Source organism: Phocoena sinus, chromosome 3 (genome assembly GCF_008692025.1).
Source record: "Phocoena sinus isolate mPhoSin1 chromosome 3, mPhoSin1.pri, whole genome shotgun sequence".
In the NCBI taxonomy this organism is placed as follows: Eukaryota; Metazoa; Chordata; class Mammalia; order Artiodactyla; family Phocoenidae; genus Phocoena; species Phocoena sinus.
The window spans coordinates 128,829,758-128,901,846 of NC_045765.1; positions in this window are offsets into that span (position 1 = coordinate 128,829,758).

Below are 72,089 nucleotides of genomic sequence, written 5' to 3' on the forward strand. Positions count from 1 at the left end.
TTTAAGACATAAATATGTTCTCTGAAGTTTAGAAAACCAAGAGGTATTCTACCAAGGCAATGTTCACCCGGAAGGTGTTCTGCAGAGTATGCCTATGACTACATCATGTGCATCCCAAGAGTCCAGCAGGAAATAAACACAGCAGGTAACAGGGTACCCACGTAGCTTAAAGCCACTGAGGGCACCACTCATACTATGATCTATAATAATTGCACCCCTGGGGCACAACCTCATAGACCAGCCTGCAAATACCACCCACATAATGGTCCTGGTAACAAATGTCTATGGAAGAGGATGCCTCTCTAGAATTTCCACATGGCAATAACTGAAAACAACTGTAATACTTTATTCTCGTTAAGTGTTTTACAATTTAAAATATCTTTAACATATGAACCAATCTGGATCACTCTTCTTTTTAACAGAAGAAGAAACAATTTCATGAAAATTTAGTGACTTACACAGAGCCACACACCTCCTAAGAGGCAGAATCCATGGCCAAAGTGATATACCTATGTGTATTCAGACTGTACCTGATGGGCAGGATTGAGTCTCTCTCAAAGTTACTGAGATCATGACATTCTAAATTTATTTTTACTGATATGGCTGGTGAGTGCTAAGAGATTATAAATTGTTTTTTCTTCCTCTGGTTTATATAAATGATACAAGAGCCTTAGACACTATAGAATTATTAGTTTGTTTAACTGTATGGTTAAAAAAAAACCAAAACCTACTTTCAGCCCCTCTCATATCCAAAACTCAAACAAAACAAAATCCTTAGTTTAAATTTATGATATGTGAAAGGCACCAGACTTGGAGTCAAGAAGCCTGGATGTGTTCCTAACTCTGCAACTAACAAATGTTTTCACCGCTAGGATCCTCCATTCCCCCTCTGTAAAATGAGGGCATTAGAGCCTCAATACCCTTGTAAGCTTTACATCCCAAGATTCAATGCTGGCCTGGTTAAAAACCTACTCAAGCTTACTAAAAGGTGTTGGACATTCCAAAAGTTAAGGTCCATGACACGGTAAGGAACAATGCCAGAAAAACATGGTTTGCCCATGTGACAAGACAGCCTCTATAAATAGGAATCCCAGAATATCTGTTCATAAGACTAGCGGCTGGTAGCTCTCAGCTGCCTGGAGCTGCTATAGATTTAGAAGAAACTTCTCCGTTTGGCTCTTGTCCCGTACTTCTAAAAATCCAGTAGCTAATTTAAGATTTAGTACGAATAGACCACTGTTTTATGCAGCTTAGTACCCTGACAAGCTTGTAGAACAAGGTTTATTGCCCGTGCATCCTCAGTTCGTGACTTCCAGAAGAAACTGTGGGAGTGAGTCCTGCTCTGTCTCCTACTTAGCCCCCCTCATAAAAACCTGGAACTGTATCTTAAAATAGGGCAGCAAATTGTACTCTCTTAGCTTGGGCCGGCCTGGGTCTGGAAACCTGCTGGGAGAACAGAAAGAGAAGAAACTCAACTTTCCTGTCAGCTTCTCCCCACCCCACGCCCAAATTCACAGTGTTGTAAGAAGAGAGGGAAGAAAGAGAAGGTCCAGAAAGACCCAGTTGACTTGGTCAGTGTTGATGTTCTTGGTTGTCTGACGGAGGACCAAAGCCAACTATTTACCTTGGGGAAACATTTGTGGATTCCTCAGAGGTCCCGATGATTTCCTTTAGCTGACCAGTTGCTACGTCCCCTCCCAACAGCTCCTGCCTTAGCAGTAAACCCTAGAGCCTCAGACTCTGGACCCTCAGTGCCTTGCAGAACCCACCGCAGGAGGCTCCAACCTGATTCCCTTTCATGGCCCCCATTTGGCCAGAGGAAGGTCACACATTGTTGGCAAATGTTAAACATGCAACCCTTGTTCTTGCCCTGCCTTCATGCGTGGCTTCAGCCAGTCTTTCATTTCCAAACTACCTTCTGCAGGGGACCAGCATGCACCCCCAAATCCACATATCAAGCTTTCTGATCGGCTGCCTCACAGCCCCTCTCGCCAGGCTGAAGTGAGAGGGAAGCACCCAATATTCTGTTGGCGCTGGGAGCAGGGGTACACTCGCCACACAGACGATTCACCGAAGATACAACCTCTCTTGGCTTTTTAAACATCAACTCTTATTACCCTCAAAGTGCATATTGGGCTTTGCAACCATGTAAACAACTTGACAAATATTTGCAAATATTCTTCCACCCCTCAAAATATTATATTCTATGAACATATAATCAATCATACATTGCTTTCCTATAAATATAAATCCCTAAAGTTTTTCATTTCCTCCTTCTCATGGGCCCTTCCTCTTTTGTGAAGTGTGCTTTACCCTCATTCATTTACTTTCCTTACCCCTTCCATTCTTAATTGCTTCAGTATCTCTGCTGCCCCACAGGCTTTATCCAAAGAAGTATATAGGCAAAAGTTAGGAAGAACTTCAGAGTTCACCGAATTCAACTGGTTAGATTAAAAACAGTAAAACCAAGACCAGAAAGAATTTGCCCAAAGTGAAAAAACTAGTTAGCACCAAAATTACCTCCATTCCAAATGAATGATTCTCTCCTTATTACTTCTCTAAGAAAAACAGAAACAAAAACCAATCTTGAAAACTTAACATGAGTTCCCCAGACAAGATCCAATCAATACCAGACATGGACATGGGTACACACTTGAGTCTCTGTATTCCGTAATCTCTCCTCTCCTCTTCCTCTCTCTTTAAGTCCTCAGGTTCCCTCCATCCCATTCTGCCCTCATTGCTAAGGAGACACCAAACTGTTTTTGTGTTACCTGGAGCCCTTATTTCACCAGATAGATAAGTTCACGTGAATATACCACTCCAAGAAAAGATTTTACCTCGATCTTCTCTAAGCCTCTCCGAAAAGATCTGGAAGAGCTAGAATCATGACCAGAGCCTATGTTAAAAATCTATTTGCAGCATACTGACGGGAGAGACATCTACCTTTAAAACTCTCTTGGACCACTTCTCTCTATAGCTGACACTGTCAGTCACAACATTCTCCCATACCACCGTGCTACTCTCTCATCAACCAAAGCTCCCCTCTTACTTACCACCAAAATGACCTGTCCAAAACCTAACCTGGGATGCACCACTTCCTTCTATTATCCTGTAGAAAATAATGACTAATCATACTGTTTAATCATATAGTCCACCTAGCACCCACAAGGAAGACTTTTGCTCACCACTTTCTTCCAGGGCCATCCCTGTCATGGGATGAAGTACAGCAGCGGTCTGTTTTCACTTGCACCTACATACCAAGCTGCCCAGCTGTGGCCCAAGCTTGGCCGTTTTTATCCCCCAACAGCTGGTCAGAAGGGAAGCCCCCATGCAGTCTTAGATGTGAGCTAAGGGCAGTGGTACAAACATAGTGAATCACAGAAGGGCCTGGGTCACCTGCTCATGTTCACTCACGTCCTCTGTCCCTGCTCATGCCCATCCCAGATGCACTACTTCTATCTCACAGTGGAGTGCTGAATTTATTACTTGGTGGGTCCGTCAGAGCCCAGCTCAGGATGGGCAGCTGGATGACACAGTCACTAGGTGTCCCATGCGCAGTCGTTGCTTCTCTACTGGGGCCCTGTAGCATGTCAGAGCTGTATTATAAAGAGTAAATACTCTACTGCAGACGGCAGGGGCTAGATCTAGAACCCTGGGCCTTTGTTGCTGCACACCCCATACATCTTTCTCACCGCAGAGCTCTCTAACACCCGAGAGTCTGCGGTGCACGAGGTCAAGGTGGCAGGGCTGCTGGCACCACGCACTGCACCTGCTGCAGAGCCCTTTTCTTCTCTGGGTCCCGCTCAGATCTGGAAGCCTCTGTATCAGTCACAGGCCACTTCTGTGCTCCTGAACTTGGAACATGTCACCTCCAGAACCCAAAGAGACCTGTCGGATGTTGTGCCTCCTTCTTAGTGGCGGGAGGCATGAGTTGTGATCATTTGGCCTTTATTTTGAAGAGCTGTCTTGTCAAAGACACCCATGGCCCCTTGAAAACTAGAGCAAAACAGAAGAGGGAGGGCACAGGGCCTGATAGGATGCAGGCATCCACACTTGCCATCAAGTCATTCAATCACAGAGAAGCTCAGTCACAGAAGTAGGACCGTCATTCTGATCCCCATCACACAGCATCCACAAACACACTTTGAAACCCTTCCCCCATCCATTAAAGGAAGCCGGCACACCACCCCTCCTGCCCCATGATGGCCACAGAAGTCCTCTGTGTTCTCACATGAGCTAAGCAGGATCCAGGGACAGTGGAAGTCTCACCACCCTGAAACAGCCCCCGATCCCAGACCACCTGTGCCTCCTATCTGAGTACGCCTTGTCCCACGCCCCCCTACACCATAAAACCAGAGGCAGGAGGGCCAAGGGCCACGGAAGGGAACGAGGAGAAGCGTTATGAATTCAAACTGCGTTTAATGTTTTGATGGTTTATGACTGCATGAAGCTGAAGAAGGAAAGAACTCTAATTCTTAAGCTATGGGTGTTTGTCCTGCCTGAGAGTCTGATGCTTGGGTTTGTGTACTGTTATTTCTGTGGTTACTTTAAAAAGAGGAATACCTTTATCTAGGCTGGGATTTCATATGAAACCAGTATGTGAAGAAACCTAGAGAAGTGCCCATATCATCCGTGGTTAAAAGAGGAGGGGAAGGGGGAAGATGATAGAGAATGATCCCAAATCCCTACACGACCTCACATACCTTGCTTATATAAGGACGCTTGTCCCAGTCTAGCAGCTGAAGCCGGGAATAGTCCTTCCTTCCCCACCTCTCCATGGTAGCCAGGCAGCTGGGGAATCACCCTCCTGCGCACCCTGCACAGGTTCTGCTCTCCTCGCACCTCTAGCCAAGTTAGCATCGGCGCTTCCTGTTCATCCAGTACCGCTTGAGGGAAGGGTCTGTCATACTGGAGGCGGTGGAGGGAGATAGCCCCTCCACGTAAGGCTACTCCCCCCTCTACCTCTCCAGACCCAGGGCTCAACCCTTACTTCCTCCTTACTGCCTCCTTCGTTGTGGCTGTTCATTCATATTTAAGCTCTGCCTCTATAGAGAGTAATATTGATGCTTTGCCCAGCTCCCCTGAGACACCTTTATACCGATTTTTGTGAGGTGGAGGGGTTTTGGGGCAAAGCCACTCTGCATGAGACCCTGCATGAGACTCTGCCTGAGATCACACCCTTGCCTCACTCCCTCCCCCTCCTGGCCTGCTGCCCCAGCTCCTTCATTCGTCTCCCATGGAGGCAAGTCCTTCATGAGCCAATTGCATACAAGCACATGTCCCAGGAGCTGCTTCTGGCGGGATCCCATCCTGTGACAGATTCTAAAGCCTTGCTCTTAATTCCAATGTTATACTTCCAGAAGAGTCTAGCCCTGTCACTGCACAGAGTGCCAATATAGTAGATACCTAATATATGTTTGATAAATATACGTTTTGCAATAAATTTTAAGAAATGACAAGTCGTTTGAATAGAGTAGATGGGAACCCATTTTCTCTTTTATGTAGATATTTGATGTTGATACATAAAACACGTGACAACTATTTGTCAGAGAATTTCGAAAATTATTAGCTCCCAAATAGGAAGATATAATCTGAAATTGTCTGTCAAAACAGTTTGTTACCAAATGAAAATGAGAGTAATAAATGGCAAGTTAAAAGTTGGCAGACAGATAAATTCTAAGTATCTGAATAGCACATCAGAAAGTTAAAACCGGTCCCATCTTAATAAATGGCACAACAGTGAGCATTTCCACGAATGTCCTAAACTTCTGAAATTTCTGAGAAATTTTTAAAAACGCACTCTCTTTGGTTCTCTGAATTTTGTACCAACACACACATACATCCATATATATTCACTTTCTCTTCATTATGACATCACACACAGTAGGAAAAAAAAGTACTTGAGAGTTTACAGAGGTTATTTAGGCTTGATTTAAATGCATTCTCAGTAGCTATTCAGAACTTGCCTGGGCCCACTCCAGGCACTTAAAATAACAAAATGCTGGTCAGCTTTAGCCATGATTTGAGAGATATCAAGTGGTCAGATGGGTAGCAATGAGCCTCAAGCAAGTTTAGGTTAACCTTGGAAAAGGGATAGAAACAATATGCTGCTTTTTCCCAGAGAGAGAGAGTGTCAAATTTATAGAATGGACCCTAAGCACCTAATGAATAGCTTCTGTAGTGGTAGCCTGGAAATAAAACGTCTGCACTCCAAAGAGAATTACTGAACAGGAGAGTCAGGGAATGCAGAAGTTATGATCTCCCATGTTTCTGGTGGGCCTGAGAGGGCTGTGATCTCTGGGCCTACAGCACCCCTCATTCCCACCTCCACTGAAACAGCTGCTACGATCAGGGCAGAGCTTTATCACCTTTGTTGCTGGGAGGTAAGCCCTCCTGCACCTGTGCCCCATCCTCAGGGGCTGTTTCCAAATCTACCTCAGCCTATTTCCGATGCCCGGCTTGAACCCTGAGGCCAGGCACATTCCCAGGTCCTCCCACCCATTGTGGGCCTTCAGTCTCTGGCCTCTGCCTGGGACTCCAGCCTGGCGCCTGTGGCCTGCTATCTGGTCAGCATAACGGCCCACTCCCTCCACTGCCAGTCTGGCACACATGACGATGATATGTTCCTCCTTTCTGCGCCATGCCCTGTACCCCATCTTGTCCCATAGCCACCACAATGTTGTTTGTTGCTAGTAAAATATGAGGGATCTTTACGGATTTTAGGTGTGAAAAACCTCTTCAACAAGGAACAACTGTTTTCAAGGAACAGACACTACACAAATTAGCTTAACCAAAAATAGTGGACTTTTCTGGAAGGACACAGGTTACTTCCTGGGACCCAGAGAAGGTAATATAGTAGAACCTCAGAAGAATTAGAATGAGTTAGAGGGACCGAGAGCAGTTTCGAGCTCCAGACTCACGGGCCTGAGGGGCTTTTACCTCATGTTCACTCTGCTGCCAACTTTCTGTGCTTTGGCAAACCTTAGTGAACCCTGACCCATCTTCATGTAGCTTCTCACCTCATGCACCTGACAAACACCAACTAAAGGCTGTGTGTCCCAGTTTCAGGTTCTTGAGAGAGTGGATTTGATGGGCCCAGCTGGGAAAAATAAGCCTTGGTGACAAGGGAAGGACAGATTAGCACCTGTGGCTGCTTCCTCTGGGGCTGTGGGAAACACGCTCCCTGGGGGTGGGAGGAGTGATGAGTATGTCAGTACACCTTATACTCCAGAGCCCTGGAGAGTGAGTCATCCTGGTCATCTGTTTTCCAGAGAGCTGAGATTTTGGAGAAGCTCCAAATTGTGCATTATTGTCATTACATTTATTGAAAATCTTTTAAACATGCATTTTAAACTTCCCTGCTTCCTGATCAGTACGCTGTGGGCAGCTAAACCCTCCTCTTATGACTCATCCATCCTTATCATCACCATGTACTGTACCTCCTGCAATACAGAGAGGGCCAGAGATCCTTTGGAGGGAGGCCGGCGGGGCTGTTTTCACCCACAGAGAATGGCACAGGGTATTATGTTCGGGGGTTGCTTGTCATCAGCCGCTTCCTGTTGCTCTCAGTGTACATGTTTCTAAAAACTCTTCTTCTCAGGTTTAATTTACTACTGTTACAATCCCTGTAGCTTTGCAAATTAAATCGCCCAGGCTATTTGTCACGATCCATCAGGTTGCAAGGAACAGCTGTGCACTCAGGTTCCTCAGTTAATGGAGGACGATATAAAAATTCAAAAAATATTGAAGAAGGCTCAGCATTCCCAAAGCCAGCTCTCATAGGGAACTAGGTTATTGTCCAGGGCACACAGCCCAGCTCTTCTGGCCCAGTTATCATATTCCCTATGGGGGAGGAAGAGTGGGAGTTCATAGAATGTACGGGATGAAACTATGGGCCCCTTAGTGCAGCCATCACCAGGTAGAAGAATTTGGAACGTGTTCTGATGCAGCCTACCATGACTGAATCATGTATTCTGTTGAATTTTAATGTGCGCACAAATTAGCTGAGGCTCTTATTACAGATCTGCATTCAGTAGGTGTGGGTGGGGCCTGAGTGTCTGCATGGCCCACAAGCTCGCAGGTAGTGCCTAAGATGATCCACCCTGAGTAGGAAGGCTATTGGGCACGATCAGTTGTGACCCGTCAGTGATAAACACCACCTGCGTCCTGCATCCCTTACGTGAGGACCTAAGGAGGAGCTTCACTCTGGAGGAGGCTTCCTTGTCTTGCTACTACCAACCTGTTCCCTCTTTCCACCTTCTCTGTTTCTGCTTGTACATGACTTTTATTGCCCCATGTTTCCTGCTGACACTTTTCTGTGTGTGCGAATCTGGGCTTCTACCCTTTATGTCTCTATCCCTTTCTGAGTCTCACTTTTAAACTCCCCAACACACAGAATCTGACTGTGTCTGTTACTACCCAGTTTGGGCCATTCCATCTGAATAGAGGTATCACACCAGACTGCCTCAGTAGCCATTGATCCTCCATGGATAGCTGCCTTTGCCTCTGGTTCTGGTCTCTAAAAAAGGTCTCACCAGATGTGGCCGGCACCAAGTAGCATTGTAGAAAGAGCTCAGGTTTAGAAGAGAGAAGGGCTGGCTTGGTAACTTAGCTATGTCACTTACTATGAGCCCTTAGGCAAGTTACTGGACATTGCTGGGTCTCTATTCATTTACAAAATGGAGATAAAGTTATTATTGCAAGGAATAAAATAACATTCATATAAAGCACTGTGATGGCTTTTTGATGTGTTAACTTGTTTAAACTGAACAACAGTCCCCAGTTATTCAGTTTTTGTTTGTTTATTTGTTTTTTGTGGTACGCGGGCCTCTCACTGTTGTGGCCTCTCCCGTTGTGGAGCACAGGCTCCGGACGCGCAGGCTCAGCGGCCATGGCTCACGGGCCCAGCCGCTCCGTGGCATGTGGGATCCTCCCGGACCGGGGCACGAACCCGTGTGCCCTGCATCGGCAGGCGGACTCTCAACCACTGCGCCACCAGGGAAGCCCAGTTATTCAGTCATTTGATTGAATAATGTAGGTGCTGGCTGCTGTGAAGAGATTTCACAGATATCCCTTGTGGGCCTCAATCAGTTGGAAGGGAAATTATCCAGAGTATGTGGACTGAGAGGCTTTAAAAGAGAACTTAGGCTTTCCCTGGGGGAGGGAGGAGTAAGGAGGAGAGAAAAGGAAGAGGGAGACTCTTGCCTGTGGACAGCAGGCAGGGAAAGGGGGAGACCCCGTGCCAGTGGGTTCCAGCCTGCTCATGATTTTCCCTTCCTGACGACCTGCCCTAGGAACTCTGGGCTCAGTGGGCTTAGTCAGTCCTCACAATCCTGTAATCCAGTTCCTTGAAACAAATCCTTCGTGTGTGTATATATATATACACATACATACATATATATATATATATATATATATATATATATATACACTTTTTTAACATCTTTATTGGATAATATTTGCTTTACAGTGGTGTGTTAGTTTCTGCTGTATAACAAAGTGAATCAGCTATACGTATACACATATCCTCATATCCCCTCGCTCTTTTATCTCCCTCCCACCCTCCCTATCCCACCCCTCTAGGTGGTCACAAAGCACCAAGCTTATCTCCCTGTGCTATGCGGCTGCTTCCCACTAGCTATCTGTTTTACATTTGGTAGTGTATATATGTCCATGCCACTCTCTCACTTTGTCCCAGCTTACCCTTCCCCCTCCCCGTCCTCAAGTCCATTCTCTACATCTGAATCTTTATTTCTGTCTTGCCCCTAGGTTCACCAGAACCTTATTTATTTATTTATTTATTTAGATTCCATATATATGTGTTAGCATATGGTATTTGTTTTTCTCTTTCTGACTTACTTCACTCTGTATGACAGACTCTAGGTCCACCCACCTCACTACAAATAACTCAATTTCGTTTCCTTTTATGGCTGAGTAATATTCCATTGTGTATATGTACCACATCTTCTTTATCCATTCGTCTGTCGATGGGCATTTAGGTTGCTTCCATGACCTGGCTATTGTAAATAGTGCTGCAATGAACACTGTGGTACATGACTCTTTACTTTTATGCTTATCTTACTTCTTGGTTCTTAAGCATGTCTGGAATAGGCAAGATTGCTAGAAAATAGCAATAGTTGATATTGAGAATTTTTTGAGAATTTCTGAGCTTATGTGTCAGTTATTTAATATTATTGAGATTACTCTGGATGAGTAGTTGTAAATGAAACAAGGCACAATATTCTCTGTAATCCTACTTGACTCCACTTGACTCCAGAGATGCCAAGCATCTCTTGTCTTCTCTTCACCAGCACTCCTATCTCCTTTCTTCTGGCAGTAACACCCTGCAATGAAATTAGCTCTGTCACATCTCATATGGTTGGAAGAAGGATGTTAACAATGAGACTCCATGTGTGGCCACAAGGGTAAGGACAAGAGCTGATTCAAGCAATGATTCTACGGTATCTCCCTAGACAGGGGGGATGCATGGTGGACACATGAATCCATAGAGTCAGATAAGAGCTCTACCTTAAGATCATATATGGGACTTCCCTCGTGGCACAGTGGTTAAGAATCCGCCTGACAACGCGAGTGACACGGGTTCAAGCCCTGGTCTAGGAAGATCCCACATGTTGCAGAGCAACTAAGCCCATGCACCACAACTACTGAGCCTGCATTCTAGAGCCTGCAAGCTACAACTACTGACCCTGCGCTCTAGAGTCCACAAGCCAAAACTACTGAGCACACGTGCCACAACTACTGAAGCCCACGTGCCTAGAGCCCGTGCTCCACACCAGAAGAAGCCATCGCAATGAGAAGCCAGCACACCACAAGGAAGAGCAGCCCCCGCTCGCCGCAACTAGAGAAAGCCCATGCACAGCAAGGAAGACCCAGTGTAGCCATAAACAAACAAATAAATAAATAAATAAATTTATTAAAATAAAGAGGCCATCTATGGACCCGGAGAAAAACAGAATCTCTCTCCTAAATCATGAGCCATAAGCAAATGAGCTTATGATTACCTGAAGCCAGTGCCCATATAACATACAGAGCTAATTTGAGGACAAAGGAAAAAAAATTGGAAAGCCGAGTTGAAAAGCAGAATAACATGGTTCATTGACTTTAGCATTTGAGACCCAAGATCTAGCTATGCCTCAAACTGCATCATCCTTTGTTAGTTATCTACTGCTACATAACAATTTACCAGAAATCCTAGCAATCTAAAACAATAATGTGTTATTTCCCAAGTTCCTGAGAGTCAGGAATCTGGAGTAGCTTAGCTGGGTAGTTTCTAGGCCAGGGTCTCCCGTGCGGCTGTAGTCCAGGTACAGGTCAGGCTACAGTCATCTTCAGGTTTGTCTGGGGCTGGAGGATCCACTTCAAAGATGGCTGTTGGCTGAAGGCTTCAATATCATTGCCAAGTGGGTGTTTCCACAGGGCTGCCCGAGTGTCCTCACAACATGACTCCCCCAGAGTGAGTGACCCAAGAGGGAGAGCAAACAAAAAGTTACAACATCCAAAGCTACACTCTGTTCTGCCACTGTATTCTATTAATTAGATGTGAGCCACTATATCCAGCCTTCAGTCAAGGAGAAGGGAATTAGGGAATTTTTCCATGTGCACAAAGCATTTGTGGATATTTGAAACTAACAACTACCCCGGACTTCCAATTATATGACCCTACAATTTCCGTTTTCTCTTGAGCTAGATTGAATTGGATTTCTGTCACTTGCTGTCACCAGTTGGGGACTTTATCACACTTATTCCTTGTCTAGCTATGACCTTGATTCCATATTCTCCTAAATGGAGCTTTCTCCAGGTGATATGCCACCTGACGTACATGTTTCTTACCTTGTTTTCTTGTACTTAAACCCCAATGCTGATAACTGCCCAGAGGTCAGCTGCTCCAGGACTGAGGCCCTACTTACTCTACCCCAATTCCCAATGACTACTACCCACCTGGAACTGCAAGGATCTGCTTGATTCCCATTCCAATAACTACTACCCACCTGGAACTGCAAGGATCTGCTTGATTCCCATTCCAATAACTACTACCCACCTGGAACTGCAAGGATCTGCTTGATTCCCATTCCAATGACTACTACCCACCTGGAACTGCAAAGATCCATGCTCCTGATGTTTTCCTTTGGGATTTCTTTGTGCTGCCTGCTTGCCTATTATCATTTTCTATGTTCTCATGCTGTACCTTTCTACCTATGTGGATTTCTTCTCTTCACTAATGATAAGGTCTGTGATTTCCCACTACCTTACTAGTGCCTACCTCTTCCTCGACCTTGCATGATTATTTTCAGATCATAGTCCTACAACTCTGGCCCATCTCTCTGCAGTTAACCCTTCCATATCTGTTTGATTTATAAGATATATTATTCTACAATTCTTTTCATTAAAAAAATTGATATAACTTTACTTAACAAAACCTTGACTTAAGAACAAAGTGACAAACCACCTTGAAGTTATTGATAAAGTCCCACTGTGAAAGAGTTGCAGTGCTAAACGTTGGTATTAAGATCAAAACAAATAAATGGCTACATGACTTTTAAATTTAAAAGTCTCATGAATAGGAACCAGAATACAATATAAAAAGTGACATTAATAAAATGATGTTAAAGCTGGAAGCTCTAGACATTATTGTGTCTGATGTTTTCCAACCTGGGGCCAGTGAATGTAGCAACAGCAATCATGAGATACGTTTTAATATTAAAAAAAAAAGAATGGAAATATTTGCTCACAAGGAGGATATAAGACTGACTAAAATACCAGTGTCTTTTATCTTGCATGAAATTTTATTAAATCTGTATAATACTGTGTAGAACAAGAACAGAGTACCGATTCTCTATTAGTGATCATGTGTTTTGACTAGTTATATGTGATAGCTGGTTCACACTTGTTAACATAGTCATATGTAAGGAGATTTCAGGACCCAAACTGAACATATCTAGTGTACAACTGACCCTGGATTGGAAAACAGAATAAGAAGAACAGTTAATAATCGGTAACTGTAAACAATACTAAGGTATGTCTGCACTTAAACTTCATTTCTGAGATTGCATACCCTCAGAGCCAACAATCTATAATTATTAAGACATACACGCAGTGGTGAAAATTTCTTAAATGTTCCATAGAGAACAAAATCACCTCCAGTTGAGAATGACATTTTATCCACATGATAAAATCTAAACTTCCATACTTGAAATGTGAACTATGTCTCTAACTGTTACTGACTGCAGGTCTTCTAAGAACGACCTCAAAAATTAGTTGGAATTCAGCCAAATAACTGGAATGACCAATAAGGAGGGAATTATCTACCTCTGGACTAAGAAAAATAGGTTGACAAGGAATTTATCAACACAGATTCAAACAACTCAATCGAAACCTGTGATTAACAGGAAAAAGGGTAAAGCTGGTCAGTGCCTACATTCTGAAGGAAGCAGAAAAGTGGCTCTCAGACACAGTCTACCTTATTAGGAAGCAATATAATGACGCTTCTCAGGATCACTCTTGGTCATCTTAGCTCAGCTCATGCTTTACGTGTCTCCAGTTTTCTCAGACACCCGTTCCGTTCCACACGTGCCCTAAGTTATCTCACCTACTTCAATCATCTCAATAGCTACCTAGTGTTGATGAATTCCAATTTCAAATTTTCAGCTCAGATCTCTTCCCTGAGCTCCAAGTATACACCTTCAATTTCCAACTAGGCATTCCACTTGTAGATCCCACAGATGCATCAAATCCACATACCTAAAACAACACTCAAGCCAGAGGTATTTTAGCCAAAGCTTTGGAGTAGGACTGTGCTAGGATCACCGTGGTATCCAGGCAGGAACAGATCAGTGGGACTACAAACTCGTTGTCCATGAACACCACAGTGTGTCTGTGACCTGCCTCCATGAAGTCATGGGTTCATTGTGTGTGGGTGGTTGGCCTGATAATAATGAACAGATAAGGAATGGGCAGGATCATGTTCAGAAAGGTTCAAGTTAGCCATGGATGAAAAGGTTTCCATTCTATCTCTTTAAAGAAAAAAAAAAATCAGGAAAGGGACCTAGAAAAAATTGTACATTAAAATAATGCAGCTTCCAGGAAGATGGTGGAAGAGTAAGATGCGGAGATCACCTTCCTCCCCACAGATGCACCAGAAATACATCTACCCGTGGAACAACTCCTATAGAACACCTACTGAATGCTGGCAGAAGACCTCAGACCTCCCAAAAGGCAAGAAACCCCCCACATAACTGGGTAGGGCAAAAGAAAAAAGAATAAACAGAGACAAAAGAATAGGGATGGGACCTGCACCAGTGAGAGGGAGCTGTGAAGGAGGAAAGGTTTCCACACACTAGAAGACCCTTCGCGGGCGGAGACTGCGAGTGGCGGAGAGGGGAAGCTTCGGAGCCGCAGTGGAGAGCACAGCAACAGGTGTGCGCAGGGAAAAGCAGTGAGATTCCCGCACAGAGGATCAGGGCCGACCGGCACTCACCAGCTCGAGAGGCTTGTCTGCTCACCCGCCAGGACGGGTGGGGCTGGGAGTTGAGGCTCGGGCTTCAGTCGGAGCACCGGGAGAGGACTGGGGTTGGCAGTGTGAACACAGCCTGCAGGGGGTTGGTGCACCACGGCTAGCCGGGAGGGAGTCCGGAAGAGGCAACAGACTTTTTCTTCCCCCTTTGTTTCCTGGTGCGCGAGGAGAGGGGATTAAGAGCGCTGCTTAAAGGAGCTCCAGAGACGGGCGCGAGCCGCGGCTAAAAGCGCGGACCACAGAGACGGGCATAAGACGCTAAGGCTGTTGCTGCCGCCACCAAGAAGCCTGTGTGCAAGCACAGGTCACTATCCACACCCCCCTTCCGGGGAGCCTGTGCAACCTGCCACTGCCAGGGTCCCGGAATCCAGGGACAACTCCCCCGGGAGAACGCACGGCGTGCCTCAGGCTGGTGCAACGTCACGCCGGCTTCTGCCACCGCAGGCTCGCCCTGCACTCCGCGCCCCTCCCTCCCCCCGGCCTCAGTGAGCCAGAGCCCCCGAATCAGTGGCTCCTTTAACCCCATCCTGTCTGAGCGAAGAACAGACGCCCTCCGGCAACCTACACGCAGAGGCGGGGCCAAATCCAAAACTGAGCCCCTGGGAGCTGTGAGAACAAAGAAGAGAAAGGGAAATCTCTCCCAGCAGCCTTAGGAGCAGCGGATTAAAGCTCCACAATCAACTTGATGTACCCTGCATCCGTGGAATACCTGAATAGACAACGAATTATCCCAAATTGAGGAGGTGGACTTTGAGAGCAAGAGTTATGATTTTTTCCCCTTTTCCCCTTTCTGTGAGTGTGTATGTGTATGCTTCTGTGTGAGATTTTGTCTGTATAGCTTTGCTTCCACCATTTGTCCTAGGGTTCTATCTGTCCATTTTGTTTGTTTGTTTATTTTGGTTTTTCTTAATAATTATCTTTTTATTTTTAATAACTTTATTATATTTTATCTTTATTTTATTTTACTTTATCTTCTTTCTTTCTTTTTTTCCTTACTTCCCTCCTTCCTTCCTTCCTTCCTCCCTCCCTCCCTCCTTTGTTTCTTTCTTTCTTTCTTTCTACTTCTACTAATTCTTCCTACTTTTTCTGCCTTTTATTCTGAGGCATGTGGATGAAAGGCTCATGGTGCTGCACTCAGGAGTCAGTGATGTGCCTCTGAGGTGGGAGACTCAACTTCAGGACACTGGTCCACAAGAGACCTCCCAGCTCCACATAATATGAAATGGTGAAAATTTCCCAGAGATCTTCATCTCAACACCAGCACCCAGATTCACTCAACGACCAGCAAGCTACAGTGCTGGACATCCTATGCCAAACAACTAGCAAGACAGGAACACAACATCACCCATTAGCAGAGAGGCTGCCTAAAATCATAATAAGTCCACAGACACCCCAAAACAAACCACCAGACGTGGACCTGCCCAACAGAAAGACAAGACCCAGCCGCATCCACCAGAACACAGGCACTAGTCCCCTCCACCAGGAAGCCTACACAACCCACTGAACCAACCTTAGACACTGGGGACAGACACCAAAAACAACGGGAGCTATGAACCTGCAGCCTGCAAAAAGGAGACCCCAAACACAGTAAGATAAGCAAAATGAGAAGACAGAAAAACACACAGCAGATGAAGGAGCAAGATAAAAACCCACCAAACCTAATGAATGAAGAGGAAATAGGCAGTCTACCTGAAAAATAATTCAGAATAATGGTAGTAAACATGATCCAAAATCTTGGAAATACAACATACAAAATGCAAGAAACATTTAACAAGGACTTAGAAGAAATACAGATGAAACAAACAATGATGAACAACACAATAACTGAAATTAAAAATACTCTAGGTGGGATCAATAGCAGAATAACTGAGGCAGAAGAACGGATAAGTGACCTGGAAGATAAAATACTGGAAATAACTACTGCAGAGCAGAATAAAGAAAAAAGAATGAAAAGAACTGAAGACAGTCTCAGAGACCTCTGGGACAACATTAAACACAACAACATTTGATTATAGGGGTTCCAGAAGAAGAAGAGAAAAAGAAAGGGACTGAGAAAATATTTGAAGAGATTATAGTTGAAAACTTACATAATATGGGAAAGGAAATAGTTAACCAACTCCAGGAAGCACAGAGTCCCATACAGGATAAATCCAAGGAGAAATACACCAAGACACATATTAATCAAACTGTCAAAAATTAAATACAAAGAAAGCATATTAAAAGCAGCAAGGGAAAAACAACAAATAACACACAAGGGAATCCTCATAAGGTTAACAGCTGATCCTTCAGCAGAAACTCTGCAAGCCAGAAGGGAATGGCAGGACATATTTAAAGTGATGAAGGAGAAAAACCTGCAACCAAGATTACTCTACCCAGCAAGGATCTCATTCAGATTTGATGGAGAAATTAAAACCTTTACAGACAAGCAAAAGCTGAGAGAGTTCAGCACCACCAAACCAGCTTTACAACAACTGCTAAAGAAACTTCTCTAGGCAAGAAACACAAGAGAAGGAAAAGACCTACAACAACGAACCCAAAACAATTAAGAAAATGGGAATAAGAACATACATGTCAATAATTACCTTCAATGTAAATGGACTAAATGCTCCCACCAAAAGACACAGATTGGCTGAATGGATACAAAAACAAGACCCATATATTTGCTGTCTACAAGAGACCCACTTCAGACCTAGAGACACATACAGACTGAAAGTAAGGTGATGGAAAAAGATATTTCACGCAAATGGAAACCAAAAGAAAGCTGGAGTAGCAATTCTCATATCCTACAAAATAGACTTTAAAATAAAGACAGTTTGAAGAGACAAAGAAAGACACTACATAATGATCAAGGGATTGATCCAAGAAGAAGATATAACAATGGTAAATATTTATGCACCCAACATAGGAGCACCTCAATACATAAGGCAAATGTTACCAGCCATAAAAGGGGAAATCGACAGTAACACATTCATAGTAGGGGACTTTAACACCCTACTTTCACCAATGGACAGATCATCCAAAATGAAAATAAATAAGGAAACACAAGCTTTAAATGATACATTAAATAAGATGGACTTAATTGATATTTATAGGACATTCCATCCAAAAACAACAGAATACACATTTTTCTCAAGTGCTCATGGAACATTCTCCAGGATAGATCATATCTTGGGTCACAAGTCAAGCCTTGGTAAATTTAAGAAAATTAAAATCGTATCAAGTATATTTTCCGACCACAACACTATGAGACTAGATATCAATTACAGGAAAAGATCTGTAAAAAATACAAACACATGGAGGCTAAACAATATACACTTAATAACGAAGTGATCACTGAAGAAATCAAAGAGGAAATCAAAGAATACCTAGAAACAAATGACACTGGAGACATGACGACTCAAAACCTATGGGATGCAGCAAAAGCAGTTCGAAGAGGGAAGTTTATAGCAATACAATCCTACCTTAAGAAAAAGGAAACATCTTGAATAAACAACCTAACCTTGCACCTAAAGCAATTAGAGAAAGAAAAACAAAAAAATCCCAAAGTTAGCAGAAGGAAAGAAATCATAAAAATCAGATCATAAATAAGTGAAAAAGAAATGAAGGAAACGATAGCAAAGGTCAATAAAACTAAAAGTTGGTTATTTGAGAAGATAAACAAAATCGATAATCCATTAGACAGACTCATCAAGAAAAAAAGGGAGAAGACTCAAATCAATAGAATTAGAAATGAAAAAGGAGAAGTAACAACTGACACTGCAGAAATACAAAAGATCATGAGAGATTACTACAAGCAACTCTATGCCAATAAAATGGACAACCTGGAAGAAATGGACAAATTCTTAGAAATGCACAACTTGCCAAGACTGAATCAGGAAGAAATAGAAAATATGAACAGACCAATCACAAGCACTGAAATTGAAACTGCGACTAAAAATCTTCCAAGAAACAAAAGCCCAGGACCAGATAGCTTCACAGGCAAACTCTATCAAACATTTAGAGAAGAGTTAACACCTATCCTTCTCAAACTCTTCCAAAATATAGCAGAGGGAGGAACACTCCCAAACTCATTCTACGAGGCTACCATCACCTTGATCCCAAAACCAGACAAGGATGTCACAAAGAAAGAAAACTACAGGCCAATATCACTGATGAATATAGATGCAAAAATCCTCAACAAAATACTAGCAAACAGAATCCAACAGCACATTAAAAGGATCATACACCATGATCAAGTGGGGTTTATTCAAGGAATGCAAGGATTCTTCAATATATGCAAAACAATCAATGTGATAAACCATATTAACAAACTGAAGGAGAAAAACCATATAATCATCTCAATAGATGCAGAGAAAGCTTTTGACAAAATTCAACACCCATTTATAATAAAAACCCTAAAGAAAGTAGGCATAGAGGGAACTTACCTCAACCTAATAAAGGCCATATATGACAAACCCACAGCCAACATCGTCCTCAATGGTGAAACACTGAAAGCATTTCCACTAAGATCAGGAACAAGACAAGGTTGCCCAGTCTCACCACTCTTATTCAACATAGTTTTCGAAGTTTTAGCCACAGCAATCAGAGAAGAAAAGGAAATAAAAGGAATCCAAATCGGAAAAGAAGAAGTAAAGCTGTCACTGTTTGCAGATGACATGATACTATACATAGAGAATCCTAAAGATGCTACCAGAAAACTACTAGAGCTAATCAATGAATTTGCTAACGTAGCAGGATACAAAATTAATGCACTGAAATCTCTGGCATTCCTATACACTAATGATGAAAAATCTGAAAGTGAAATCAAGAAAACACTCCCATTTACCATTGCAACAAAAAGAATAAAATATCTAGGAATAAACCTACCTAAGGAGACAAAAGACCTGTATGCAGAAAATTATAAGACACTGATGAAAGAAATTAAAGATGATACAAATAGATGGAGAGATATACCATGTTCTTGGATTGGAAGAATCAACATTGGGAAAATGACTCTACTACCCAAAGCAATCTACAGATTCAATGCAATCCCTATCAAACTACCACTGACATTTTTCACAGAACTTGAACAAAAAATTTCACAATTTGTATGGAAACACAAAAGACCCCGAATAACCAAAGCAATCTTGAGCATGAAAAACTGAGCTGAAGGAATCAGGCTCCCTGATTTCAGATTACTACAAAGCTACAGTAATCAAGATAGTATGGTACTGGCACAAAAACAGAAAGATCAATGGAACAGGATAGAAAGCCCAGAGATAAACCCACGCACATATGGTCACCTTATCTTTCATAAAGGAGGAAGGAATGTACAGTGGAGAAAGGACAGCCTCTTCAATAAGTGGTGTTGGGAAAACTGGACAGGTACCTGTAAAAGGTTAGATCACTCCCTAACACCATACACAAAAATAAGCTCAAAATGGATTAAAGACCTAAATGTAAGGCCAGAAACTATCAAACTCTTAGAGGAAAACAGGCAGAACACTCTATGACATAAATCACAGCAAGATCCTTTCTGACCAGTCTCCCAGAGAAATGGAAATAAAAACGAAAATAAACAGATGGGACCTAATGAAACTTCAAAGCTTTTGCACAGCAAAGGAAACCATAAACGAGACCAAAAGACAGCCCTCAGAATGGGAGAAAATATTTGCAAATGAAGCAACTGACACACGATTAATCTCCAAAATTTATAAGCAGCTCATGCAGCTCAATTAGAAAACAACAAACAACCCAATCCAAACATGGGCAGAAGACCTAAATAGACATTTCTCCAAAGAAGATGTACAGACTGCCAACAAACACATGAAAGAATGCTTGACATCATTAATCATTAGAGAAATGCAAATCAAAACTACAATGAGGTATCATCTCACACCAGTCAGAATGGCCATCATCAAAAAATCTATAAACAATAAATGCTGGAGAGGGTGTGGAGAAAAGGGAACACTCTTGAACTGTTGGTGGGAATGTAAATTGATACAGCCACTGTGGAGAACAGTATGGAGGTTCCTTAAGAAACTACAAATAGAACTACCATATGACCCAGCAATCCCACTACTGGGCATATACCCTGAGAAAACCATAATTCTAAATGAGTCATGTACCAAAATGTTCATTGCCGCTCTATTTACAATAGCCCAGAGATGGAAACAACCTAAGTGTCCATCATCAGATGAATGGATAAAGAAGATGTGGCACACATATACAATGGAATATTACTCAGCCGTAAAAAGAAACAAAATTGAGCTATTTGTAATGAGGTGGATAGACCTAGAGTCTGTCATACAGAGTGAAGTAAGTCAGAAAGAGAAAGACAAATACCGTATGCTAACACATATATATGGAATTTAAGGGGAAAAAATGTCATGAAGAACCTAGGAGTAAGACAGGACTAAAGACACAGACCTACTAGAGAATGGACTTGAGGACATGGGGAGGGGCAAGGGTGAGCTGTGACAAAGCGAGAGAGAGGCATGGACATATATACACTACCAAACGTAAGGTAGATAGCTAGTGGGAAGCAGCCGCATAGCACAGGGAGATCAGCTGGGTGCTTTGTGACCGCCTGGAGGGGTGGGATAGGGAGGGTGGGAGGGAGGGAGACGCAAGAGGGAAGAGATATGGGAACATATGTATATGTATAACTTATTTACTTTGTTATAAAGCAGAAACTAACACACCATTGTAAAGCAATTATACTCCAATAAAGATGTAAAAAAAAATGGTACATTTTGACACATTTGGTATCAAAACATAATATCCTATTCCCAAACAATGGCTCCAGGAAGTTAATAACTTTGCATGCTATGATGCCAAGTCCCACTGAAATCAGACCACCCATCCTGACCCAAAGACAATGTAGCCGTAGGCCTCTGATTTGATAACATGTATATCCTGCCAAGTGGGCTTTGTGTTCATATTCTAGTATCTCTTGGCCCTGGCACCTGGGCTATTGGAAGCTGTAATGAGGAACAGTGTGTCCTGACATGAACACAGCCTGAAGCAGGCTGTTCTAGATGAAGCAGCTCAGCAAGGCACAGTGACCATCACAGAAATTGTTGACACAGGGTTTTCTTAAAAACCGGCCCAAACAGTGACATAAGTCATTCCCAAGAAAGTTGGCTGCGTGGTTTGCATTGGCTTTCCTAGCACTCCCACGATACTAAGACTCTATCTCATTGCCAATGGAGCTGTGATGGCAAAATTCAAACCGATTGCCTTCTAAACAAAGCCTCCGTAAAACTACTTAAGAGAACTGCCTAAGAGAATTATGATGCATTTTTCACTTATCTCCTTTAAGGTCTACATTTTCAAACCTAGTATAAGTAATGCTTAGGCAATGTTAAATACTCACAGCTTTTAGTGTGTTTCAGAACTCTTGAAGAACTGTACTAGGTAGAGTTTGGAAACCATTACTGCAGCTACTGCCTCATACTGGGTTGAGGGAATTGGCTCCCAGAAAACTTAAATTACTTGACAAGGTCACCAAGCCAGCTAGTAGAAGTGACAGAATTAAGCATTGGTCCTTTGCCTCCCGGTCCACCTAATTTTCTAGCACACCTTGCATATGGAGTATGCGGTGTTGGTAGAACATCCGGGTAGAGACATCCAGGACTGAAATTTGAAAAGGAGGTGGAGTTTAGAGTTACCCACTCAGGAATCATTCACATTGAGACAAGGACAGAGGAAAAAGAGTTATGAGGAAGAGAAGTCAGATTATAATTCCAATTAAACATATCATATCAAACTATGATCAAATCACTGGAAAATTATTTCAGAAAACAGGTTCTGAAGTGAAGCAGTGAAGAATTTCATGGCATATAAACTCTTTCGTCAGTTTCACATTTGTTCCATTCATTCACTCACATGCTAGCACAATGTTAAGTGCTGGGGGATATGGAGATGAATAAAAACTTATGGTGTCGGGCTTCCCTGGTGGCGCAGTGGTTGGGAGTCCGCCTGCTGGTGCAGGGGACGCGGGTTCGTGCCCCGGTCCGGGAGGATCCCACGTGCCGCGGAGCGGCTGGGCCCGTGAGCCATGGCCGCGGAGCCTGTGCTCCGCAGCGGGAGAGGCCACAACAGTGAGAGGTCCGCGTACCACAAAAAAAAAAAAAAAAAAAAAAAAAACTTATGGTGTCGAGATAATCACAAGCTACTGAGAAATTAATAAGAATTTATTATTGTGTAACACTATGCTAAGTATTCTAAATAATAAGTTGGTCTTGATCACACAGCTAACCAGCTAATCAACCAACCCTAATACCTGTCTTACAACTAGACTTTCTATGTAAGAGAATGCATTTAAACAAACTTGAGTTTGGCTTTCTGCTACCTGCATTCAAAACTACCTAAATAAATATACTGCATTTCAACTATCAATAATAGCTAAGTAAAAGAAACTACTCCTACTTAGGAATGGGGAACCATAAATCATACCACATATAAAATTATAGGAAAGCCAAATTTGCATGCTGTGTTCAACTGTCTGAGGGCTCTCCATTCTGTATATGTTCACACATTTCATTTTTTTCACCCTATTTTTAGTGATATTCATCTATACAGTATACAAATTTCCACTGCAATAAGCGAAGCACTGGCTAGAATTTTTATGGTGCTATCACTGAGCTTCATACACCAAAATTTAGTTTTATTGTGCCCTGAAGCCTGGTTATTTTCCCGTTGTGTTGGTGATATCCCATCTGAGTACTGAATCTGTTCATTATTCAGTTAAACTGATTGGAGAGAAAACACTACATCACCGCTATTTTTATAGACTAGCCGCTATTTGAATTTTCAGTCCAGGTCATTACTAAGCAGTCAGATTATAATGCTGAAGATTTGTGTTGTTTGTAATGACCATGTATTTTAAAGGAGGCAGAATCTGTCCAAACAATCTAGTTTCATCCTAAAATTTGATACGCCCAGCTTTAGAACCAAGCAATAAATTTTGAAAAATGGGATGTTGTCTGTAAGTTGAAATGAGCACACAGCTAAAATATTAACATTTTTATGTTACTTGATGCCCCTATAAGTTTGAAATGGCTCTTCTATTTAAAAGGCAATTTTCTAGATTACTAGAAAATTACATTCACAGATGATGCCCCAATACCATTTTTTTTAGTTTTTTTAAATTGTTTTATAGCAAGTCTATGGGTCAGCATGCACTGTACCACAGACAATTCAAATTCAGAAACCAAATCTCCTGGATTTAAAGAAACAAATGACTTAGAGAAAGACAAATATCATATGATATCACTTATATGTGGAATCTTAAAAAAATGATATAAATGAACGTATTTATGAAACAGGAATAGACTCAGAGACATAAAAAACAAACTTACGGTTACCAAAGGGAAAAGATGGTGGGAGGGATAAATGAGGAGCTCGAGATTAACGGATACACACTATTCTATATAAAATAAACAGCAAGGACCTACTGTAGAGCCCAGGGAACTATATTCAATAACTTGTAATAACCTATAATGGAAAAGAATCTGAAAAAGAATCACTTTTCTGTACACCTGAAACTAATACAACATTGTAACTCAATTCTACTCCAATAAAAAAGAAGCAAATGACTTAAAGCAAGTTGAAAATTCTTTAAATGACTCAGAGTGTGAGGATTAAAAACTTTTGCCTTGCCTCCACGTCTTTATTATAGCATGATTATTCTTAAAATCATGTTGTATTTTTGCCATTTTAAAACAGAGAAAATGCATAATTGTCCAACAGATAATCAGCTGGATCACTAGTGAGCAGCTACACATGAACGAAAGAGGCTAAATCAATGATTTCAGAAGACGGGGCAGGTAAACGATCAAGAAACACATTCAGTTTCTTAGAACCAAACAAAGGTGATCTGGAGATTAGATTTCACTGGAGTGCTCTCGATAAACCTGCAGAATGAACTATAAAACTATCATATCTGGGAAATACAAAAACTAATGATCCTCGTCCTCCAGACGTTGGGGTTCATAATTCAAAAAATAAATAAGAGAAGAAATGAGAGGATGATAAACTTCCTGGAAATTAAAAAAAAAAAAAAATGGCACTTCAAAAGAAGCAGTTAGGGCTTCCCTGGTGGCGTAGTGGTTGAGAGTCCGCCTGCTGATGCAGGGGACACGGGTTCGTGCCCCGGTCCGGGAAGATCCCACATGCCGCGGAGCGGCTGGGCCCGTGAGCCATGGCCGCTGAGCCTGCACGTCCGGAGCCTGTGCTCCGCAACGGGAGAGGCCACAACAGTGAGAGGCCCGCGTACCGCAAAAAAAAAAAGGGAGCAGTTAAATTTTTTTTTTAAAAAAGGGTTTTGGCAGCATGTTCTTCACAAAACAATCTGGAAGAACGAAAGTTCCAGTTATGCACTGAGGTGTGTTTATCCTGAAGTAGGCTTCCTTTCTCTCTCTGAAGCAGGCCCTGTACCCAGCACTGGGGCCACTGTTCCCTAGAAGACAGTTCTATTTCATAGCGCAAAAAACAATTATACACAACGTTTATTTTTGCACCTCAGCAAACTCTGTCCCTCTTTCTTCTTGAAAATGTCTTTAAGTCATTTGCCCCTCCTTCTTTGCTCTGGAAAGGAGAAATATAACCAGAAAAGTAGCATAAACATTCCGAATAAAGTATTTAATCCCTGGTAGGAATAAGATGGAACAAAATAAAGTACGTGACTGAAAAGTGTGACAACCTGACCAGGAAATGTTAGAGTCCTGAGCAACGCCATGAAGGAAAAGAAGAAAACAGCAGCAGCGTTTGTGTTGAGTGTTAAGGGACGAGCCCCACAATGAGAACTCTGGATTTCCCAATAGGGTTTTTAGAATTATCACCTGGTTTTTTATCCCTTGGGCAATATAACCACAAGCAAAACTGTTGTTATTCTGCATTCTCTCTTACACATTTTTCACGACGGACAGTTTAGTAGCAAAAGAAAGGAAGAGAAAAGTCCATCATTAACAAGACAGTACGATTTACTGCAAAATTATTCCAAATTAGAGTTAATTGGCAAACCTTAGCCTGACAAATTGTGCCCACATTAGTCCCCCCTCACCACTCCTCCCTCCAGCCTGTCCCGGGCAGGGGCCCTTCCATGCCACATATATACTTTATATGCTTTTCCTTCCTGCCTGCAGGTCTTGGCTTATCCTATACCCCGACCCAGAAGGCTGCGCCTCAAACTCCTGTTGAGCCACACCCTACAATTCCTTCAAGACTGGAAGCAAAACTTCTCCATCCTAAGCAGCCTCTCCCACTAATCCCGCTTCACCAGGTAAAGCTCCCTTTCTCTAAATGACATTTATGTCTACAGCACATTCAGCATAGTGTCTGGCCTCAGTGAATTAGTTTTTATTATTATAACTTTGAATTCCTTCAGATGTTACATTGCCAATCTAGAATATCATAAAGGTCACCTCCAAATTAAATATTTCAAGCAACCAATTTTCTCCTTTATAGTTCTTATCTTCCCTTTCTAAGTAAATGTAGAATGCTCAAGTGATACTTGATGAATTGAGTTTGGGGGGCTTATTTTCATCTTCTAAATTTAAAATGCAAGTGTTTATTTTTAAATTTTAAACAAATTTATGACTTCTTATAAATTCATTAAGTCAATTCTGTCAATAAGATAGCCAAATGGTTGATTTATGTTCCAGATCTACATGAATACAGAATATACAAATTTATAAAAATGTGTCTGGTTGTGCTTATGGCTAAAGACTAAATGGAAAATGAGGGATAAATAAAGACAAATGCTCTGAGAATGTCTACTTGCTCTACATCTCCATGGCTGAATCAGTTAAATGTTTAATGCAACTGCCATCCCATAGTGAATGACCTTCATAATTTGACTTTCCATCTAAATGAAAGATCGCCCTCCTTTCTAGTGAGTACAATTGTTTGCCTAAAGAGCTAATGATTTCTGATACACTTAACTTTCATTCTTTATCTTCTCTTTGAATTTCGAAAACCTAATTAAGTTTCTTTAACTTGATTCCGTGGTAGACAAGGTTATTTGAGGACAAAATGAGAAACACATTTAGAGGCCCTTTTCTTCTTAAAAAGTTTTAATTTTTTTTTCTCTTTCTCTTCCAAACTCTATTTTCCTGGAGGAAAGTGAACAACCTCTCAGAAATAATGATGAAGAAATAATGATGAAGAAACCATACCTTCTCAGACAAAAAAGGTCTGAGAAATTTCTGGACTCATTAGCAGATAATGGGAATAATAAATGAAATCAGAGTGGTCTCTGAAGCTGTCCTATCCCAGGTGTCTCACTCAAAGTTTGGGTATGGTATGGTTCATTTATTAATAAAGCGATTACTCCATGGCTGAAATATCAATCTCATCTGTTGGACCTTTGCCTAGGATGAAAACTGTATCTTCCTGAACATCCTTCCTATCCATCTGCTTTATTCTCTCAGTCCCTATCTTGACAAATGACTATAACTTACAGAACAGATTACTTTCAGCAGATACCATCTAAGCTCCCATCTTACGCTTAACATTTTTTTTTATCAGTTGATGCCCTTTTCTTAAATAATCTACGTAGACAAACTAGTGCTTTTCTTTCTCTTTCTCCCTGCCCCATGCCCTTTTCCCCACACATACATTCTGACTGATACAGATAACTTCCTACTTATGTATAATTTCTGTATCAAATATCCTTACTCACAAAAAAATTTTCCAAGAACTCTGAACTCAAATTATTACAAATAGCTGTGGAGAGTTAGGGACAGGCTCTAGTGAATTGAGGCTTATCCCGAAGTTCCTGTCTGTCATCTTCCTGAAAAACTGACACCCCTAAGACAGAGCACAAATATAGTCTTAAAAAATAATCTTACAGCAGATTTCAACCTTCTAATTACCATTCATAACCCATGCAGGAGAACACTGCTGTATTCTTCTCCAATGGTCTGATTTCATAGAATCACAGAATCTCAGCACTTGGGGAGGGACCTTGAGTGAGGAATCTACTCCACCTTTCTCATCTCAGAAAAAGACTGTAATTCAGGTAAAGTCACTTCTCAGGGTCAAACAGCTAGTTAGTAGCAGATCTAGGACCAGAATTCAAGTCTTCTGACTTCAGTCCAATGCTCTTTACACTATTTTGTTAAGTTAACAATATCCCATGCAAAGAAGGAGTTGAGCGAAATAAAGTCTGCGTACAAATCCCTCTGAAACATAGCACCATCCCTGGGAAAGAGAAACTTTTTTTTCACATATAGTGAGTAGAAATCTGTGTCAGATGTTCTGTGTCAGAATTCTGATAGAATGTCTATAAAATACCCAGGTCCCCAGCGTGTGTACACACACACACACACACACACACACACACACACACACACACACACACACACACCACACTCGCTCTCTCTCATTTCTTCCTCTTCCTCTCCCCACCCCCCATACCTTTAACTTTGAGCCAGTTTCCCCATTTTCCATCAACAGAACTTATCGCAGCCAGCAGCATTATCAAACCGCAAGGAACGTGTGTCTGAGAAAATGGAAGCTATGTTTTCTCTAGTATCTATGCCATCTTTAGAACGTGATGCTCCTCAGACTGGCTTAGAGGATGCCATCAAGGTGACCCAAGCTTCTTTCGTCAACCCCTAGAGAGATCCAGAAGGAAAAAGAAAACATCTTTCACCCTCTTCTCCTGCCTCACTCAGAAGTCCTAATCCCATCGCACTGCAGTATGAGAGGAGAAAGAAGCAAGTTTATTGAGACCCAAATCAGCAGTTAAGCTTTCCTATCATATATTTTTCGTACTATACACTATATATGAGGGGTTTTGCCCTGACATTTCATTTGTGAAGTGAGCAACATCTAAAAATTCTATACATATCGGAAAGGCTCTTTTGCATCCCCTGGAAAGCCAAGTGAGGAATTCTGATATACCCAGCTTTATTTTAGCAGAAGCACTGAGACAGAAAGGAAAGGCCTTGGGGTGGAAACAAGAGTCCCCCCAGCCATTCATAACTGTGTGGCTTTGACCTGTCCCCTCTGAGTCATTACTAGATTTGAGGCCCGCCATCCACAAGCCCTCCTGAAGGAGTATGCCTACCCACAGCCCCTGTGATATAAATGACCACATTTGTACCATGTGACCCAGTGACCCACAGTCAATTGGATCAGGATTTGTGCCTTCAAAAATATGGTGATCCGGGCTTCCCTGGTGGAGCAGTGGTTGAGAGTCCGCCTGCCGATGCAGGGGACACGGGTTCGTGCCCCGGTCCGGGAAGATCCCACATGCCGCGGAGTGGCTGGGCTCGTGAGCCATGGCCACTGAGCCTGCGCGTCCGGAGCCTGTGCTCCGCAACGGGAGAGGCCTGCGTACCTCAAAAAAAAAAAAAAAAAAAAAATATGGTGATCCATCCATAGACTGGGCTTCAGTCTTTGACCTGGTGGGAAAAGATGACGTGAACCAGTAAAATTCCATTCTTCAGAATTCAGCACTGGGAAATCCAGAGTTGAGGCAGCTGGTAATAGGGGCAGGAGCTAAAAAGGGCATCAGGACATGTCATGTGGCAGAAAAGAGCCAGAGAGAACGCAGCAAGATGATGCCATATGTAAGCTGATGTTTTCAGGAAGCAGAAACTACAAGGAAGCAGTGAAAGTGAAAGTCACCTGGTTGATGGAAGAGAAGAGAGGTGACATACAGAGAGGGAGAGCCTGAGACTCACTCCATCTTTATCTACCTTCTTCCTTCCAGGTAAGCCTTCTGGTTAACGCCTCAGTTCATCCCTCCCACTTTGCTTCCCTTGCTCTGTTTACTCTCCCAAACAGACCTCGCTTGGCATGGCTTTAGATCCGCCTCAACCGTGAGGAGTGCTTGTGCTGGGCCCCAGGCTCTGAGAGCCATTTGACTTTCCAGATAATTGTCAAAGGGCTAGACTGAAATGTGAGGTTTGATCTGGAGTGATGCAAATCATGGAAAGTGACAGACAAACACTGCGAACTGTATAGGTTGAATACAATTTTGGCATTACCACGATTTTTGAAAACCACTTGCAGAGCTGAAATAGTTTTTCACGTATATAGATAGCACTATTATGTGTCCTTACTAGCCCTTTCCCAGCTGAATCATTCTCACTGTGTAACTTTTCCTCTTAAATCTGTTTTGAATTCTAATTATGGTCATTCTCCAAATTCAATTCTAGACCTTGGAATTTGACAGAAATCAGCCTAATCTTTTGCTTCATGCTGTGCTCTTTCATGATAAACTGAGAGAATAGATAGAGAAACCTCAGGTCTCTTTTAGCTCTAATATCTCCAAGCTAAGATGTACTAATCGTTAGCTTGATAACTGGAAACAAATAAAACAGAAAATAAAAGACATTTTGTTTTAGTATCTGTGCTCTAAAGGAGGGTTTTGGTAGAAACTTCTTTTTGGAGCAGGAGCTTAGGGAGAAACTTGAGGATTTTTAATTATCTTTATAGAATATGTTAAATATGAATAAAACAAATAGTATTTATCCAGAAAAAATGTAAGTGGAAAGGAGTTCTAAGGGCCTAAGAAATGGCCTTACTTACCCTAACATCTTATAAATATGGTCTCTAAAATCTGCCACCCCTTCCCATGGGTATACTCAACAATTCTGGATGAGCTCAAAGATGAGGAAGATCGAGACTTACTGTTTTGGATTTTAGATCAGGAAGCAAAATTTTCCGAGCACTTAAAGGGATTAATAAGCTGTTTAAACATGCCAACTAATCAGGTGAATCCATCAAACTGATCAAACCCAGTGAACATGTAGCCATGTTGAAATATTCCCTGTTACAGGCTAAAAATCATCAAAAACGAAAGAAAAAAAACCCCACAAATATTTGTGAAGCCTTTTAAGGGCTTTTTTACCTTGTATATATATCTCCAGGCTTATCGTCCACTCAAATGTTGAAGAGCTTAGAATGGGAATGTGCCTTCACATGAGTGATTGATGTCTGCTCACTCCAGCCAGCGGACGTGCATGGAGAGAAATTGTGTAGGCTGAGGCTAAGCATTCAGACAACTGCAGAATTGGGCCTGAGCCCCCTGATGAAGCAGGACAGACGCCCAGTTGTAAACGGGTCATAAAAAAGATGAAAGTCACATAATTTTTAATGGCAGTCATGTAACATCTAATGGCAGTGACTAGTTCTCAGAGTCCAAAACAGAGCATATGAAGAACAGCAAAAACTTGCACTTATGTTCAAGCTTATGAAAATAAAATCTTTTTCTTTTTTTATCTTATCTTTTCTTCCTTATACTTAAGGAAAAGTATGTCTCAACTCCAACTCTATATCCCAGAACAGGTCAGACCACCTCTAAGTGAAAAGAGGAATTGGCAACACAGAGGAGACATATTTCAGAAAATTTAAGTATATAAATGTCTAATCAGATTAGGCTTGTACTTCCCCCTTCATTGAACCATAATTCAATAACTCTCATTGAATGAGAGTTTTATTATGTAAATCCACCAGAAAGCACGGGTCTCTACATCTCTGCCAAATGCTGAGTGCAACAATGGCCGTCATGTCGTTCTAGTAAGAAAACACTATATCCTGAGGACAGGAACTGGAGCACATATAAAATTTTAATATGTTCATATTGCTTAATACAGTAATATCTTGAGAGAACACAATAAATAACACTTGGAAGTGGCACTGTTCTGTGCCAAGTTAACCAGAAAGAAATAGCTAATGCTTAGCTATAAAGCATTAATCTTCCAAATAAGTCTCTGGATGCACAGTTTTCAGTATACTTTGCTTATGCCTGTTTTTGTTGCCTTTGGTTGTGTACTTTATGTCTGCTTCTTTTTTGTATTACCGTATGTATAATCCTTCAAAATCAAGCACTGGTCTCATTGCAAACTGTTCAATGTATTCTTCACATTTATCAAAATAATTAATGGGATAAGGTGAGTCACTAAAGATTTTCTTGTTCACACAAACACAAATGACTTAAGGAATTAATGTTTAAGCATTCTTATACAACCAGTAAGTTAGCTGAGCCATTTCCCAGGAGTTTAGAGACACCCTGAAAAACTTAAACCTTCTAACGACCTACAAAATGAACTCATTAACTTTATGAAATTGCAATAAAGCCCACTAATGTTCCGTAAACATAGCATTTACTCCAATCACTGCTGCTCCTAAATGCTGGTCAAACAATGCCTACATGGCAGAAGGGCTGAAAATCTTTACTTCTAACAAACATCAAAAGAGTCCCTTTGGAATACATAATTCCAAACCCAAAACATTTTATTTTCCTGTTAGAGTGATATCCACTTAAAGGAATTTAAGCTTAGTACAGTCTATGTAACTCCTTTCTCCAGGTTATAATGAAAAACCAGGTCCAAATCTCTGTCGTCATTCTCCTGCAACCACCTGATTTGAGTTGAGCAATAGCCAAGGATGCTGCAAGGGCCACACCCTGAGCCATTCCTGGAACATCACAGAATAAGAACATCTCCAAGTGGTAGAGACTCACAACTGCCTTGCTGCATGGAGCCCTCTCCATTAACCCCAGCACAGGGTCATCAAGACTGCTGAAGAATTCCAGGGATGACACGCTCACTGACCTTTTCTGCTATCACTGGGCAACTCCAACTTCGGGAAAGGTTTTCTATACGTGCTTGCTATCTTAGACCTTGCAAAGGATCTTTTCTATCTACGCATGACATTGCCAGGGACAGGGCAAAAGCCTCCTACTAGTCTCTGGTTCTTCCTGTATTTTCCACTCCCATTTACGTCGTCTGGGTCAGGGTGCCATGCTCCTGCCTCTCCTGGTTCTCTGAACCCCAGGCTCAGCTCACAGCTCCCGATTTTCACTTCAGCCCCAGCTTGCGCTGACAACTGTTTAGACATGCTTCTCCCACACTCCTTAGCATGTTCACAGAAACATAATTTGTAACTTGCTCTCTGGCTCCACAAAGCTATAAACTACATGCAAGAGAGTCTCCCACCTTCTGCCATCTCCCCCTCCTTGTGCCCTGAGTAGCTCTCCCACCAAAGAGCCAGAATCAGATCACAAACAGCTGAACTGTCCTGAAACTTCTACTCACACAGCCCCATTCTGTACCCTGAAGTCAAACAGAAGAAATAAGATGTGGTTATAAAAAGGTAGTTCAGAGTTTACCACAACAGGAACTGGGGGCTTCTGGGGGCAAAACAAGCTGGAGTTCAGAGCCCGCCCATATCAAGACCAGAGGCCCAGGCAGGAGAAAGGATGAGGCTAGATCCCAAGGCGGTTCTGCTCCCCTGTTGAGGGCACACCTCCTGGCCTTGGTCCTGAGCCATCGCCTCCAGCCTGCTTTGGAATATGCTCCCTCACTAAGTCCCCCTTTCCTCTCTCTTTGCCTCTCTTTAACAATCATGCTTGACCCATCTCTCCTTCAGACCTCACAAAGGTTCCACCAGCCAGACATGCCAACTTCCTAAGTGTATATCTTAATCTTTTCCTCTCCAACTCTGCCACTACTGCCTTCATCCAGCCCCGCATCACTTCACACTTCCCTTCCTGTCTCCGGCTTGTTAGCCTCACAACCATGTAGCCAAAGAGAGTTTTCCATAATGCAAAATTGCCCATGTCCTTTCCCACTCATCCCTTTCAGTGTTTTCCATGGTCTTAAACAGAGAGTTCAAGCTTTTTGGCGTCATAGACACAGATCTGGCCTCTGGAAACTTTGTCCACCTCCCAGGTCATCATTTCCTTTCACTCCCTGTTGCAGAAAAAAAAAAAAAAGTTGTTTATTGCACCCTGAAGATGCCAAGCTGGGTGCTTTCCTCCACACCTTTGTTCTTGCTATCCTCTCTGCCTACAGTACCCGGCACCTCCCTCCCCACTCCTGACTTGAATATTTCTTCTTCATTCTCCAAACCTCCACCTGAGCATCACCTACTCCAAGGAGTCTTTTCTAAATCTCTTAACGCTAAAGAAGGCTGTGGACTCTCTATACCCAGGGCCTCTCCCTAACAGTGTCGTATTGACTATGACGGTCTACGTAGGTATCTACGAGCCTCTTGAGGTCAAGGCATGTCTTATCTCTCTGAATAGGTGGCACCTGGTGCAGAGCCTGGCACACAGCAGCAACATGTAAAATGTTTATTAAATAAATAGCTGAACAAAATTTTTAAAGGCAGGACATACCAAGCAAACACATGAGAATAAATGGCTTTACAATCAAGGGCAAAACAGAAAGTTTCCAGGTAAGTGCTATAATGATTGAGTTGATGGTGCTATATGAACATGAAACCCTTATGGGAATGGTTTAGCAAACTTGTAGTCAATAGTTTGGAGTCAGTTAGAGAATAGAAGGTGGCTTGTATTGAATGGAGCGTGTGTTACATTTAGGTCAGAGTACTAATAGGACTTAGACCCCATAAAAATGCAAACTATACTGAGGGATCACCACTCTCTAAGCACAGAAATTAATGAACAAGAGTGAATCAGGACCATAAAGTAACACTGTCTTCACATGACTTATCGAGTTAAGTCTTCATTCAACCACAAGCAAGCAAAAGCCTCTAGGGGAAAAAAAAAAAAACAAAAAAAACAGACCTCTATCAGCCCCTTAGTAGAAAAAGAATAACTTCCAGACCAAGACTACAACCCAGGAGAGCCACGGCCTCTGAGAAAACAGAGGGCGCTGAGCTCCTTGTAGCCCCACTAACTGTGCCCTTGGATTCCAACCCTGACCACATAACTAGAGTGGTTTTGGTACTGGGACGTGTACTGTGATTGTGGCTTCTGCATTCACCGTGTTTAGCTACTTGGGTCAGGAAAGACAGGCAGAGACAACATATTAGAGAAGAAGATATGATAGAAAAGAAAATGAAGCTGCAACTAAACAACACGGTTATCAATAAACTAGCAACCTAAGAAAAACATGAATTCTAGCCTTTCCTTTTCTTTCCTCTCTCTCTCTTTTTTCACCTCTCCCCCACCCCTCTCTCTTTTTCTTTAATTTATCTTTATTTTTTTCATTGCTCTTGCACTTTTCTTCTCTTTCAAGATAAGGAGAGACTGAAAGGGGAAAAGTATGAGATTCTGTGCATTTAGGAGTTATAGGTTCAATGTCTAAATCTTGGAAATTTTTTCTGGTACATATACCCACACATGTACTCATAACCTCCAGTTATTTCAACAACCATTACTTTTAAAGGTCTAGAGTTCTACCTCCAAATCATCATTCATACCATAGGAGCCTCAATAGCTACCTTCAAAACACAAATATGGACAATTACTATATTTATGTTCTATAGTGGGTTGAATGGTACCCCTACTCCTGAAAAGGTATGTCTACCCAGAACCTGTGAATATGACCTTATTTGGAAAACGGGTCTTTGCAGATGTAATTTAGTTAAGGATCTTGAGAAGAGATCATTTTGGTCACCCTAGTTGACACTAAATCCAATGACAAGTTGTGATGAGAGAGATAGGGATTGGAGTGATGTGTCTACAAGCCAAGGACTGCTCATAGCCATCAGAAGATGGGAGAGGGGCATGGAATGGACTCCCCCTCAGAGCCTCCAGAAGGAACCAACCCTGCTGGCACCTTCATTTTGGACTTCCAGCCTTCAGACCTGTGAGAGAATAAATTTGTTGTTCTGAGTCACCTGATTTATGCAAATTTGTTACAGCAGTCACAGGAAACTAGTACATGCAATAATTACAAAGTCATCTCTGTACCACCTGCTTTACCAGCAAGCATTCTAGTGTTTTTGTGGATGGAGAGGAATTCTTCCTTAAATGTTCCTGAAGGTCCTTTTATTGCCATCTTCCAGGTCTATATGATGCCATCCCTTGGCCTGACATCTCTGCCCTAGGAAGTGAGAACCCCAGTTCCCTTGTAGATACCACTGCTGTCAGTATCAGAAGATGTAACACCGAGAATAATTTACAACTGCTAGCAGATGTGGCTCATTTCATTGTCCACATGCCCTACGTTGCACAAGTCCGGGGTGGGGGGCACTATTTACCTTTTTTCCCCATGAAAGGTAACCCCTGAGAGCAGTGTAATGCAGTGAAGGGTCCTTCTCATGGGGCCCCCTACAGAACCAGCTCCCTTACCTAGCTCCACCTGTCAGGTCCCAACTTCATTCCAACTGCTTGGAGTGAATTTAAGCAGCCTCATTACAGTCCAGAATCAAAACAGCCATGAGGACCAAAAAAGAAAAGTTCCCCCTGGAGCCCATCTAAAGCTCACCTTCTCAGGACCAGCCTCTTGTGGCTAACCAGGGAGACATCTTCACCTTTCTGAGATAACCTCACCTCCAACCCACTGTAACCTCACCTTGTGGCCCCCAAAGCCAATGACATCAAAATTCAGCTGCTCAACACCTCTTCATTCCTCACAGCCGGGTTATAGAGTCTTGCAGTCACTCACTTAAGACTATAGTGGCTATCTCCATGATGGCCATCATTAATTCCTCTCCTTCCTGAACATGCATGTTAATCTCACATTCAGAGGTGGAAAACATTCCTTCACCCCCTTCAGTCTTGTCTGGTCTTTTTTATTCAGTGTGGGAGGGGTACAGTTGTTTTACAATGTTGTTTTACTTTCTACTGTACAGCCTAGTGAAGCAGAGTTCCCTGTGCTATACAGCAGGTTCTCATTAGTTATCTATTTTATACATAGCAGTGTATCCATGTCAATCCCAATCTCCCAATTCATCCCACCCTCCCGCCCCCCCTTGGTGTCCATACATTTGTTCTCTACATCTGTGGCTCTAGTTCTGCCTTGCAAACCAGTTCATCTGTACCATTTTGGTCTGGTCTTTGACGCTTTGGCAAACAAGAACTGAAGAAGTGACCCTGTGCCCAGCTCCAGGCCTGTGAGGAGGGCTGACAGAGCTCACTTTAGTGTCTGCCACCTGAGCAGCCATGGAGAAGTCCAGCTAAAAGGAAGTCCAGGTTGAGCTTCGTCTGGTCTGGTCCCGTTTCTTTCTACGATGGCTCCTACAGTGTGTAGGGAGGAATAGGTTTGGCCGTCTCTCCTGCTGTCTATTTTACCTCAGCTTTTGGGCTTTTGTTAGCATTCAAACAAGATACATACATACCTATACACCCTTCCATTAGCATAAGCAATAATTTACCCCCATAGCAATATCTAAATCCATACTTAGGATAAAAAAAAAAAAGCATTTCTTAGAAACAAAACCCACACAAATGTACCTCTGATTCAACTGTACAAAACAATTGCTATCACTAAACCAGCTAAAACACTTGCAGTCAAATTAATAGTTTCTCCTCTGTTTTCCCCAAGTGGACACTTACTTTTGCATTTGTCTTTAGTTAAAGACTCTATTTAGTTAGTTTTCTCCAAACAAATATAGAAGTCTACCCCAAAAGAGTAGTCACATTTCTACCTCTTTTAAGACTAACACTTTATGCAGCTTAGAAATGACAATTATTTCCTTTTCTACCACTTCCATCAAGGTTTTAAAAGCTTTGGGAATTATAGCTAGGGCACCATGTTATACTTCTATGCCTGTAAGCTCAAGTTTTATTCTAAGAAACATTCAAAAAGATGTGAGCCAGCATTATATTGCTTTCAACCCTTGATTATCTCTAGAAAATGTTAATGTACATTAAGAAAGGGAAGGAGAAAGCAGAGACAGGGAGCAGATACGAAAAGGACTGTCTCGTGGCGGGGGGCTGGTTAAGCCATTTCAGAAAGAGAAAAGCTGAAATGAAGACGTGAAATTCCATTTCCATTCTATTTCTTTCTCCTCACATTCTTCCTGGCAACTACATGTACTTCACAAAAACAGCATCAGGACCAGAATACAGCTCAGGGGCAGTCTTAGGCTTAAAGTGTTCCAAATGAATTTCAAATTTTCCAAATATTTGAAATATAATTGAAAATATTCCACTCCATGAGAGTCAATCCAAAACTGGTCTTTCCGGTATCCACCAAGGGATGGTATCTGCATTTTCATCTCGTTGTCACCACCATTACTGGCTGTAGGAAAAGCTGAGTTCACTGCTTATGCTGCAGAAATAATGCTCAATTTATCCAAGTTACATGTATACAATAAGGAGAATAACAACTGTTTATAACAGCAGAAACAAAAAAGGTTATTCTGAATGTCTTGTTAGCAAATTATTTTTTAAGGGTAAATACCAGCTTGTCTCAAATACAGAGTCTATATTTATTGTTAATGCTTGACCAAAAATAGACACTTTTAAAAGAAGTAACAAAAGCTCAAATAAGCATCTGTTTTATAATCCAATATGTAATTATGGATAAAAATGTCCAAAATTAGTAATGCAGTTAGACTACGGGCCTTTAAAATCCCCAAAATGCACCATTAAACCAAACAATAATAAAGAAGAAAATCAATGTCTCTACAAGAAAAAAGAGTTAATGAAGCCTTCAAAACCTAAAGGCTCTATGGTTTAAAAAGATTTCTTATTATTTATTTCTCTTTAAAAGTACAAAATTGGGGCTTCCCTGGTGGCGCAGTGGTTGAGAGTCCACCTGCCGATGCAGGGGACACGGGTTCGTGCCCCGGTCCGGGAAGATCCCACATGCCGCTGAGCGGCTGGGCCCGTGAGCCATGGCCGCTGAGCCTGCGCATCCGGAGCCTGTGCTCTGCAACGCGAAGAGGCCACAACAGTGAGAGGCCCGTGTCCCGCAAAAAAAAAAGGGTACAAAATTAATATATTTCCCCTTTCTGTAGGCTTTTAACTGTTTGAAAGTTGTGACTTCATAAAATATTAGATTTTAAAAAAGGAGATTCTAGGAATTCCTGAGAATAGGGACAATATTTAAAGTCAGCAACGATTAGTAGCTGAAACATCAACATATCAAGACCTGGAGGAAAGAAAACAAGAAAAATATGTGAAATCTACTAGAAAGATGGCAAAGTACACCAGCCTATTCATGTAAACATATTAATTATAGTTATGCTAAAGCCCTTGTCTATCAAGGTGATCTGTATCACCTGTGGGTCTGTTTCTATGGTCTACTACTTAATTCATTCTCCCTCTCTCTCTTTCTCCCTCTCTCCCTCCCTCTCTCTTTTTATCATTTGTTCAAGATTCAGGTATGCGTAGTAAATTTTGACTGAATGCCAGATGTTGTACACGATGTTATCTTCTTCTGAAAAGGGTTAGCCCTTTTCTTTGCTAGGCAGATAAAACAGAGGTGGCCACCTTAATCCATTCATGGACTGAGCAGTGTCATGGATGAGTTACAGTTCCAGCAAGGCTCTGTCTACCACTGTATTCCTCCCCTCCAAAGATAAGTGCACCAGGGCTTCCAGATAAAACCTGGGGTGTTCACCAGGTCCTCTTCCCCTGGTGTGTCTGGTAGTCTAATCCTTGTCTTCTCAGCCCACAGACCTGTTGAAAATTCCACTCTATCTTTGGAGCTGTCCTGCTTGGCTCCTTAGCCTACTACCTGTTTAGCATCAGTATTCAACAAATGTCTTGAGGGAAAACAGGTAGTGTGTTAGGTTCAGTTCTCCACTCCTCCCCTCTCAAAAGGATTCTGACCTCCCAGGGTTTTAAGTTTTGCCTTTCAAACCCCACTAGGCTGGCAGAAATTCTGCGGGTTTCTCTTCCTCTTAGTAACAGTTCTTTTCCCAGCTCTGCAACATCTTCCCCACATCTGGAATTGGAAAATGCCCAAGAAACATTCATTCACCTCCCCTTTTCCTGGGATTTTGTCCCCAAAAGTATTGACTGCCTCAAAAGATCTCCAATGCCTTTAGACGTGTTTTTTATTTTTTTTTTAATCTAGCTTTTCTAAACCCCTTAAGCTTTGGTGGGGGCATTGGTCTGCTGTAAGCATTCAATCATACCTGGAGGCAAAAGCTCAAGGTACATGAATAACACAGAGAAGAGGAAATCTGGCATATCCATAGCAAGACTAAATGCCCTGTGATCCACTGATCCCACTTCTTCTGCAAGTGTGCTAGTCACAGAATCGTTTGGGGCAGGGACCTAGAGGCATCTTCGGTTACTATCACTAGGTCAGTGGATAAGTAAACACGATAGACGCACACTACAGGGTGCTATGAGGCAGGGAGGAATAAAGAGCTAGATGCCAATACAGGTGACCTTGGACGGCGCAGGGGTTAATCCATGCATAACTTATATTCAGCCCTCTGTATCTGCGGTTCCTCCCACATCCACAGATTTGACCAACCACAGACCTTGTAGTACTGTAGTATTTAATATTGAAAAATATCTGCGTATAAGTGGACCCATGCAGTTCACAGTCACGTTTTTCAAGGGTCAACTGCATAGCCCAATGGATACACCTCAAAAGTACAGAAACAAAACAAAATATACAGCCTAAAGTGAAATCAAGCACACAGATACAAACACACACACAACATTACATATATTAGAAGAATACATACATCCTTGAGAACACAAACACATTAGAACAAGTGCTTATGGGAGGGGCTATCAGGGAGAAAGGGGAAAAATACAGAAAAATAATGAGCAAACACTTTTAGAGCTGTTACTATGTACCTGGCATTGTTCTAAGCAGTTTATAATGACTTAAATTCTGTCAACGGTGCAGGGAGACAAATGCTATTATTAGCTGTATAGTTGAGGAAACTGAGGTACAGAGTGGTTAAGCAACTTGCTCAAGGTCACACAGAAAGTAAGTGGTAGAGCCAGAGTTGAAACCTGGGAAATCTGGAATGAAAGGCTATCCTGTGCCGTCTCTCCTGGGAGGCTTCAGATCAACAGCAGTACTAATGTTGAGGAATGTGGTGACTTCAAAGTTCTGCCCCAGAGGTCCAAAAATTAATCAACCGATTACTTTATATATTACAGATGAGAACATTTGGGTAGGGCTGACTACATCAAAGGCTTCAATTTCTTTCCACCAGAAGCTCATCTTTCATGAAAAGTATTTTCCTCATTTCCCTTCAGCAAAGAGTCTAAACCATTTGAGGTGTTGAACACAACTCAAAGAGAGCTGAACGGTGGTTATAATCTCAACAGAAGCATATGGTTTATGTTTTATGCTTCTTTTACTTGAGGATCAATGACATGATCTTTGGCCGTGTCAAGACCCACAGTTCCCCTCAGGGAATGGATCTCACAAGAACAAAAACAAAAGACACTGTGGAATGTCCAGGAAAATATCAGGAAATTGAAGGTAGAGAGGAGTCCAGATAACTGGGCTTATGGTGGATTCAATACCACATTGATTTGGGTCCTAGGAGAGATCCTAAAAATACTTCTTAAGGTAGAAACTTAAAAAGACATGTTAATGAAAATAACTGTGGGGTTCCCGGCCTTGAGAACACTGAAATCAGTAAGTGGAATGGTAGACAAGGTAAAGAAGGAGGAGGAGACAGTCATCACTGTTTAGAAGAAGAAGCTGCCTACTGACTAATGGAAGTAGTGCTCTGAGAAATGGGTGCAAGAACAAGCAGGAGGGAATGTGGGGGAGAGAGGGGAGTGAGGAGAGACAGAATGAAGAGGAAAGGGAGGGAGGAAGGGGGTCGAGAGTGAGAAATGGGAAACGAAGGGGGAGAAGAAAGAGAAGAGGGGAAAGGAGGTGAGAAGAAGGGAAGAGGGAGAAAAGGGAGGGGGAATTAAGATGCGGGAGCAGGGGGAACAAACTACCCATTCTGTTTCATAAAAATAACTTTGCCCTTTACAAAGTGTCTTTCAAGTCTATTCCTCTGGTAAATTCTACCAAAGTGAAAATTAGTTGCTTTTACTCTTCCCTCCACCCACTACCACCCCCCCCCACACACACACACTTACCTTCTTTTCTTCACTGTATTGACAACCAGAACTTATGTATAGATTTAAAGAAAATGGTACCAGATGTCCCCCCACCCCGATGTTATTCACATGTACATACATCACCACGTGTGATGTGTGGACCATTTTCTTGTTCGCTCTCAGATCCGGAGCCTGTCTGTCCCCTCTTAGGCTTCAGATCGACTACAGCTTTGTACTCCTTTGCCTAGCTTCTAGTTGGTTCAGCCAATAAGTAGAAAGCACTAGTGGAAGGTGGGTAATTGGGAAGCAAGAGGAGCCAGGGTATGTGTCCCCGCTGTCCTCAGGGGAGGCAATGTCTCCAGTGGTGCCTATGCCTCTTCCTCGACCTCAGCTCCTCCTCCTGCGGGTTTTCAGCTGCAGCCTGGCGGCCCTGCCTCCCAGGCTCTGGTAGTGTTACCTGCTCCTGCGGTCCCTCCACCTAGACACGCTCACAGCTCTTTTGGTAGTTCAGCTCTGAGATGAGCTGCCTTCCCTTGTCTTCAGCTCCTGAATCATCTCTATTTCTAGGTCTCCATATGCAGTTCCCCCTACTGAGCACAGCCCAGTTTTTCTGCCTGGAGCCTGTCTGAAACACTTCCAAGCAAGCTCAGATAGTATAGGATGGCACACAACCCACCCTTCCTGTTCTCATTTCTCTTGGGTGGCAGGCAAATACCAACATCCACCCAAAGTTATCCACATTTTAAGCAATCCTAGGAACCTGTTTTTTACATGGTAGAAGGAACTTTGATCCTGGATTATCCAAGCAGACCCAATGTCATCTCAAGGCTCCTATAAGTGAACGACAAAGGCAAGAGGGTCAGAATCCAAGAAGGAGATGTGATGGTAGAAGCAGAGGTCGAAGTGATATGATTGCTGGAGAAGGCCAGAGGCCGGGAATGCAGGCAGCCTCTAGATTATAGGAAAAGCCTAGAGCATTCAAGCCCCTCCTATTACCTTGATTTTAGCCCAGTAAAATCCATTTTTGACTTCTGACCTCCAGAATTGTAAGATAATAAATTTGCATTATTTAAAGCCACTAAGTTTGTTCTAATTTGTTACAGCAACAATAGGAAACGAATATATGCTGCAAGGGTCACCTACCCTAGGGAGCACAGAACACTAAAAGAAACCGTAGACACTCCTGGGAGAATCCTGGGCATCACGGGCTCACAGGAGAGCAAAAGGAATGGAAAAAGCGATAACCCCTTCACCAAGGACCAACCAGTCTCAACACCAGGTCCCAACAGGCACATATGCGGGGATCCTAATACAAACTAGGGAATGACAAGAATTCAATTCAGAGCCAACATGACACGTAAAGCACCTGATTTTTCAATAATGGAATGTTAGCTGAGCTGCCTGCTATCTCACTTCACAGTGTCCTCTCTATAAGGACACCAGGGAAATTTTCTGAGTTCAGTGTCAGAAATCATTGTTTCACTTATTTGACTAGTTTGATCTTACTTAATAGAGTCTGTAAAATGTGTTCAGGCCATGCCTCCTGTTCCCATTTGGCTGTTAGATTTAGGGCTTAAGTTATGGTTCCCCTGTGCCTGCAGCATAGGACTTTTATGGACTAACCTCACTTCTGACTCCATTGTACTTTCCTACCTTATTTTTTCTTTACTTGCATCTCTTATTTTAAATTCATTCATTCTTTATCATGCATACCTTTAAAACTAAACTTAAGACCCTTCTGACACAAGATAGGGTATAAAGAAGCGACTAAACACATCAATTACCAACAATGGATGCTACTGGCAAGAGAGGATGGAAGAGAAAGGCATGAATGATAAAGGTGCAAAGGGCTAATGCAATCAGCAGTGAAGCTGAGACTGGAGAATACTGGGAGAAACATATTTTCAGTTAAGTAAGGATGTATTTTGAAGGATGCCGGTCAGATAAAGGAGGCAAGAGTTCTCCATCATCCCTCCACCGGATCTCCCTCAGCTCTCCGATCACAACTGCAGACTGCCCGTGCGTGTGAAGAGGTGCAGACACTAGAAAATCCCGGTTGGCGGTGGGACACTCACAACAAATGGAAGAATGTACTCAGATGTAGTTCTTGGCATTGACCAGTATTAGCCTAGGTATTTTTTCCTTCCTTCCCAGAAAAAGACAAGAACACACACATACTCCAGGGCCTACCAAAACTGCACATAAAACAGACCCAGGAATGTTCCTTTGGACTCCTCCATGTCACTTCCTATCTTAAATGAGATTTTGCAGGCAGGCTTTATATCTGGGTAAAAATATCCATGATCCGAGCAGCTGCTATTCATAATGATTATTTGAAGATTTATAACAGGCAGGATATAATCCCTGCCTGAATTAACAATATAGACTAAAAGCGTCAGGTAACTGATCTTCAGACCAAAACTATCCTGACAATAGGGAACATAATTGCTTATTGATACAAATGGTCTGTGCACTCAGGCGTTCTGTGTAAATAGATCATTATAGCCATTTCCAAGACATTATAATCCATTAAGGAAATTAGACATGCTTTACAAGTCCTAATGATACAGCCCCATGACCAAATACCTCCAGAAACATTTATCCAGTTCATCTCTCTGACCGACCTGACTTGAAATGAGGGCATTCGGCTGAGAAAGCTACCAAGTGGTTCTATTTTGAGAAAAGGCCAGAGCAGGATCTCAAAGTTCAGGGAGTCGATGCTTTCTTTGTGCTGCTGAGCAATAAATGATGATTCAGAACCAACCCCTACATTTGAAGTCACTGAAGTATGAGATTTCTAATAACCACCAGTAAGACTATTCGCTTTATTCATCACACAGAGGTAATGATTTTCTTCTGAACAGCTTCAGTAGGATTCATCTTTCTTCGCTGCTACTGTGACTCTTGCTTGCCTAAGACTAATAATTCCCTGGCCTTGTCCCAGAGTGGTTCGGCCCTCATCATCCCTTGCCTGGATGATTCTGGCGGCTCTTACTGGCCTCCTGGTCTCTGGTCTCCCTCCCTCCACTCATTTAACGCATAGCAGCGGATGAATCTTCCTTAGGCAAAAGTAGTAAGTATACCTTGCTTTGCCACATATGCTAACACATATTTTCTCATTCAATTATTAACCTGAGAAAAATTAGATAATTTCCCTCAGTAAAACCGTTCCATGATTCCTCACTGCTTACAACCAAGGTGACCTTGACTTTCAGTTTGCCCAGGATAGACCCAGCTTACATCCACTGTTCTGATACAATTCTTAAAAGCACTCCTTTCACTCTCAAAAGTGTCCCAGGTTTGGACAATAATTTTATTGTTCAAATACAGGGTAAAGCTGAAACTCTTTGGCTTAAAGTTCGTACCCACCTATCCTGAACAGGAGCTCCTCCAGGCATAACTGTGTTAAGCAAAAGGCTGAAATCCCAGTAAATCTGAGGGACCAACTAACCACCCTGCCACCGTTCGCACTAAACACTTCTGGGACAGAGTATACTGCCCTTTAGAATCATGGAGACTACAGGCTTAGAAAAGACCCTCCAACTCAAGCTATTCCACCATTTTATCGATGAGCAAACTAAGGCAAAATAGCTGATGACGGAGCCAGGCACAGGCACCTGTGCCTCCTAACTCTTGACCCAGGGTGTTTTTCCTTCTGCAAAGAGTGTGAATATGAGAAAGATGTTTTTTTCTCAGTATTAGGAATAAATGTTAAATTGAGCTGTTTACATTCCTCCATGCCCAGAAGCCATGGCAGCATTTAAAAGGACTCTACAGGGTGAGGGATGCTATCTGTTCTTGTGAATCAGTAAAGTTATATGACTCAGAGAGAAATCACACTCACAACCTCAATTTCACTAACAGCTCCTATGCCTTAGAGAAAGGAAACAGGTGCATTTTCAATTAAAAGAAATTAGACAAATAGACAACCTACTGAATGGGAGAAAATCTTTGCAAACGATATGTCAAATATCATTTGGTTAATATCCAAAATATATAAACAGTTCAAATAACTCATTATCAAAAAACCAAACAACCTAATTAAGAAATGGACAGGAAACCTGAATAGATAGGTCTTTTTTCCAAAGAAGATATAAGATGGCCATCAGGCACATCAAAAGATGCTCAGCATCACTAATCATCAGAGAAATGCAAATCAAAACCACAGTGAGATATCACATCACACCTGTCAGAATGGCTATCATCAAAAAGACAAATAATAAATGTTGGCAATAAATGTTGACAAATAATAAATGTTGGCAAATAATAAATGTTGGCAAGGATGTGGAGATAAAGGAACCCTCGTACGCTGTTGGTGGGAACGTAAATTGGTGCAGTCACTTTGCAAAACAGTATGCGATTTCTCAGAACACTAAAAATAGAAGTACCACATGATCCAGCAATTCCATTCCTGCTATATATCCAAAAGAAGCTAAGACACTGATTCAAAAAGGAATATGCACCCCAATGTTCATAGCAGCATTATTTACAATTGCCAAGATATGAAAGCAACCTAAATGTCCATCAACAGATGAATGGATAAAGATGTGGTGTGTATATATACACTGGAATACTGTTCAGCCATTAAAAAAATGAAATACTGCCATTTGCAACTACGTGGATGGACCTAGACGGTATTATGCTTAGTGAAATAAGTCAGACAGAGAAAGACAAATACTGTATGTCATCACTTATATGTGGGATCTAAAAAAGGAAAACAAAGGAATGAATATAATAAAACCAAAACAGACTAACAGACATAGAGAACAAACTAGGGGTTACCAGTGGGGAGAGGGAAATTAGGAGGGAAAAGAAAGGTAGGGGATTAAGAGGTACAAACTATTGATACTATGTATAAAATAAGATATAAGGATATAGTCTCAGCACACAACATATAGCCAATATTTTATAACAACTTTAAATGGAGTACATCCTACAAAAATATTGAATTACTATGTTGTACACCTGAAACTAATATAATATCGTAAATCAACTATACTTCGATAACAAAAACAAAAGAAACTAGGGCCTCACACCTAATGGTCCCCCCCAAATTACAAATGGGTCTCCAGCTTCTTTGGTGTACTTGTTTCTTGTCTAATCCACAGGCCCTGAGCAGGAGCTCAGCTCTCTGTCCCTCATTTCTTTCTGTCCCTCTTTCTTCCCTTGCTTCTCTCCACCATGACATAAGTGACAGGGGCCGAACCTGAGTCTCCCCATCATTCCTGTGCTGCTTCGAGTCACACTAGCGGGAAGAGTGATAACAAAGGATGGGTCACCGCAGCCAAACTACCTCACAGCACATTTCCTCCTTCTGCATTGAATCCTTGCAGTCTAGCAGCTTCATGGGAGTTTTAGGGAAGAATTAAAGGTATGAGATAGGCAGCAGGGTGTGGGGAGATGGGGAGTTGTTGTTCAATGGGTATAAAGTTTCATTTTGCAAAATAAAATCTTTCTATTAAACACTGATGTGCATATAGTTAACACTACTACTGTATACTTAACAACGGTCGCGATGGTAAATTTTATGTTCTTTGTTTTTACCCCCCAGAAAAGTATGAGGTAGGTGTAATAGTTTTATGTGTCCACTTGGCTAGGCTATAGTCTCCAGTTGTTCAATCAAGCAATGTAGGTGTTTCTGTGTAAGTACAGCTGGTCCTCTGTATCTGCAAGTTCTGCATCTATGGAGTCTACCAACTGCAGATCAAAAATATTCAGGAAAAAACGTTCCAGAAAGTTCCCAAATGCAAAACTTGAATTTGCTGTGTGCCAGCAAGTATTTATATGACATTTACATTGTGTTTGCAACTATTTACCCAGCATTTGTATTAGGTATTGTAAGCAATCTAGAGATGGTTTAAAGTATATGAGGGGATGTGTGTAGGTTATATGTCGTTTTATATAAAGGACTTGAGCATCCACAGAATCTGGCATTCACGGGGGATCCTGGAACGAGTTCCCTTCGGATACTGAGGGACTGCATTTTGCAGATGTGATAAGAGTCCATACTCAGTTGACTTCCAGGAAGGGAGATCATCGAAGGTAGTCTGGGGGCCTGACTCAATCAGCTGAAAGTTCTTAAGAGCAGATCTGAGGCTTTCCTGAAGAAGAAGAAAGCGTATGGACAGTGGCGTCACCTCATGTCCAAGAGTTCCAGCCTAACCTCCCTGATGGCCAACCATGTAGACTTCAGACATCCTTGGATTTCAAACTTGCCTTATCAGCCACCACAACCAGATGAGCATTTGCACACTCATGTAATTCTTTGCAATACATCTCTTAATGCAGGACTCCCACTGGACTGTTTCTTGATTAAACTCTGACAGAAAGAGTGGGGACAAAAAACTCTTGGTTTTTCTTTCCTTTTGTTGTAGAATTATATAGAGAACATCACACATCGTAGGTTTCCAATTGACATATATTAGAGACCTAGCCAGGTCCAGATCTTCCAGCAGGTGGTTAGACCCCAGTGGAAATAGTCCCCTCACTGGAGTTCATCCCCCTCCCCCTTTTCTACCTCATCTCCCAATCTTTGACATTTGCCCATCACAGCTGTATATGCCTAAGACTTCCCAAAGGATAGGCTCTCTCCAGACCAGTGATTCTCAATCCTGGCTTCATTTTAGAATCTCCTAGTAAGTTTTAACAATACTGGATCCTGACCCCACACGAGACCATATGGACCTGAATCCTAGGGATGGGGCCTGGGCATGATTATTTTTTATATAAATTGATTTCATTTATTTTTGGCTGCCTTGGTCTTCGTTGCTGCACGTGGGCTTTCTTTAGTTGCGGCGAGTGAGGGCTACTCTTCGTTGCGGTGCGTGGGCTTCTCATTGCGGTGGCTTCTCTTGTTGCGGAGCACGGACTCCAGGTGCGCGGGCTTCAGAAGTTGTGGCTCATGGGATCTAGAGCGCGGGCTCGGTAGTTGTGGCGCATGGGCTCTGTTGCTCCGCGGCATGTGGGATCTTCCCTGACCAGGGCTGGAACTCATGTCCCCTGCATTGGCAGGCAGATTCTTAACCACTGCATCACCAGGGAAGCCCTGGGCATGATTTTTTATAAGCTCCCAAATGACTCTAATGTGAGCCACTGGATTTGGCCAGTTGTAATTATAACTTCAGTGTCAACTAAAATCATTCTGCCCTAGATAATCTAGATAAGATTGTCTGAAACCCCATTCACCACGTATGGAAAGCCCAATGTCCTTTCTAAGATCTCTGCACATTTACTAGGGCATTTATGGTCCTATGGTAGGATGGCCAGATTTGGCAGGTAAAAATAAAGGATACCCAGTTCAATGGCAGAATTTGGCAATTTATTGGAAAAGACTGAATATAGGACATTTAGGGCATCCTAACCAAGTCGATACATGCTTCGGGACAAAATCATGAAATACATGGGCATGTTCTATATAGAGAGAATGCCTGGCAATGCTATGACCCATGGACAGCCCTCAATCCAAGCTCTTTCTCTCACTGAACTGTTTTGATTTATTTAGTCTACTTGTAATCCTATATGTTCTGTCAGGATTCTGCATACATGAATTCAGATGTACATCTCACTTCCTGTCCTTACGTTCACCCCTGTGGATAAGTGGCTTTGCTAGAGGTCTGAGAAGGGTGTTAATATTGCAGCAACACAAACAGCTGAAGACTGAATAAGAGGTAGCTTGTTGTACATGCTTGTGGTCACCTCAGTTGACTGTTCAGTCTCTTCCTCTTCTATCCTCTCTTCTCTTCTCTGCTCTTACCGAAATCCAAATTCCCACTTTTTTCTAATGAGGTATGATTTAGCAACCTCTACAGTTGCCTTCTTGCCTTCTATCTGAGATGCCTTACAAGATACAGCCCTCAACAAAGGCAAGCCCTTCTCTATGAGGGATTCTAGTACCACCCAGAAAAACATTTATTTTTCACCCATTCCCTGATTATGCTAATATTTTCTACATCAACAAATACTCATTGGGTCCTTAGAGTTTGGGAAACCTTTTTCTTCCACCTCCAGTTTTCAATAAAAGAGAGCACTTCGGTTTTCAAGTCAACATCAGCCTTCTAAGGGGAGCAATGTGAGCTAAGGAAGCTGGATCACCTACAACTCCACAGTCCGTTAGCCTGGCTGGTTAGCTGGAATGTGCAATGTGATTAAGTCAGACTTTGGGTTTAATGCAGTTTTCCAACATATGCTAATCATCACCTTACCTGGGCCTATGAAGAGTACAGTTTCTGACTCCCAGCCCAGACACAGAGAATCAGAACCACAATGCAGGTGATTTGAATAATTAGCCAAGTTTAGTAAACGTTAGTTTTAGCACTTAAAGTCCCTGTTAAAATGTAAACAAAGACATTTCCAGTATGGAAGGATCAACATAAACTGATTCCACTAAGCAGTCCTGGAGGGAAGATCCAGTCTGGCAGTTCACCTTAAATCTCTGGGTCTAATTCTCATTGGCTCAGTGGCTGGGCTAGAATAATCTCTAAAGTTTCTCCTAACTCTGGAATTATAGAATGCACCACTGGATCCGATAATGAGGCTTCCAGACCACCGTCCAGGGGACTGACGCATGGGAAGGAAAAAGCCAGGAAGAGATCAAGAGGCCAAACAGTGAGAAGGGAAGCAAAGCCTTGTCACAAAGGATACTTTAAACTGGAGGATCCTGAGTCCAGTGGGAACACAAGAGGCACTCGGGAGGGAGCTGTGACTAAGAGCACAGATGGGGATTTCTGCGACATTGGTTCACTGTGCCTCGGGACAGTCTTGCCCAGGACTATCCCCTTTATCTCTTCATATAAAAATTAACGGTCAGATGTTCCCGATATTCCTGAAGGACAGGCCAGCCTGCTTCTACTCCCACTAAAAATCATAGCATGGGTGTTATAAAGGGGGGATGTGACATCACTAAAGTACTTACTACTGGAGCAAGATGTTCCATTACCCAAAAGACCCCAGCTTTCTGCTCAACACACATTTAACACACAAGCAGCTGACTCAACACTGAGGTGCAACAATTAGAAAATGATCGGCAGGGACTTTTTTAGTTGTGCCATGGAGAGTATGTCAGATTCAGGGTTAGGCATCCATAAAGGGTGCAGAGAGGGAAAGGGCAGTTTCCATGTCACTTATTTGTCCTTTAAAAATGGCTGCTCATCACCCCAGTGCAGGTTTCCCCTAGTCACTCCATCACCCAGAAATGATTACACGTCTGAACAGATATTAAATTCAGGTATGAAAGCTTCAAATCATTCATGCAAAATTAAAGATAAGTGGCAAAATGCCATTTTTACCCATTGTTCAAATAAAACTAAGATTTTTCAAGAAGAAAATCTAGACTACTGCTAGAAGTTTCAAAGCAATAACTGCAACTGTTCCAAAGAAATGCAAGCAAATGATTAAAACAATGATAAGGCAACATTTCTGGAACATTAGTTCCATATAAAATGAAGAAGAAGTAGGGGGGAAGGGGGGAGGTGGGGAGGGGAGGAGACTGTGAGTGTAGCATGTTAAAAGAGGAAGAATATTGTACTGTGAACCCTTCTCGTAAAGAGTTTCCTAAAGAAGAAGGAAGGGAGAAAAATGGAATATAAAAAGGAGGCAAGCTGTGCTCTTCTGAGAGGTTACTGACCACCTCGGATGGAGCCCCAGACCTGGCTCATTAAGATCCATGTCTCGAGAGCCCTGTGGGAACAGGGAGAAGATAAGTCAGAGTGAAAGAAGGAGAGAACAAGGAGTTAGAAAGCCTGAGCTGCACCTTTGTAACCATGGGCAAGGAATTTGGTTGCCATGCCTATTTCCTTATTTATAGATTGAGCGTACAATGCCAAGCTCACGTTATGGTTAAAGGATTAGAAATCCTATGGGAGTCCATTACATCTAGTAAGTGCCTAATAAATAGTAGCTACTGATATGACCTGAAATCCTCACCATGTTTTATTACTATTCTGTTTACTAGAGGCCTGTTGGATGCATGAACATTATAAATTACCAGACGTTCCCTCTCTAGGAGCAATTACATGTCTCCAGTAATATGTTATCAGGCCTGGTTTTGCTAATCAAAACCAACATACAAATGTCAGAATTTTGAAGACTGAGAAACAAGACTGACAAGTTTTTGATGACAGGAAAGTGAGAAGGAAGAATAGGCACACACAGTAGAGGTCTGGTAGGGTTGCCCAGGCAACAGAGAGTCAGGATGAAGGCCCTGCACAGTCCACTGGAAGAAGCCTCGAAACTGAGATAGTGAGGCACTGAATATAAAATCTGCCTCTCTCACAAGTGTGCCTCCAGCAAATGCTTGATAGTTTGCCCTTCTAAGGTCACCGACTCAGGAGCCTGGATGTCAGGGTTTGAACCTCAACCCCACCACTTCCTTGCTGTGCTTTGCCTCCTCAGATTTACAACAGAGAGAATGCTGGAATGTATCCCTAGGGGTGTTGTGAAGGTTACACGAACCTAGCATGGAGGGAACAGCGTGTCAAGGGCCAGTACTGTTACTAACAAAACTATCTACTCAGTAATATCCCACAGAAATCCCGAGTAAATCTTTTAACTACCATTACTATTATTTTTTACCTTTAATTAATTTCATACTCTCACTAATTAAATCTCTCAGACTCATAGGTTAACAAGCCTTAACAATTCTGAATATGGAAGGCTGCTTTATCTAAATGATTTTAAGGATTCACATACAATAGGTTAACTTTTAGTAACTGTTGAAAAAATACACTAATTCAGTAAATTTTCTTACAATAGAAATACTATTATTTTTGTAAAAACAATACTTGCTAATGGCTTTTTTTAAGTTCAACCAATTAAAAAATACAAGAAAAAGATTCCAAAGTTCACTTCGAATCCACGTACCTAAAATAGCAAGTACCAACATGACATTCATATAAATCCAGGTATTCTCCAAGTAGGCAGGGGGACAGACAGATAAGTGATTCTAGAAAAATTAGTTATTGTTGGGAGAGTATTACGAATTGGGTTGGAGAAGGAGAAGAGAGGGGGATAAACAGTGTGACTCAGGCAATGGGAATTTGATGAAATCTCTTCCAGAACGCTCCCCCATTTTGTTTGTAGGCCATGGCAGCTAAGAAGAAATCCAAATCAATTCAGTGGACAAGAAGATGGAGAAGGTTACCACATTCAGTCATAATCACACGTGTTACGGCTCCTCTCCTGAAAGTCAGAATAAGTCAAATGCAGAACGCCCTGCCATCCACACCAGCCACAAGAGCTGACCCTGACTTCAAAAGGCGGCAGCAAAAGGAGCTGTAACCTCAGCAGTGACCGTCTTGCCAAATATGGCCAATAAAGTTTAAATCACTTGAAGTTCAGTTCAAAATAAATATGTTTCTAATAAAAGTGTGTTTTCATAGATCTTCACTGATGCGGACACTCTTGGCTTGGGGATCACTGGGGTTTTATCTCTAAAGAAGGCAGGCCTGTGAACAGAGCTGAGGGGGCAGGCGGGTTGGCCACAGAATTACATGAACCAAGCTGCACAGTAATTTAACCACTTTCGACATTCATATGTAAGGAGGGAGAGAACAGGAGTAGGATGTTTAGAATTCATTATCTGTGTACAAACAGACAGAATCTCTTCCACCACTTTTGGTCCAGAATAAATAAATCGTGTTTCCTCTATTGCATTGTTGTGTATTGTTCATTAACTCACCATTAAAAAGCATATAAATAATCCCACTTTTAGTAATGTGATGTCCCAAACATTTTATAGACAATTAGATTCCCTTCTGAGCTACAATCTCATGTATTTCTCTAAGCAATTTATATTTTAGGAACTTCTAATGGCGCTATAAAAACTTTTTTTATGGACGCTGGCAAATATATCTGCCACAGGGCGATTTAACGTATTTTAATGAACGTCTTAATAACTTACCTTTTTAAACTACCCTTTACTATCACTGATCTAAAGCATATGCCTTAGAGAGTATCTGTACCAAGAGGATTATATTAAACAATTCTCTCAAAGAGAGTTCAGCGAATTTATTTTTTGGCTGTGTTGGGTCTTCACTGCTGCGCGCGGGCTTTCTCTACTTGCAGCGAGCAGGAGTTACTCTTCGTTGTGTTGCGCGGGCTTCTCATTGTGGCGGCTTCTCTTGGTGCGGAGCACGGGCTCTAAGCACATGGGCTTCAGTAGTTGTGGCTCACTGGCTCTACAGCGCAGGATCAGTAGTTATGGCGCACGGGCTTAGCTGCTACACGGCAATGTGGTATCTTCCCGGACCAGGGCTCGAACACATGTCCCCTGCATTGGCAGGCAGATTCTTAACCACTGTGCCACCAGGGAAGTCCCTCAGGGATTTCTTTTTAATAAGAGATTTAAAACCCACAAAAGACAAGTTAAATTCTATTTTGCCATATTGCTCAAAACAAAACTTAAACATAGTGATCTCTGACCATTGGTCAATAGATCATTGATTTTTATAGTTAGGTTCAGTAAAATGAAATGACTTCTTGTTATGGACTGAACTGTGTACACTAAAATTCATATGTTGAAGCCCTAACTCCCAGTGTGACAGTATTTGGAAATAAAGCCTTTAGAGAAGTACTTAAGGTTAAATGAGGCCGTAAGAGTGGGCTATAATCCAATAGTACTGCTGTCCTTATAAAATGAGGAAGAGACACCAGAGATATCCCCTCCTGCCTTCCCTTTCACACCCTCTCTCCTTCCCTGCACATGTACAGTGGAAAGGCCAAGTGAGGACAAAGCAAGAGGCAGCTAACTAGCCAGGAACACGGGTCTCACCAGAAACTAACCCTGATGGCAGCTTGATCTTGGACTTCCAGCCTCCAGAACTGCAAGAAAGTAAATTTCTGTTGTTTAAGCCACCAGTCTATGGTATTTTTGTTATGGCACTCCAAGCTGATTAATACACCCCTTAACAAGGAATTCCAAAATAGTATGATAAATGCTATGAAAATGGGAGGAAGCCCAGGGGCTGCAGAGAACACAGGAGAAGCAGCTCACATGGGCTTGGGTCAGGAAGGGCTTTGCAGAGAAGTGGCTCCTAAGCTGAAACATAAGAGATGGGTTTAAGCAGCATCTCTCCAAGGGTGGTCTGAGGACATCTGGGAGACTCTGAGACCCTCTTAGAGGGGTCATTGAAGTTCTGCTTTTCCCAATTGCTATGAGTTGAATTGTGTCTCCCCCAAAGGTTACATTGGAATTCTAACCTCCAGTACCTCAGAATGTGACTTTATTTGGAGATAGTCTTTACAGAGATAATTAAGTTAAAATGAGGTCATTAGAGAGGGCCTTTTATATTGAATACATATTGAAATGATAATATTTTGGATATACTAGGTTAAAAAAATATTATTAAAATTAATTTTATCTGATTCTTTTGACCTTTTTAAGACCTACTCAAAAACTTAAAATGGCAGTGCTGGTCTAGCCAAATGTAGCTACAGAGCCTTAAGGTCAACAGGAAACTGTGTGTCTAAGTTTTCTTTTAAAATAAAGTTGGCTTCTTAATCTCTTTAAGATTTTGGAGCTCAAGCAGCCTTGCTTGGGACCACTCTTGTCACCAACTGAGCATATAACAGGAGGAGGGAGCATTCTCCTAATTTTAAAAAAGGTACCTAAGGAATAACTGAGGCCCTCTAGGACTAGTACCATTAAGAGATCACGAGGACAGCATTGAGGGATTGCCCATATTGAGTCAAGAACCTCTAGAACTCCCATATACTAGCTGGAGATTGAAAAAGGAGCTGGGGTTCCTGGGTTAGGAGGCCAAGGCTTGGAGCTAGTGTGGACTTATTTACCACAATGACTACTTGAAGAGTATACCTGTTAGGATGCTTTTAGCTGCAAGTAAGAAAACTTAAAATAGCATAAACAATAGGGGAATGTATTGAATAACAGAAAATTCAGAGACAAGGTAAGATCCAGAGTTTGTTGATCAAAAAAGTTCAAAACCATGAGCAAGCATTCAGTTTCCTTTTGTCCCTCTCTTTTCCCATGTACATCATCCCAGTCTTTGTAATGCTGCTTTGTTCGGGCTTTTTCTCATGGCTGTAAAATTTCACTGATGGTATTTAAAGCCACATGCTTCTTTTTTCCCACCCCTAGAGAGAAAGAGAGTGGCTTTCCATGTGTCTTTCTTAAAAGCAAACAGTGTTCTCCACAGCTACCAGGAAACTCCTCATTTCTCATTGGCCAGACTTGAGTCACATGCCCATTCTTGAACCAATCACTGGCCAGGGTGATGGGACTACACTTAGACCAATCAGGTTCCCTTTTCCAGAGCTGAAGGGTAAGATAGTATCCTCTGAGCAACTTGTCTTGCAAGAGGGTGAGGTGGATGCCTGAACAAAATTCAGGTCATGTTAGGAAGGAAGAGGGCAAGGAATTCTACTGGGTAGGCAACTCACAGTGTCCATAGCAACTGTTTAAATACAAATAAAAAGGAGCCATCTGATAAAGGGTTAGTGTCCAAAATATATGAAGAACTCACACAATGCAATAGAAAAAAATAAACAACCCAATTGAAAAATGGGCAGAGGATCTGAATAGACATTTATCCAAAGGAGACATACAATGGCCAAAAAGTACACAAAAAGATGCTCAACAACGCTAATCATCAAAGAAATGCAACTCAACGCCACAGTGAGATATCGCCTCATGCCTGTTAGAACAGTTATCATCAAAAAGACAAGAAATGACAAGTGTTGATGAGGATGTGGAGAAAACAGAACACTTGTACACTGATGGTGGGAGTGTAAATTCCTGCAGCCACCATAGAAAACAGTATGGAGGTTCTTCAAAAAATTAAACATAGAACTACCATATGATCCAGCAAGCCCACTTCTGGGTATTTATCCAAAGGAAACAAAATCCTAACTCAAAATGGTATCTGCACCCCCATGTTCATTACAGCATTATTCACAATAGCCAAGACATATAAGCAGCCTAAGTGTCCATCAATGGATGAATGCATAAAGAAAAGGTGATATACACACACTGGAATATCTTTCAGTCATAAAAAAGAAGAAAATCCTGCCATTTGCAATAACATGAATGAACCTTGAGGGCATTACGCTAAGTGAAATAAGTTAGACAAATATTGTATGATCTCAGCTCTATGTGGAATCTAAAAAAAAAAACTGAACTCATAGATACAAAAAACAGATTGGTCGTTGCTAGAGGTGGACGGTAAGGAGTGGCAAAATGAGTGAAGGTAGTCAAAGGGTACAAACTTCCAGTTACCAGATATCAAATAAGTTCTGGGGATGTAATGTACAGTACGATGAATGTAGTTAAAAATATTGTGCTGTACATTTGAAAGTTGATAAGAGATTAGATCTTAAAAATTCTCATCAGAAGAAAACAATTTTGTTTATGTGTGATGATGGATGTTAGCTAAACTAATTGTGGTGATCATTTTGCAGTATACACATATATCAAGTTATTATGTTGTACACCTGAAATTAATACAACTTATGTCACTTATGTCTTAACTCTTAAAAAAAAAAAAGAAGAAGGAGCTAGTGGGGAGAAAGCTTAAAAACACAAAAGAGGGAGTAATACTTCCAGCCAATTAGTCAGTCCTGAGCCAACTACCTTCAGCCTCACATCAGCCAGCCCACAACTGGTTTGGCTCAGGGAAAACCATCTAATTTTAAGTGGCCAAAGCAATAGGTCATTGTGAAAGAGCATTATAAAAACAAAGATTCTATTTCAAAGCTGAATATCAAGCACTTCCAAAATATCTCTTGTTTGGTACTATCTGGACCTCCTCTGCCTCTGTTGCTTTGCATAAATGGCGAAGAATCAAATAATCCTTAATCAACTTCTTGCTCCATTTCCAGCAGATATACTTAGCCCATCTTTATGTTCCATCTCTCTACCTTCACACAGTCCCCAAGCTTTTCAGGCTACAGTAATGAAAGTGTGTTCTCTTGTGACAGTTTTCGAAGCCTCGTTTGATACAGATAGACCATAATGTAAGAGGAAAGAGTAAGCTTGTAAGATCAGGGTTTGCTTTGTAACTGAGCAGGGGACAAAAGATGTCCTTTAGTTACTGTTGTGCTTCTCACGAAAACAGCTTGGGTTTTCAAACCCTTGTCAGTAGATATTCTAATTCTCCCACATGACTCCTTCTGTAGCAGCCCAAAGGTCAAGATATACAGAAGGACCTGGAACTCCACAAAATTGTCTCTTCACTGAGCACAATGAAATACAATGAGAGTATATGGTCAGGGCTAGTAATTAAAGGAAACAAATCATGCTGACATGGCTCCAATCAACCAGTGGAATTTTGGAGTTAAAAGAGAACTTCATGCTTCCAGAGTCTTAAAGGATGAGTAGAAGTTAGCCTGATGAGGGCCCAAGAGAGGAGGACGTGGTAAGTGGGCAAAGAACTCCAGGGAGAGTGAACAGAGCCAGTGAATGGTTTTGAACAAGGAAGTGATTGGTGCTCCAGATTTGTGTTTCTGTTTTCAATATCTGTAAGTCTGTTTCTGTTTTGTAAATAAGTTCATTTATATGGCTACCAAAGGGGAAATGTGTTGGGGGGAAGAATAAATCAGGAGCTTGGAGTGCACATACACACACTACTATTTTTAAGATAGATAACCAACAAGGACCTACTGTATAGCACAGGGAACTCTACTCAATATTCTGTGATAACCTATATGGGAAAAGAGTCTAAAAAAGAATGAATAGATGTATAACTGAATCACTTTGCTGTGTACCTGAAACTAACACAACATTGTAAATCAACTATACTCTAATAAAATTAAAATTTAAAAAAAAGAGACACCTTCAAGACAATGTAGCCCTCTGTGGCAGGAAAAATAATGTCCCCCACCCAAAATACCCATGTCCTAATCCTCAGAACCTGTGAACATGTTACTTTACATGGAAAGGGGTAATCTGCAGATGTTTTTAAGTTAAGGAATTTGAGATAAAGATTATCCTAAATTATCTGGGTAGGCCCAGTGTAATCACAAGGGTCCTTATAAGTAAAAGGAGGGGGTGGGAGAGTCAGAGATGGGATATGCTGATGGAAGCAGAGGTCAGAGGGATGCAACTGCTGCTGGAAGGGGTCTCCGAGCTGAGGAATGCAGGAAACTCATAGAAGCTGGAAAAGAGAAGGAATCTGATTCTCCCCTAGAACTGCCAGAATGAATGCAGCTCTGCCAATACCTGGATTTTAGACTTCTGACCTCCAGACTGTAAAAGAATAAATATGTGTTGTCTTAAGTCACTAAGTTTGTAGTAATGTGTTATAGCAGCAATATGATACTAATAAACTCCATTACCTCATTTTATAAATGACGCTCCCTCCCAATACCTGCCATACGTTGAGATGCTTGTGCTTCCTTCTTTCATCTCCTTCTCTTGCCACACTTATGGTAATGATATTTTTGTTTGCTAACTATCTCTCTAACTAGACTCTGAGCATCTCCAGGGTATAAACCCTCTTTTCTTCTTTTCATCTCTCATAACACCTAACACATATTTCTGACCCACAAAAGTCATCTATTAAATATCTGTCAGCTGGAAGGAATCCAGGAAATAAAATAAAAGGAATAAGAAGGCCAAAGACGTCTCCCATGAGGGGCTGCAAAGGCCTAGGCTCACTTTGATCACATTTGTCCAGGCAGATGGGAGCGGGGCCGGTTTTAAAGGCTGGGATAAAGTTACTCAGGGCACACCTCTCTGAGGTAGGAAGGGCTCAGAGTCAAGGAGAAGGCCTCTACGTTTGTGTATTAAGCTATGGGGTCAAAATGCTACAAGAGCAACCAAAGTGGTGTCAGGGAGGTGACGTTGAGCCTTCAATTTTCTCTGCAGAAACAGATAATATTCTCCAAACTGGGGTGGCTTCCTGGCTTCTTACCTTCATCTGGAAACAGACCTGTCCCCTTGGGCCCAGGGTGGGCTCTGCAAATCACAGCTTCCCCCAGGGCTTTGTACTAAGGGTGGGTGCCTAACCCCAGCTGTGCCAGGGGCTTTCCCCAAGGATTTTTCAGACGCGTCTTGGAAGAGAACAATCTCTGTCCTCCTTGGTGCCGGCTATAAGGTGACCAGGTTGACCATTCTTCTGCCCCAGCCCACAAGAAGCTGGTAGAATGAGGACAAGCCTCAGAAAGAAACAGAGATGAAAGGGAGACCCTGGCAGGCCTGAACCCTCAAAGGTCCCATGAGTTGCCCTGGTTTGTGTAGCTCTTCCTTGAATTCTGTAAACTACACCAATAACTCTCCTCGGGGCTTAATCTGCTTGAAATCGGTTGCCTGTCACTGTTAAAGGAACATCTGGCAAATGCATTGGGTAGATACACAGCCAAGCAACACAAAGCTGATGTAGGCTCGTGCGTCACCTCACACCACATTCTCTGAACGGAAGCCCTCCCCACCTGTATGCATCACTTCACATCTGCTGGCATTTGTCCGCACCCTCCTGGGTTAGCCTCTTGACCATGACGTGCAAGTCCCGCTAAGACCACATTTTTGGTGTCCCCAAAGCCACAGAATGTGGAGAGCAGTCCACTGAAGGAGACAGGCGGGGGCTGAGGGTGAGCATTTCGATGGTTATAAATAGTTCCTTTGCTATGAACTGAGCATGTCAACAGTTTCTCCTCTTGTCCATTTCAACAGCTTTTGTTGTTGCTGTTCCAGAATATTGTGTGGCAGATCATACACACAGGCCAAACATTCATGAGGGGGTTCAAAGAGGGAGAGAGGGGAATTTCTTGAATAATACCCTTTTATTTGGTCAAGCAATGAATCGCCTATTTTGGCTGAAGCAGAGTCATTAACAAAGTTTCCAGCTTCTGAGTCCCGTTTTCATTCTTTCCAGCCTCTCCCACTGAAGTCTCTAGCCCTCAGAATGAGCCCCCATCCACCACCCCATGTCCCTGAGCCTCATAACGTACTGAGTACAAAAGCAAATCAATCCAGAAACATTTCTGGGCAACCCATCATCGCAAGGTGCTGCACTCAAGTCTGAGGGTTCAAATGTGTGAGGTACAGTCCCTGCCCTCAAGGAGCCAATGATAATGATGATGATAATGATAGGAGCCAACATTTACTGAGACCTTACCAGGGTCTGTTTGGAGGATCTAATCTAAACACCAAAAGAAACCAGAAGAACGTTATCTTCATTTTGTAACAAAAGAAACAGAAGCTCCAAGTAGCTCATACAACTCAACAAAAAAACAAACAACCCAATTGAAAAATGGGCAGAAGACCTAAATAGACATTTCTCCAAAGAAGACATACAGATGGCCAAGAAGCACATGAAAAGATGCTCAACATCACTAATTATTAGAGAAATGCAAATCAAAACTACAATGAGGTACCACCTCACACTGGTTAAAGTGGCCATCATTAAAAAGTCTGCAAATAGCAAATGCTGGAGAGGGTGCGGAGAAAAGGGAACCCTCCTACACTGTTGGTGGGAATGTAAGTTGGTGCAGCCACTATGGAGAACAGTATGGAGGTTCCACAGAAAACTGAAAATAGAATTAGCATATGATCCAGCAATCCCACTCTTGGGCATATATCCGGACAAAACTGTAATTCAAAAAGATACATGCACCCCTATGTTCATAGCAGCACTATTCACAACAGCCAAGACATGGAAACAACCTAAATTTCCATCAACAGCTGAATGGATAAAGATGATGTGGTACATACATACAATGGAATACTACTCAGCCATAAAAAAGAATGAAATAATGCCATTTGCAGCAACATGGATGGACTCAGAGATTATCATACTAAGTGAAGTAAGTCAGACAGAGACAAATACCATATGATATCACTTATATGTGAATCTAAAATATGACACAAATGAACTAATCTACGAAACAGACTCACAGACATAGAGAACACACTTGTGATTACCAAGGGGGAAGAGTGTGGGGGAGGGATAAACTGGGAGTTTGTGGTTAGTAGATGCAAACTATTACATATAGAGGGGATAAACAACAAAGTCCTACTATATATAGCACAGAGAACTATATTCAATATCCTGAGATAAACCATAATGGAAAAGAACATAAAAAAGAATGTATATATATATGTATAACTGAGTCACTTTGCTGTACAGCGGAAATTAACACAACATTGTAAATCAACTGTACTTCAATTGAAAAAAAGAAACAGGCTCTGAGAAAAACTGTCTTGCGCAAGGTCACATAAAATGATAAGTGACTGGGACTCAAACTCAGGTCTGAATTCCAAGTCTCTACAGTTAAACCCTTGGCTTAAGAGATGAAAACTCTGTTTACAAGGGGCAACTTATGAAAACTCTGTTTACAAGGGGCAACAGAGACAGAGATACATACACACTGATTGCACAAATGTGGTGAAATGTTAACACTCAGAGAATCTGAGTGAAGGGATGTGAGGTTTAATTGTACTGAACTTACAACCTTTTTTATAAATTTGAAATTATTTTAAGACAGATTATTTAATTAGAAAGTATGCCTAACTTGGGGCACTCTCACTACGCTGAATAGGAGCTGAGTGTTTTTCTCACCTGTGCCAATTTGACAGGAGAAAATAGTTGTCTTAATTTATATCTCCTTATTAATGAGCATTAAGTTTTTCATAATTTTCTTTGCCATTGTATTTTCACTTTTAGTCGATTATCTGTTTGTGACTTTTTCTGCTTTTTCTAGTGGGTGTGGTATCCCACCCAGATCCCATCTTAAGGGCTAGAGCACTCATTTCCCAGCTGCTGGCAATATTAGCTGCTGATGGCTCACAGCTGCATCCCTCATGGAGCCTGCATCCACTCCAGGGAACTGTCTCATCCACGGGTGCACCCTCTTCCAGGGGGCAGCCGATGACCAGTGACTGCCTAAAGTGGTAATATGAAGGCCTGGTCCCCAGCCTGAACTTGGGACGACTCTGAAAGGCCATCTCAGCTCCCAGTAAAGTTGGGTAAGACCTCAGTTGCAACCACTTTGTGAATCACTGTCTCCCTCCCCATCGTCTGTCTTCCTCACTACTTTTCATGTGTTTCTACAGAGAGCACCCTCCAACAAGCCTGCTGCATACAACTCTCCATCTCAGAACCTGTTTCCCGAGAACCCTAGACAGGCAGAGGGTCTTTTACTTATTGAAATGCAGTAAGAGCTGCACAGATAATCATTAAAACTTGAAAATCCGCAAATCTGTTTTAAGAGAATTTAAAATGTTCCCTGTTAATCCACTCACTGCTATCACTAATATCTTTTTTTTTTTTGCTGTACGCGGGCCTCTCACTGTTGTGGCCCCTCCCATTGCGGAGCACAGGCTCCAGACGCGCAGGCTCAACGGCCATGGCTCACGGGCCCAGCCGTTCCGCGGCATGTGGGATCTTCCCGGACCGGGGCACGAACCCGTGTCCCCTGCATCAGCAGGCGGAGTCTCAACCACTGCGCCACCAGGGAAGCCCCATCACTAATATCTTTTACGTTACTCAAAGCTGTGTAACACCGACGGAGAACCTAACTATGTGCTTTTCAAAGCCTTGTGTGTTCCACTTGATCCTCACGGTCGTAGCCAGGAAGGGCTTGAGCTCCGGAGCCCAGAACCTGCCTGCGTTCAGGCCCAGATGCATCACTTACCCAATTGCCTAATCTCCCTAGGCTTCAATTGTCTCACTTATCAGGTGGGCATGATATCAGTTCCTACTTCATATGGGTGGTGATTAAATTAGTTCAATAATGTAAAGGTGATATCTGCTATATAGAAAACACTTCCATGAGGAGAAGGGTCCATCCGATGAGACAGCCTATTTTACTGCCCAAGGCCACCAGAAGTACCCAAAGTTACACTAACTCTTGCATATACTTTAGTTTACAAAAATAATGTACAAGAATACAAAATAGCTCTCAGAAGTGCAGGAAGTTACAGCTTTTGTTCATATCATGTTTCACAATTCTACAGCAGTATAAAATAACCTCCTTCAAATCTCATTCCAACCAAAATTCTCTGAGTGTTCAAATAAACAGCTGCAAGTAATTGAAGGCATATTCATAATATACTAGGTTTTCCATGTATAACTGGAAGTATATAAAGACATGCTTCACATTGTCTTATGTTTCAAGGCACCTATGACTCTACACTTTAAATCCATTTTATTATATTTAGGCTAATCGCAAACCTTGAATATGTGATGACATATTGACAATTTGAGTACTTAGTTTCTTCTAGAAAAGACACTTGAATGCAGTGACAGTGACTGAAGTTGAACGCTAAGAATAAGGCTTCTGTTGCCAAATAGAGGGGCTAAGAGAACAAACTTAGCATGAACAAAGCATAATTTAAAATTTGCATATCAATTTTTGCAACTGATGCTTCTTCCAGTATTCCAAAAATAATTTGTACAGTTTATGCTCTAGATATTCCTTTATACTTGAAATCCATGGGAAGCAGAAAGGTAAATGCCAACCTATCAATCACTCTAAATTTCAGCATTAGAAAATTTTCTATTTGGGGGTTTGGGGAAAAAAATGGTGCTTCCCACATTTATTCCCTGGGAAATATGCACGCATTTGCAGTGCTTCACAGCCTGATAAAGGTTTGCTTACAGAACCATGTGTATATCCAAGCTCGATTTGGTCTTGAAAGTGCCTATTTATTTCATTTCACCAACAGCCAAAGGGAGGCATTTACAAAGCTCATTTAAAATAAGTATTAATTCATTAAAAGTAAGGTAACTAAATACCACCCTTCACTTTGCAAGTTACTTAACCTCTTAGACAACTTACCTCTCTGTGCATCATTTTCCTAATCTATAATATGTGGGTAATAATAGTACCTAGCTCAGGGACTCCTTGTGAGGATCAGATGACTTAATAAATGTAAAACTCTCAGAACAGCACCTGGAACGTAATAAACACTATATAAGTGTTAGCCATTACAACTTTATTATTATTATCATCATTGCGATTATTAAATATAAGCTTTATTCCATGTACCTTAAATATTCAAAGTAAAACAAGTTTACTTATTTACACTATTCTATGAGTCAGTCTTCTAATTCACACTGGTTTTTCTCCCCAACTTTATACACATTAATGAGGTTTGACAATTACACTTACTTTTGCCCTATTCATAATGTGACAAGCACTTACTATGAGACTTTCAAAGCCAAATAAAGCCTCATAATTTTTTCTATAAAAGAGTAAAGAAAATAATTAATTCTATTTTATTCTTAATTGGAGACATTTGTTCTATTCCTAATTGAAAAATTATAAGATCCCAACACTGGAGAGATTTTAAAATATAGTTCATTTTACATCTTGTCGAATTACTGTCAGGAAAGCTCAGGGCAAAATGCTGGGGCTAACGAAACCAAACTTTAGGTTCATTACCAGGGCTAATTAGAGCTTATTACATTAAAAAAAATACTTGTGTTCTAAATTCAAAATGCACAGTTTCTGAGTATTTTAATTTATTTCATGCAAAGGAAATAAATGAACATAAATAATTCAAAGTCAATACTGCCTAAAAGTCAATATACTTCCCTTCAGTGGGAAATAGTGATTTAAACTTAATATTGATACTTAAAGACAAGGAATCTGCATCTCAAGCAGATAATTGTAACTGAACGATAAAGAACATTCTAGAAGAAACTGGAGTGGCAGAAGAGATGGGTAGGTGGCACCAGAACAACTAGAAGCCCTCTGTAACTGTACCAACCTGTCCCCTCGGCACAAGTGGTAGGTTCAGACAGCCTCAAAAGTGGTGATTTGCTCCGCAAAGGTTGTAGGAGACCAAAGAGCAGGGTCCTGGTGACTGTGACACAAAAGCCTCCAGCCCTGCTTCTGTTTGCTCAAACGTGGAGATAAATTGTACCAGGGCCAGTGTGCGACAAAATGGTTAAGCCCACCAAAGATGTCTTCAGCCTTCCCTTTTCAAACTCTTCTCAATATCAGTGGCCTAGAACATTTCTGCTCTTAAAATCCCTCTTTCCTGGCAAAATGAGGAGGGGACTATATGTCATCATTTGTACTTGGAGTGAAGTTCATCTGCACTTCCATCACCCTCTCATCTGAATTTCCACCTTCAAGCCTTCAATCTCCATTTATAGAATATTTGACCTCTGCAATAGGAGTTTAAGAAGCTGTATTTGTTTCCTATTGCTTCTATAACAAATTACCATAAACTTAGTGGCTTAAAACAACATAAATGTATTATCTTCTAGTTCCAGAAGTTAAAAGTTCAAAATAGGCCATCAGAAGAACTGTGTTCCTTCTGGAGGCTCTATGGGAGAATCCATTTCTTGCCTTTTCCATCTTCTAGAGGCTGTGCACATTTCTTGACTCATGGCTGCATTAACCTGACCACTGCCTTCATCTTCACATCTCCTTCTCTGATACTGGCCCCTCCTGCCTCCATTTTATAAGGACCTTTGTGATTTCACTGGACCCACCAGAATAATCCAGGATAATCTCATCTGCAAATGTGTGACCACGTACAGTAACATATTCACAGGTTTCAGGGATTAGGACGTGGACATCTTGGAGGAGTCGGGGCGGGGGGAGGGGCGGGGAGATGGGAGTGCATTATTCAAACTTACCACAGAAGCTGGTCCCTGCTTAGCAGAATATGGCTCAGCATTGCTGGCTCCCTGACACCTGGAGCCCTTCCTGCCTGGACTCCAACACGTCTGTTCCCATATCCTCTCTCCTCTTCTCTAATTCTTTCCAGTTCCTTTGTCCCAAGACCACTAAATACCTATTATCCAAAGTTCTTCAGTCTCACTATGATACCTCCTTTTTCCTATGTCTTTAACAGTGATCTGGTGCTACCCGCTCTGTCCCTGCTTCATCCCACCACCACCAACTCATTCATGGAATCTGACCCTACTTCTGTTCCAGGAATACAGTACCTACTATGTTGCTATGATTCTGCTGTCCCCACCTTGGCTTAAGAACTGCCCCAACCTGGGACTAGGAGACACTGTTTAAGAAACTTTTGCTTGCAGGGGAGAGAGAAAAGAATGTTTATGAAAGAGAATTACAGACGGAATGGCATAAGTGGGAAGAACATAGGGAAACCAGTCCTGAGGCCTTTACCTTTGAATCTCTGATGAAAGGGGAAAATCACCATCGATGCCTATTTAGAAAACAAACAGCATTAAAAGAAAATAAAATTAAAAGTGAAAATTTGTTTTAGCTATGGAAATATCCTTTTAAATATATTATACCTTCATTAGAGGAGCTGATCTTCCGTGAATGTGTCAGATCACCTTGGTTGTAAGTTTTATTGGGTTGCAACACTAACCACAGTACAACTACAGAGCAATGAGATTGGTTTTACAACCCAAAGAGAGTTAGAATTCCATACTTTACTCCACTGCCACAATTTTCTCTGTCCAGGGCTCACATAGTAAGACCATAGAGCCATATCTCTATGAAATGAGATGGAATATTGCCAAATAACATCATAGAGTGCCCACTAAAGGCCAGGGGTCCATGAAAGGATCCTAGGCCATTGTGGTTTCCTTTGGATGGTCCTACTCTCCATCTCACATATGTGCATAGAGGGTGGGGATGGAGATATCCATCCATGTTCTGTCCTTAATGCTGTGGTACAGACTCATTTTTCTTCCTCCACTTCAGAGAGCTACAAAACCTCTAAGCCCTGGAGTCTAGCTTCTCTTATCCCACAATAGAACTATAGGCCTTTGTGTTAAAAAGTCTAGACTCCCAGAAGTTTTAGAGTTAGAAGTAGCAGAAGAGCAAAGAACTCAATATGGTGAGTAAAGAAAGAAGGGCTCTAGAATTCCCATGTGTGAAAAAGAGGAACAGCGACTTGGGGGGAAGCTCTGGAGAGTAAGGCACTCATGCATCATTCTTGACTCAAAGACAGCCAGTCATTCACTTCTGAAGCCATGGAGTACCAGAGAGGGTACTTGCGGCTTAGCCTGAATCAGTGAAAGAACTGAGGATGTGGAATTAGATTGTTAATTAATTGAAGGCCAGTCTCCTTACCCCACTGCTTTCCAGTTGCTGATTGGGGTGGAAGCTTGGCTCCCTGGAGTGCCCCGTTGACACTAGCCAGGAGAGTAGATTGAGCACTGCCTGTTTCTGCTGTGTCTTAGCCTGAATCACTGAGAGAGCATCTGGGAGCCCAGTGGGTGGAGTGGTACACCACAGATGATGGAGAAGGAGCCTCAACTGCAATACTCAGGGTATTACAGAGGGACCGAAGCAAACGACCACCAAAAACTAAACCCAGGGGCTTCCCTGGCGGTGCAGTGGTTGAGAGTCTGCCTGCTGATGCAGGGGACACGGGTTCGTGCTCCAGTCCGGGAAGATCCCACATGACGCGGAGTGGCTGGGCCTGTGAGCCATGGCCGCTGAGCCTGTGCGTCCGGAGCCTGTGCTCCGCAACGGGAGAGGTCACAACAGTGAGAGGCCAGCGTACCGCAAAAAAAAAAAAACCTAAACCCAGCCCTTGCTCCATGATCTGCAGGGGGCCTCATGACTTCTCTGTCAACCACATTCCCTGGTGTAAGCCCTAGGGAATGATACAGATTCCAAAACCATGACTAAAGTTAGATACGGCAGTATTTTGGCAAATGTGATCATGGATCCAGATTTATTTTAACTTGGGGGAAGAAGAAGCAATATAGCATTTCTTGCACCTAGGAGTAAATTCATGTTTTTCACCTAAATACATGTAAGGAAACAAATTTTTAAATTTTGCATGTATCCCACACACATATATATCATTTTTAAATTTGTTTCTCTATTGGGAAAGAATTTCAAAAAAGAGAGCTCCTTGTGTAAAATATGGAATACAGATTACAATTTGTGTTTACATAAGAGCAAAAAAACCCTACATATATTAAAAGATAAAGAAAGATAGATACCTGATGTGGAGAAAAATCTGCCTATGAAATCAAGTTTACTGGAGGAACTTAAAAAAATTAGCTCAACCTTCCCAGCTCATCAAATACTGTATTTTAAAAACCAGTCTGTAAGGAACTCCAAGGAAGCTTTACCACATGCGTCAAAGATATTTGATTGATTCACTCTGTTCTTTCTCCTTAGCTTTTAGATTTCATAAATCTTTTTACCAAGTAATTATAAACCTTTAAAGTCCTTTCCAGTGATTTTATCTTTCATAGATGATGGTTTCACTCTACTTTCATATTTTTCAAAGAAGCAGCGCAAAACATCTCAGATGTTTCTCTTTAACGTAATAAGACTTCCTGGGTCTTATTTCATTCCCTGATTTTATTTCGTTAAAGGAATTGTTTTTTAAAAAATTATCAGATAGTGCACAGTTATTCAAAATAACTTACCATTAATTTTCTATGAAATTGACTTCATCTCAAGTCATTTCAAGTTTATCAAGACTGAGTAATTGGGGCTTCCCTGGTGGCGCAGTGGTTGAGAGTCCGCCTGCCGATGCAGGGGACACGGGTTCGTGCCCCGGTCCGGGAAGATCCCACATGCCGCAGAGCGGCTGGGCCCGGGAGCCATGGCCGCTGAGCCTGCGCGTCCGGAGCCTGTGCTCCGCAATGGGAGAGGCCACAACAGTGAGAGGCCCGCGTACTGCAAAAAGTAATAATAATAAAAAAATAAGACTTGAGTAATTAGATAACTGATTAGAGGAGTCCTCTAATAAACAGTGTAAATATGGTACTGTTTTAAAAAGGGACTATCCCCAGAAAATGTGGGGGATTATTTAAATTAAACATCTCCACAAATGGCATCTCCCCAAACCTTGGCAAGCCAGCTACTTGCGCTGTCACCCACCAGGGAGCTGTGGTCCTAGGGGGGAGGAGGGAGGAGAGCAGGGTAAGGGGGGCAGGTGAGCGAGTGGAGATGTGTAAATACAGCACAATAGCATATGCCAGCATCTTACTTTGAGCAGACTTCAGGTTAAAAAAAAAAAGCTAACGAGGCACTACATTCCCTTATAAAATGATTCTTTCCCACAGGATTTATTTGAGGAACAAGATACTCTGTTTCACATCTAATTAGAGAAAAGCACTGTAGAACAAAGGAGTGAAAGATCACTGAAATTAATACATCATGGTCTTGTCTCCTAAAGGAGCTGGTATCTATGAGAAAAAAATCATTACACGCTTTTTAGGACTATCACTACTGTATATCACTACTGTATACTGTCAATCCCGCATTATAAACAAAACACAAAATGTATATATCATCTATATAAAAATAACTGATATCAGTAAACTATACTTCCATTTTTAAAGGACTTTTACCCTCACTTTTTTATCCTTACAACAAACCGATGAAGTTGAAATTGTTATTAAAATCCCTATTTTACAGATGAAATTGAAGTTGAGAGAAACAAGAGCAGAGAACCTATCTCTTTCTGCCTTCAAAACAGATGCTGTTCCCAGTGTAACCACTGCTGGAAGATGGCTGGAAGACTGTTTCATGGGGAGCATCCTCTGACCCTGGTCATAAGAGCCTGGCAGAATCTGTCCCCTGCCCCATCTGTTGGGCCTGTCTGGCATCTGCCAGCAGCCCAGCGACCACCACTCCTGGGTGCTGCCTGCCGCACTGGCCTGGCAACCAGGCTTGTGTACAGCCCTTCACGGTGAGGCCACATCTTTTGAACCTGTCTCTCTTTGTGTCTTTAATGCTTTTGCTCTGACCACCCTGCCTCAGAAGAGCATGGCCCATGTCTGCCCACATGGATTCACTGTGTAACAGCTCACTGCACACCTCACCTCCTCTCTGTATCTCCTGATCAAGCACATGACATTGAAATCCAGGGGATGTTTGGTGAGGCCTTCACTGCTGGAGATGCCATGATCAAAATACTGATAAGAGTGTAAAACCAGAGATTCTCAGGCATTTTCTTGCCTCATGAGTCCCAACTCTACCAAATCCCCACCATGATTACACACACACACACACACACACATTTTGCCTCAATTGCAGAGGTGGTAATGTCTCATTCATTTATCCATTCTGAGTAGTTAATTTATAACTCTGATGTTTATAAAAACTATTTTTTAAAATCGTTAACATTTATATGGCACCTATTGTATACCAGATGCTGCTCTAAGCACTTTACAAGTAATAACTCATTTAATCTTAATAATCATGTCTTCATTTCACAGATAGGAAAGGAGGTCCATTGCCCAAGATCACTTGCTAGGAAGTGGGGGACCAAGTTTCTAACTCTCAGAGCCTATGTCCTGCATCCATCGTTCAGCCACTGTACCTTCAACCTCCTGGTTGAGGCACATCACAGGTGATTTCAAGGAAGCACAGGTAAAAATGAAATGCTGGTGTAGAACAAACTGAAGAACATGGACCATCAAATTGAGGAGAGAAAATAGTGACCTCGATAGACTGATAAGGTAGTAGTGCAGACCCTCTGCTCACAAATCAAACATTACTTGGGTACTTCAGGCTTCCCAACTTCAACACTCTTTCTTCCCTTTCCACCCCCAACACACCAAAAATAACCAATTTGGAAACATCTCACCAGCCATTCTCCTTCCAGCTCACAAGGGAGGGCTTACCTGTAATATTTTCTGCCTCCTAATTGTCAAGATGCAGGGATTATATGGATCCATGAACAGAGGCAATGCTTTCATAATTTATAAATAATTGCTTTTCAAGCCACAGCACACAGGCACTTCCCCTGAGCTTGCCAAAAGGAAAACAAAACAAAAAACTCAGCTGTTTCATATCTCATCTATGACGCTATTGTTTAGGTAGGGGGTTTGGCAGTTTTGGTTTGATTTGGTTTTTTGGGTATTTTTTGGCTTCTTTTGGTATTCAACCATGTGGCTGTGCACTGATAATTAGTTTGATCCACATTCATCTGTAGGTCTTTTGTGTGGCAGCATCACACACGTCTCACCGTTTTCCTTAGATTCTGGTTTATTTTATGATCACTTAGGGAAAGTGGTAATGTTATAGCTGAGGAATTTATGTTATAATATTGGTTCTTCTCTGGCCTAAAAAGGACTAATTGTTCTTGTAGCCATTCTGTGCTGCTGTAGCTCCTTCCTTCACTGAGTTATTATTGACCTATATTTAACTACCTGGGTGGGCTTATGGTAATAATTAAACTGCCACCTCCATTAAATCCCAGGGACAGAGCAAACAGTGAGGGCAGAGAAGCAGGGCTTGCAGTGACATTTCACCATCATCAAGAGGACAGCTTGAAGGGCACTTGTATGTTCTTTCTCTGTTCTTTGAGCCATGAAACTATAAACATCTGATGATAAAGCAGCCTTTAAAAACTCTGAATAATTTATTGGGCTCTTGCTTACAGCAGGGTTCTCTTGTTTTTCAACACTAAATTTCTACAATTAGGCAGTGGCTTTGGAAACACATTAAAGAGTCCTCCAAATAATACTATAATCCAAACCCCAATAAAGACCATATTTGGAATACTTAACCCTGAACCGCAGTATTTAAAAAAACAGAAAAGAAAAAGAGAAAGAGAGAGGGAAGGAGAGAGAAAGAAGGAACATTATGGCGGTAGCATGGATCACTGGCAAGAAAAGTCCTAAAATCCGGAAATGCATATGAATTCTACCTCTCCAAGTGCTTTACTGTAATCCAAGAAAAATGAAACATCCTTAGGCTCTTGTCTCCAATATCCAAAACTCAGAGATGAGATGCACAGTTAAAACTAGGTTGGGCTGCATTATTTTTTAAGAAGTTAATAACAACAGTGGTGTAAACACATAATACGAGCCTGAGGCAGGCAACTGAGGGTTAATCTGGTGAACCCATAGTTAGGGGCCCAGGCTTTCACTCTTGTGGCCGTTCTCCGTCCTCAACTTGCCAACTCATGGTTTTAAGGTGGTTCCTTGAGCTCCAGCCACTGTGTCTGCATTCCAAACAGCAGGGAAAAGGAAGGAATAAAGAAGGAACTTGCCCCCTCCCTTAAAG